Below are 67426 nucleotides of genomic sequence, written 5' to 3' on the forward strand. Positions count from 1 at the left end.
CAATTATGGCCCTAGTGAGAAGATGTTGAAACAAACAATACAATGGCCAAAAACACACGGTACAATTAAGGGAATCAATTATTTAAGGAACAGATAACAAGTCATAATCGAGTGAAGGGACAACTAAGCCATGAACATGTGCAAGAGGTACCTGAGGTGGCCAAGGCCTTGGAGCTAGATGTACCTGATGGAGGTTCTGATGCAGTCTCCTAGGATGACTCAACGGATGCAAATGAAGCTCTGGTCGAATCCTTATTTCGCCATTTGTGTACCCATTCTTCTGGATAACCAATAATCTCATAACAAACCTAAATTGTGTGGTTATCTAAACCATATTTGGTACACTTTATTGGAGGCTGGTTACGAGTAAGGTTGGCACTGTGATTGTTTGGCCGAGATTGCTTAGACCTCGCAGCAGCCAAGGCTGTGGCATCGGAGGTTACACCAGCTTCAGACATGGTTCCTTGTTGGTTACTCTCTCTCTTAATATGTGCATATGCTGCCTCAAGTTCAGGTTTAGGCTCCATCCTTAAAATCTCTCCTCAAATTTGATCGAAATTTTTGTCCAAACCTGCAAGAAAGATATAAACTCGGAGACGATCAATCTCTTTGTGTCTAGTTTCAATGTCTTTCAGATGCTCCATATTGCTTGGACTTAATTGATCAAGCTCTTGAAAAATCTCAGTGGGCTCACTGTAATGTTTGGCAACTGATGCACCATTCTGCTTCATTGTGAATGACCTTCTGTGAAGGTCATAAATCTTGGCTTCATTAGCACCATTTGAATAGGTTTGCTTGATTGCATCCCATACTTACTTTGCTATGTCATAACAGATAAACTATTTAATCTAATTAGGTTGCATTGCGTCAAACAACCAACTCTTGACTTGGCAATTCAATGCATGACATTTGTTAAATGTGGAATCTGTGGCTGCAAGTTGGGTAAGATCACCAATCAAGTGGCCATGGTTTTCTCACCCGACTATCTTCATCTCTATGACTTGATTCCATAGAGAATAAAGCTTACAAGTGATGAGAAAAAGACAAAAATAAAAATAAAAATATTGGGCTGAGGGGAAAAGCAAAGCGAACGGTGAAAATTGATTTGTGAAGGATGAGAATAAAACAAAAAAAAAATGATTTGACTAGAGGGAAGGTAAAATTGAATTGGTTTGTGAGATGGAATATGGGCTAGTGCTGGGTTGTATACATGAAGAATGATCTAAATGTTTGGAGCGAAGGTTATTGTTGGGTTTGTATGACGGCTGTTGCTACGGAAGCGATTGTTAGGGTTAGGTCAAGAGACAGTCATGATCGATTGCTCTGATACCATCTCAAATTAGGTGAAATAATATTTCATCGATGTATTAATATACAACAATATGAAGAATATATATATATATATATATATATATACAGGGCCTAGGAAACTATTCTAGGAATGTAATTATGAGCCTATAATCTTGTAGAAACAAATAGTTGACTTAGACTAATTAGGAATGTACAGCTCATTTGACAAATGTCATGTCATAATTGATTTCACACGCTAAGTTACTTCTATTTTTTTATTTATAATATTGTGCAACATGTTTCAATTTATTTTTTTCTAGATTAACTATGAATTACATTCAAACTTACTTTGAAAGCTTGATCGACACAAAATTCTTTTCCTTGGCACAAGACTTGATTGACGAATCAGTTTTAATAAAAGAATTGGAGTTCTCTCATAAAGAAATAAAAAAATAAAAACAAGGAAAAACACAAACTTTGTGATGAGGATGTAAAAAAAGTGATGAATTTTTGATCTTTTATAAGAAATTAGTGGTGAGGGATATGAGGGACTCTTTCTTTAAAAACAAAAAAAAACGAAGTCTCCTTGTTCGACCAAAAAACAAGCAAAAATCCCTATTGCTAAAGGAACTCCTTTTCCGTCTACAGTGTGGGTTTTTTTTCCTTGGTTCAAAACAACGTTGGTTTGGCTAGAGATTTTTAAAAATATATATACAAACGCGCAGAGCAACGCAGCAAATAAGGGTTCAAAGAGGATTTTTGTCAAACAGGTGACGTGTGCAGCTGCCTGAGTGAAGGGGCAATATTCCAGCACTTGCAACGCTTGCTTTAGTGAGAGGAGGTTCATCTCCTTACGTCTCTGTAGGTCCGTCTATGATTCTTAACATATTTTATATTAACACTTGTCATTGTAACACTGTTAGGGTGATTATAGTCATCTCATAATTCATTTCACACGCTATGCTACTTCTACAGAATAATGTTCGAGGAATTTCCTTCATTTGGATGACTTATTTACTCAGAGGTACGTATTAAAATACTCCTTTTTTCTAATATGTACGCCAGTGGTTAAATCACAGCAGCTAAGCTCCCCATTGGGCTAATCATACTCAATATTATAATAGGGAACAAAATCATAATTACTATTTTCATGAAAGATTCTTTATTAATACATTTGGAACTATATATAAGTTACTAGTCTATGTTGTTAAAATTTTGGTGGAATATGACTTAATTTTTGTTTTTGATATAGTATTAATAAACAAACATGTATTAATCCTCAAGCACTAGACCACTTCCCATGCATTCTAAACATGGGGCAGTGGAGGTAATCAAGCCTACATCACTCACTACCATTCGTGGATTTGAATGCCTATAATGTTAGGAGGTGTTCAAAAAGTTGCAGGAGAATTTAGAAATAATAGTGTACCTGTTTTTCCCTTTGGGCTACTAATTTCGAAGTGTTTTTTTACAAGTACCCTTCTTCACTCACATTAGTGGCAATCGAAATAGTGTCCGACTTCTCAACGTAGAATACAAGATTACTTGTTAAAGGACCCGAAATTTTCTGTTCCAACAATAATGTAAATTGTTAACACCATTTATAACACCACCACATACGGTGTTAGTCCTATAAATAATTCATGATAATACTAAAATCTGATGTTACTTACGATTCTACCAAATAATTTGTCATAATACTAAACTTGCAAATCGATCATGATTGTGGATCCAAGTTGAAAGTTTCATTTCTCTGCCACCCTGGCTGGTATTGGAATTAGGGAATATCCTATTCAATTCAACAATGGTTTGTTTTTGGCTGGAAAATCATTGTACAACCTACTAATTGGTGGGTTCTAATAGCTAGTCAAAATATTTGGATCAATTTCTTCAAACTCTTCTGTTTGGAAAGGAACATTGTCGGTTAGACCTATTATTTTCTAAAACTTGAGATGGAATTTCTTATGCAAGCATATAATAATAAAAAATAAAAAAGAATTTCTTAGAAGCAACAGAAAAGATAAAGGAAAAAAAAAAACCAATTCTAGGTGCCTCTCTCTCTCTCTCTCTCTCTCTCTCTCTCTCCATCCACAAAGGGACAAAATTAATCAGACGAGAGACAAATATTATCAAATAAATTTGGAAATCTTTGTCATTGATTATAAAAATTATATAGATTAGCAACCTAGAAGGAAATGGTCAGACAAAAAAATTCCATTTTATTTGGACAGTGTAAAAAATAGTTGGCAAAATATTTAAATGAGCCCAAAATACACACACACAAATGGATGGCCCAATAGTTTTCAGCCCAAGGTGTCAATAAAGGGCGAAAAGTTAAAAAATAATTGAATTTCGGGGGCATTCCGAGAATTGAACTCGGGACCTCTCGCACCCTAAGCGAGAATCATACCACTAGACCAAATGCCCAACTTGACCTTTAATGATATAACGTATTATAAATAATCTGGAAACTGCAAAAATGTAAGCATATGCTTTACTTCTTACCCACAAAAAATGTGTATGCTTTACTTGTAGCCCACAGTATTCCTTCAGTAAAGATGTTGGATGCTAATCACTAATATTTTACTAAAAATTAACAGAAATCAAGGGTAGTTTAGTTTGGATTGGATTATGTGTCATAGATTGTTGAGTGTAAGATGCGTGTAGATAACTATTATCAGTTCTTTTTCCATTGCAGGAGAAATAAGAGGAAAATGATTAATTTGAACTTTAGCCTTTTTATTTATTTCTTAAAAGCGATTAGTAATTTTATTGATAACACAGAAAAAGTATAGAGTAGCCGCAATGTGCCAAATATAAGTACAAAATCTCCAGTGACCAAACACAAAAATAAATTGGTTTGATTTAGAGAGAATTACTTATGCCAGAAAAACCTAAAAACTACAATTCGGCAGACAAAAAGCACTTGTACTCATACCTACAATACAAATCCACCGCGCAACGGCGGTAAATCCGCATCGAAAAGTCGAACACTAGTAACATGGCTAAACCTCTTATTTTGCACACGCAAAACCCGATTCCACACAAACTAGCAACAATCACTTTTCTAACTCCAAACACTGAACTGGAGCAAATTTCATATGAGTGGACCAAAAGTTGTAACAAAATCATGGTGTCTGTGGTGGATTGAAATACTTGCTTCAAAAACACAACGAAAACCAAAGTGAAAAGCTAGATCGACAACATCACACCACAACCATCCCAGCGATAGCAAGACACATCCAAGAACAACAAAAGTCATCAAGGACCTACAACAGAAAACACACAAACAAAAAAGACAAGATCCAAATAGATCTGGGCAAGAGAACCCAAAATCCAAACAAATCTGGGAAGAGAAGAGGAGAGGGGAAGAAAACTTGAACTTTAGCCTTAGATGGGCGTAAATGCTTTTTATTATGGAACTACAAGCTTTACAAGTGGTTTTTTATATATATTAATTTAGTTACATTTAGTGTGGAAGTTGATGTGGACTTATTACGTTAATTATTTCACATTTAGTGGGTTAACTATCGCATAAACTAATTTAATAGCCTCCATTGAAATAGAAGAAAATTCAAAGTACTAAAAAAAGTTTCTTGTTCAAAATATTATGGATAAAGTTGCTTCAAAATCTGAAAAGTTAACCTCAAATATATTTGTTCCCACACATCGAGTTAGAACAACCTTCCTTCTACATCTTCATTGGCATCTATCCTTCTTGTGTTTATCAAGAAAACCCATGGATGCCTAAGCATTTTCCTTTTTATATTTTTTTTATAACATTTTATGTGACAAGATTTATTCTTACTTATAAAATATGGATTAAATGACAGATTAGAGCTGGTTAGAAAAGCATTAAAAAAATTCATTTTGATGCTATCTTCTTACATTTTCCTTCATTGTATGTAGTGCCCCTGCATATATAAAATGTAATATTGTGTAGTTAGTCCTACTGTGAGTGGGAGAAGAAAGGATTTGCAATTATCAAAACTTCAATTCCTTGTTACATTCATCTCTTAACCATAAATTAACGAAAAATATTAGTACAGAACAAAAACAATCGCATTCAAAAACAGAAAAAGAACAAAGTATTGTCATGGCAGTAGCCTCTGAAGGCACCTCTATAGAGTACACGCCGACATGGGCACTTGCCAGCGTTTACTTCTTCTTCATTTTCACCGCTGTCTTCCTCCGGTACTCCATCCATCTCCTTGCCAACGTACGTAAGCTAGCTCTTCTGATTTGTCACGTTAATATATTGTTCACACTGTCTGTTAAGAGTATATTCATTTCTTTTATATGTACATATATGATTAATTTCATGCTAGAACACATTAACTTTGGTGCAGTGGCTCAGGAGGCATCGAAAAGCTGCCTTGACTGATGCAGTTGAGAAGCTCAAATCAGGCACCATATTAATTAAACTAAACTGATATTTCATTTCTTATGTGACACTTGGCATGGGGTTACCTGAAGTTTTTTGTTTTGTGAATTTGTTGCAGAGTTGATGTTTCTGGGATTTGCATCACTTCTATTGGCAGTAACCCAAGATTCTATATCTAAATTCTGCATACCAGCCAAGCTTGTAGACACCATGCTTCCATGTCGCAAAAGGGTTGCACCCGAATCAACCCAAAAAGAAGAAGATGCTGAACACTTTGTGGCAAGAAATTTCTCGACAGGAGCAGGTGGTTTGTATGGTGAAATTCATAGTTTGCTTGCAGATGAAGCTGTTTCTGATTCTTGCAGTGATGTAAGTGCATAGTTTAATATATAAAAGTGGGGCAGCGGGAATAATTAACCGGGAGAATTTGGATGCTTAATTATTAATTCAGATGAAATTTCGCAGGGAAAAGTACCTTTCATGAAAAAACGTTCTCTGCATCAGCTTCACATACTGATTTTCGTGCTGGCGGTTATGCACATTGTGTATAGTGTTCTCACCATGGCTTTGGGAAGGGCCAAGGTGTTGTTTAGCTTTAGCCATTACAAAGCTGTTCTAAATTTTAAGTGCAATTGATTAAACAAATGAACTTTGGTGTTTTCATTTTTGAATCTATATGCAGATGAGGCGCTTTCAAGCTTGGGAGAAAGATGCTCAAGCTCAAACAATGGGCCAGCACCAAGTCGCCCATGGTATGTGCCAATGCATGAGCTATAAATTTTCATGTAGCTACACATACAATGGCCGAGGCCTTCTTAAATAGAAAGTAAAAGACTCAAGGACTTAAATGACTTCGGGTGAGCTGGCAATTTTGGATGCTTGTGAAAAAGTAACTGTAGGAGCACGCGAAAGCTTTTGCTTTTACTGAGTGCAGCAACTTTTACTTTGTCGGAGAATCTCAAAAGGAGCACGGGCTTTTCAAACTGTTGAAGGCACGGGTCCGGATGCTTAGTCTCAGGGCTCATGACAAAGGCAACTTTAACTTTTGCTTTAATCATCCCCTAGATTGAAAGGGCCGAAATCATAGGGGTCTTGCTCATCAGGATAATCACTCCACCGCATTTTTGGGGCTGGAGCCTGTTGATTGGAAGGCTTAGGCTGACTGGTGGATGACTCAAACTTGGGAGAGGCATCAGTATCGTCATGCATTTGAAAAGCTTGCAACATTAGTTGTCGGGCAATTTCTTGCAATTCAGACTTAGTTTTTCCCTCGATTGGGAGAGAAGAATGTGAAGAAGCAGGAGATGGCTTTTGCTCAGGTTGCGGATTCCTGACTGGAGGAATCAGCATAAACATAATCTGCAATACGCTCAAGTTTAAATTTATCCCACCATTTGATTGAAAATTGGCGAGATAGGACTCTGGTTTCCTAATTAACCTGATAAGACCATTTCAGGATCCAAGGTACTTTATATTTGGCAACAAAATGAAGGAGATTGGGAAAGGACAACTCAGACTCTTTGAATTTATTTTTATTAGTGAAATAATTAACTAAATCTTGCATAGGAGGAGGAAATAAATCAATGACTGGACCATGTTTTTCCCACCAGTGATTGAACCAGTAAGGAAAATGACTTTTGAATTTACTGTCAAAATTTAAGAACCAGGAGTGACTGAAATCAACTGTTTGATGAAGCAGGATAGAATACCATGCTTCGATAGAATCATAATAACTATATTGAAGTTCTGATTGGAGAACTTTGAGATCATAAGGGTGATTACTCCATTCATTTTCATTGATAATTTGGTGAATATAGAGTGAATGATAGAGGATGATATGGGGGTTCTCTCTGTCTTTTATTGGCTTAATGGTGATTGAATGGGTCTCATGGAGAATGTCTCTGTAATATTTGAGGTTCTTGAATGGTGCTTGGGGAATGAAATGACTATTTGGTGGAAAATAAGATTTAGCAATGGTGATGGGATTGGCAATTGAATTGTATTTGGACTCAATGATAAATAAGTGACTATGACTCTTGACCATGTACGGGGATGTTTTCTGGTAAGATACAACTGGAGGGTTAGTAAAGGCAATGGCTTGAAAAGGATCATGACTGGAAATTAAAGCAGACAGGAAACTAGAGTGAACCTGGCCACTGTGGCTCCTAGGCTAGCAAACCTGTTACTGATTTGGAGAGGAGAACATCCCGGGAAGGGGACGATCTGGGAAGGAGATTCACGTTGGATACGACTCATTGGCTGGGCATGACTCATTGATTGGCTCATTGATGCAGGGAGGACTCTGAGTGACTGGGGTTGACTTGATTGATCAATTTTTTGTTTATGAAAATAAGCATTAATCAAAATAAGCAATTCTCAAAATCTCAAATATATTGATTACTTACAGAATGCAAAACACTAACAAAATCCTAGTTTCAGCACTTAGTTCTTCAGGGCACTGGTACTGATAGAACTTTGAAACTGAGAAAATTATAGTGTACTAAATTACATTCTTGGCTCATCTGTATGGGTCGTGCTTTAGTAGGGATATTTTTCTCACTAAAGGATTTGATATACGGAAGACTGACAACATGCTGTTTCCTATGCCAGAATGCATTGGGTAACTTAGAACAAATTTCTTGTTTTAGTTTTTCTTCAAATTGCTTTATTTGTGATTGTAGAGGCTCATGACTTAGTTGCTGCTCAATTCTTTTAGTTTTGACTTCTTCCTAGAGAAATCTTAATTGTTTATTTTTGTTTTGGATGACCTGGACAGATTTAGTGACTGCATTTTTTTTGTAATTCTTTTAAACTATGTAAATTAGGCAGGGGCGGCCCTGGGGTGGCGCAAGTGGTGCCACCGCACAGGGCCCCCAATTCTTAAGGGCCCCAGAAAAAAAAATTCTTTATATTATATATATTAATATTATAGGAAATGTATATATAGTATAGTGTGCTAGACATTTGCACAATGGCGTGTCTAGTGGAGTTGGCTCTAGCGCTTCTCCATTTAACGTAGCACCAGAGTTCGATTCTTGCTGAAGTCGATCTATATGCTGTTTTTATATTATTTTTGCATTATAACTAAAAACTTTACATAATAAATAAATAAATGAAAAACCGAAAACCCTTGAAATAAAAGGAAACATCGATCCCCCAAACACTTTCTACTCCGATCATTCTTTTAAAAAATTTAAAAAAAAATTTCTCACCTAAGAAAAGTACTTTTTTCATTCAAAACAAAACCAAAAAAACTTAATGGCTTCTTCTTTTCTTTTAAACTCTGATTTTCTGGTAAGTAATCATTATCATTCATCAATCTCTCTTTGGTTCTTTTTTCAATCCTTTTGACAATTTTAGTTATTCTTTCAATTTCAGGAATTTCAACACCAAAAAGAGAAAACCCTAATTCCTATATTCATAAAGAACACTCAAAATCAAATAGTCAAATTCAAATTTCAGGAATTTGTGTGCAACTACTCTTTAATTTGTAATTGCTAATTTTTTTCCCCTATTAAACACAAATTGCTTATTAGAGGCAGTAAGGGACCTTGTAGGGGCACAATGAGCTTATTTTTGTACCAAACATTTAATTTTATCAAATAGAAACATTTAAATTTGGCTTATTATCACAAAACATCCCTGAGGTTTATGAAACTATCAGATTGCATCCTTAATGTTTTTTTGTGTCACTTATGGTCCTCAAAGTTAGTATGTGCAATCACAAATGGTCCCTGACGTTAGGATCTGTCAAAAACTCTGTTAGTTTGCTATCGTGGCATACATATATATCACAAAACATCCCTGAGGTTTACACACTTATCACAAATGGTCCTTACAAATTTTTTTTAAAAAAATTTAAAATTCATAAAATTTTGGTTTTCTTTTTAAAATTATTTATAAATGAAAAAACAATTTATAGAAGGATTTTAATCTTGAGGACCATTTATGAACCCTAAACCTTTAGTTTTTTTTTCATTTTTAAATTTTATGAATTTTAAATTATTTTTTAAAAACTTCATTAGTTTGTTGATGTGGCATACATATAGAGCCCACATCTACAATAATATAGTGTCACATGTATTTAAAATTTAATATATATTTTAAAATAATTATAATTCATAAATTTTAAAAAGAAAACAAAAATTTTATGAATTTTAAATTAAAAAAATTTCGTAAGGACCATTTGTGATAGGTGTGTGAACCTTAAGGATGTTTTGTGATATACATATATGCCACGTCAGCAAACTAACGGAGTTTTTGACGGAACCTAACGGCAGGGACCATTTGTGATCATACATGCTAACTTTGAGGACCACGAATGACAAAAAAAAACATTAAGGATGCAATCTGATAGTTTCGTAAACTTTAGGGAGTTTTGTGATAATAAGCCTTTAAATTTTTATGAATTTGATTTCTGATTGTCATTACATATTTATTCATGACTTTTAGTTATAAAAAAATTGTTTATGACATTAAGTTATGCCAAATTTTTATTTATAGTATTTCGTATTAATTATGTGAAGTCCCAATTTAAGTTCACACAGGGCCCTCAAAATCTCAGGGACGGCCCTGAACTCAGGTTTACTCAAAAATTCAAACTTAATCTTTTCTCCTAAATAAGTAGAAATGACACCATCATGTTTAACCTGGAAAGGGTACAGTAGGGCAATGAACTGACACTAGTTAGCTTGCAGATCCAAATCTATTCAGATTTACAAGGCAAACAACAGGTGGAAGACGGGACACGAATTCCTGTACAGAGAAATCAGTTCATCTATGGATTGTGAGTCCCTTTGATGATCTTGAAGGAGTTTTACTTTGTTTTAATCTTAAATAACGACAGAAGCAGACGTTTCTAATAATTTAGTTTTGGATGATTGTCAAATGGAGCAGAAATGTTTTTTCAGGCAGTTCTACAACTCAATAGAAAAAGCTCACTATCTCACCTTGAGACATGTCTTCATATCGGTAATGAACTCAAGTCCAACGAGACAGATTGTTAACTGTTTGATGGGAAAAGTCTTTTTAAACTAAATCCATTTAAGCCTAATAGTGATGCCGAATCGTTCTGCAGACTCACCTGTCAAGCAGGCACAACAACTTCAATTTCCAACAGTACATACAGCTATCCTTGGAGGAAGATTTCAGGATTATGGTTGGCATCAGGTTGCTGATTCTTATGATGCATTGTTTCTAATGATGCAACATGTTTGATCATCACGGTTATTATTAGTCACAAACTTAATGTGGTCTGTTTTGTCTCCACAGCCCTTTAATGTGGTTTCTAGCAGCTGCTTTTATGCTGTTGGATGTATATGGTAAGAATTCTTATTTTAGTTTGTATTGAGATTGAGATATGTTATTCACTGCATTGTTTGAACTCTTAATTACCAGGCTGGTATGTGTATCTCTGAATATCCTATGTTCCAATCTTGGTAAGTAAATTGCTTTATGCACAAAAAATTAATGTGTTTGAAGTTTCAAATACAATCATTAAATTTTTTTTGGTAGGTCGTTCTGGTTTTAGGAACCAAACTTGAACACATTGTTGCAACAATGGCTCTTCAAATTAAAGAACAGAACAGTGCAGTTTCCGAAACACCTCTTGTTCAACACGATGATCTCTTCTGGTTTAGGAAACCAAAATTTGTCTTGGTGCTGCTACATTATACTCTCTTTGTGGTACGCCCTCCCTCATATCTCATATGGAGGAAAATTTAACTAGAATTGATAACTTAATCCACCCTGCTTACCTAATGTTATTTTCTTTGGACACTTCAGAATGCTTTTGAGTTTGCCTTCTTCATTTGGGTTACAGTAAGTGTACTTTTCCCATACATCCTCCATTTTCTGCAGAAGTTCTACATCAGAAATTTTGCATACATTATGACAGAATATCTTTCTTCTGGTTTTAATTCTCCTGGCTCTTAGATCCAGTTCGGGTTGACATCTTGCTACCACGAGCACACTGTGATCATTGTTACAAGGGTTTTCTTAGCGTAAGTCCACCTGAAATTCTGCATTCAGATGATCACTTCAAAATTATTTTATCATACTAAAAAAAACATTATTGTTATGAATTAATTTTATTAGCAAGCCTTGTTGGCATTATTGTTTGTAAATTCTTTTTGATTTCTCTGGGTGACAGCCCAAGTCCTCTGCAGCTACATCTCTCTTCCTCTCTATGCACTTGTGGCACAGGTGAAGCATATCTGAATTGTTTGATCATAGCAACATTTAGAAGAAAAACTTTAGAAATGAGTTTTAAGGATCAAACTATTAATTAATGTAGTTGATATCTGAATTAGTAGTGTTGTTTATATACAAACAGATGGGCTCACAATTCAAAAGCCATATACTAGAAGATAAAACAGCAGACATTTTAAGGAAATGGGGAGCTGAGATGAGGCATACAAGGAGGATGGAACAACAACTTTCACAATCTGAAGTCACATCTTTCTCCACAGAATGGAGCTCCATGAGAATGAGTCTAACTAGTACAGAAGTTCCTTCTAATACAAGGCAGGCTTCCAAACCAGCTCAAAGTATCCATTTGTTGTCTAGCAGGTGGGAGATCAAAAATGAAATAGTAGAACAAGAGAGAAGCTCATCTTTTGCATCTGCAATTTTGAATGGGGAAATAGGCTAGGCTGCTCCTATTGATTGCACTAATGAATCTTAGTCTAGTTAGGGATCCCAGTTTTGTGGCTCTCCAAAAGTACCATTGAAGAAACACCTCATGCTGTAAATCTCATCATATTACTGATTTGTTGTATATAATGATGCAAGATTAAATAATCTTGAAGTTATGAGCCATTCTTTTCATTTACATATCACAATTTGACACGAACACATAAAATTTCCTTATTCATCAAAATATATGCTTCTCTTTTCTTGTAATGAGCCAAGAAGTTTTTCAAAAACAAGACAAGTGGCTAAGTATCACTGTCCCCATCTTAAAATACAAATAGTATAAGAGATCATAGGTCATACACAAATTGTTATGTTGATGACTATTCTTAACAAATAAAGTCGTCTCAAGTGTGGAACAATAAAGACCTTGGAAAGTCTTCAGTTGGAGAATATACCCTCCTCCACTCCTAACTTATTATTAATCCCTTACTTTTGTTACATAATTCTTGTTACCAAAACCCACCCAAAAAAACCAAAAAAACAAAAGGGGGTCGTGCATGTGTCATTTATTTCTGCGTACTTTTCTGGTTCTAGACAAGTGGGTTTGAGGGTTGAGCCACCACCAACATGGATATATATTGTTTAATTTTTGGATTACGTCAAAATGTTACGTATTTGTCTTCTAGATCCCAATGCCAATTCAAAATAAGGTAAAATACAAACCAATTGCTTGATTCTTCACACACAGTCAAACAGTGTCCAAGTGTAACGCGTAGAAAGAAACAGTAAAAACGGTCTTTTGATTCTTTCTTCTTTTTTTTTTCCCTTTTTTGCTGAAACAGTCTCTTGAGCCTTTGATTCCTTTTTATTTATTTATTTTGATTAAACAATCTTTGATTCTTTATAGATGTTGATTCTTATGCTTCAAGGTTAATTTGAATTTTTGGATTTCAAGACGCTTGCACCTCAAGTGCTTATGAGATTTATACACGAGTTTAAGGTCCTTTGTTAGAATAGAATCTCGCTTTACTCAATATCCCTTTGTATATGAAAAAAAAAAAGTAATTGAATTTTGGATCAGCTGTTACGGAAATTTACTGTGTTTTTATTATTAAAAAGAAAAAGAAAAATCATAGTTTATACAGTGAATATAAAATATCATAAAATATCTATCAGAAAAGAACAATAATGAACATGTTAAAAGATTTTTCTTGTCTCATTATTTATACAAATATCTTTTTTTTTCTCGTGCCAAAAATATCTATTAGAATAATATAATCAGAAAAAGCTTTAAAATTTTTATTTTGCTGTCCCACATTTATTCAGAAAATAATTTTATATTATGATCATCAGAATTGACCGATGTCTAGAAAGTCACAAGCTCCAATTGCTACGCGGTTGTCATATGAAAGAAAAAGAGAAACGGTGGCACATCAAAAAGTTAAATTTTTTTTAATTTCTCACTTTCATTACATATTTGACGGTTGACTTACACCATGATATAACAGAGACTTGTATATATAGTAGCGTTGAATGACAAGTATGTGGGTATTTAATCTCAAGTGGGAATGGGAGAGAGACAACGATTTCCAATTATCAAAGTTTCATTTCTAGAAGTCCGAAAATTCTCAGCCACAAATTGTTGAAGAAATTAGGAATATCACATAAAACCAAGAAGAATCAAACAAGAACAATCATATCCAGTTGAGAAGAGATTACGGCCTGTCATGGCAGTGGCCTCCGGCGGCGCCTCTCTCGAATACACCCCGACATGGGCACTCGCTACCGTCTGCTTCTTCTTCATCTTCCTCTCCATCTTCCTCGAGCACTCCATCAACCTCCTTGTCAACGTAAGCTCTTCTTTTTTCTTTTTTTTGGTAATAACAATATGATAACATAACATGTCATGAAAAAGTATGACGATGAATTTGATGCTAGAACACATTGAATTTGTTGCAGTTTCTCAGGAGGCATCGGAAAAATGCCTTGACGGAGGCAGTTGAGAAGCTTAAATCAGGTGCAATATCCACCAAACTATTTGATACTTGTATTGGGTTAATTAACTGAAGTTTATTGTTCTGTTTGTTTTGCAGAGCTGATGCTTATGGGGTTTGTGTCACTTTTACTGGCGGTAACCCAAGATTCAATATCTAAAATCTGCATACCAGCCAAGATAGGAGGCATCATGCTTCCATGTCGAAAAAAGGAAGCAACCGAAGAAAAAGAAACAGAGGATGTTGAGCACTTTGTGATTGTGAATAAAATTGTGACGAATTTTTCGGCCGCCGCAAATGGTCTGTATGATGAAATACTAAGACAAACAGTGCATAGGCGGCTTGCAGAGGAGGACGATGCAGCTGCTTCTGATTCTTGCGGTGACGTAAGTGCCTTCACAATCATGGAGTTAATTGAGTAATTTGGGTGCTTAATGATTTATTTAATTCACATAAGATTTTGTTTTCCGCAGGGAAAAGTAGCTTTCATGACGAAGAATGCTCTGCATCAACTTCACATACTTATTTTTGTGCTGGCGGTTATGCATATTCTGTACAGTGTTCTCACCATGGCTTTGGGGAGGGCCAAGGTATGTTCATTACAAGATCATTCCAAGCTTTAATTTAATAATGCAATTAATTATGTGAAAATGATGTTAATTTTTTATTTTTTTTTTAAATCTTGAATTTCATATGCAGATGAGGCGCTGGGAAAGTTGGGAGCAAGAGACTAGAACAATGGAGTACCAAGTTGAGAATGGTATGTCCCATTAAAGTACAAGTGGAGAAAAAAAAAAAAAGTACCAATAAAAGTTGAGCTGAATTTTCAAAGGAATTGAACCAGATTCTAGACATGTTTTTATTGAATTTAAAATATGTTCTTTTTTTCTGGTAGGTGAGATGGCAGACTCTTACCAAATTCTTTTCTTAGAAAGGCTGCTGGGTTCATATTAAAATCCTCTAAAATATCTCAAAATGGTTGCAAAGTCTTTGTCTTTTGAACTCTTTTTCATTTGTTTTTTGGCCTGAGCCACCTGTAATTGGAAGATCTTGCACATAAGCTTTGGCTGCATTATGATTATAGCCGTTATGTTTTATTTCTATACGGCTCTAGATATCTTTGACCCCGACTCGTTCAGAAAGACTTTAAGAATGGGCCTATTTGTGAAAAGCCCTTAATCTAATCTTGTCAAAGACCTTGGAAGGGAAAAATTGTCAATCTTTGTTTATGTCACCTGAATAAGCATTTTCACTGTGTGTAGCACAAGGAAAAAGAGGCTCAAGTATGAAATTTTCTTTGCTAGCTTATTGACATTGGTTTGCATGCAGATCCAAATCGGTTCAGATTTGCAAGGCAAACAACATTTGGAAGAAGGCACATGACTTCTTGTACAGAGACAACGTTTCATCTCTGGTTGGTAAGGCCCTTTTGATCACCTTCAAACATGAGCTTTTACTTGTTTAAATTAATCTTAAGCACACTTCTAATATTGGCTTGGTTTTGGATGGTTGTGAAACGGAGCAGAAATGTTTTTTCAGGCAGTTTTATAACTCAGTGGCCAAAGTTGACTACACAACCATGAGACACGGCTTCATAGCGGTATTGAACTCAAGTCCAGCAAACCAATTTCATAACTGTTTGATGGAATCAGTTAAGTTTATTGCTAATGTATCTTTCTGCAGGCTCATCTGCCGAGCAGGCACAACTTCGATTTCCAGAAGTACATACAGCGGTCATTGGAGGAAGATTTCAAGGTCATGGTTTCAATCAGGTTGCTAATTACACTAATTTCTTACATATTTGATCATCCCTTTTTTTTAAAAAAATTGTTAATTGATAAACTTAATGTGGTCCTTTTCTTTGCACAGCCCTCTGATGTGGTTTGTGCTAGCAGCTTTTATGCTGGTGGATGTGTATGGTAAGAATTCTTGTTGCTCATAATGTGTGTATTAATTTCTTTTTGAGTTTGTGTTGAGATTGAGAAATGTGTTATTGATAGGCATTTGTTTGAACTCTTAATAACCAGGCTGGTTTGTATATCTCTGGCTATCCTATGTTCCACTCTTGGTAAGTAAATTGCTGTATGTATATATAGAAAATAAAGGTTCATGTGTTTTCAAATACAATCATTAACTTTGTTTTCGTTTGTAGGTGGTGCTGGTTCTAGGAACCAAGCTTGAGCATATTGTTGCAAAAATGGCCCTTCAAATTAAAGAACAGAACAGTGTGATTGTCGGAACACCTCTTGTTCGACTAAACGATGATCTGTTCTGGTTTGGGAAACCAAGATTTGTCTTGCTGCTGCTACATTATACTCTATTCGTGGTATGTCCTTGCTCGTATCACAACGAAGGAACATTTATCTAGAAATTTATAACTTAGTAGACCCTACTTAACTAATTTTACTTTCTTAATTTGGACCTTGCAGAATGCATTTGAGCTTGCCGTCTTCGTTTGGGTTACAGTGAGTTTTCTTTCCCATATATAGTCTGCAGAAGTTCAATTTAGAGATTTTGCTTAAATTATGACAGAACATACTTCTTGTGGCTCTTAGTGGCAATTCGGGTTCAAATCTTGCTACCACGAGAACACCGTGATCATTGTTACAAGGATTTTCTTAGCGTAAGACTACCTGAGAACTTGCATTCTGATCAATTCTGATGATACTGATACCTAAATCAGCATATGCCTTGTTTACATTAACGATTGCAAATTCCTTTGATTTGTCAGGGTGACAACTCAAATCCTCTGCAGCTATATTACTCTTCCTCTCTATGCACTTGTCACACAGGTGAAGTATATTGATCTCAAGTGTTGTTCATAGCTATGTTGACAAGACCTTCAACTTTGGTTGTCACCAAAATAATTTGAAGGATATCGATCAAACTTAGTTGATCTCTGAAGTGTTGTTTGTTATATTCACACAGATGGGTTCACAATTCAAAGGCAAGATAGTAGAAGATCAAATGGCAGACATTTTAAAGCAATGGCATGCTGAGGTGAGAAATAGGAGGAAGAAGGAACAACAACTTTCGCAATCGGCACGCTCATCTTTCTCCATAGAATGGAGCGCCATGAGGAACAGTATAAGAAGGGCTTTCAGACCAGCTGAACCAGCCGATAGTGTCCATTCTTCTAACAGATGGGATACCAGAGATGAGATAGTAGAACAAGAGGGAAGCTCGTCAAGGGGTTTCAGAAGAAATTCAGATGCTGGACCTTGAGTAGAATAAGAAAACTGTGAAGTTATATATAGGAGGGTTATTGGCTGGAGGCCTGCAAACTCAATTATTGCCACTTTGTAGCCAATTGCAGGGAAATACATACACATCATGGGATGTTGCAGCTTATTCTTCTTCCATTATTTTTGTTTGTAAATTGACAAACCACTATTACATTTATCTATACAAAAAATTGTTTAGAACTTCAAATCATTAGAATGCTTAATGGCCAATTAATTAGGATTGCACTAATCAGTCCAAGATATACGACCCCGAAGTTGAACTTACACGCATTTCCTCTCTATCTTTTAATGAAAATAGAAACCGAAAACCAAAAACGAAAGTGTTACCAAACGGGTCAAAGATTTACACTCATGCATATCTAATCTAGTCAGGGATAGGGTTTGGAGTCCTGGGATCCAACTTCTGTGGCTCTCTGTGGTCGTCGGACAAATTAAAAAAAAAAATTGGATATGGCCTGAATTTTTGTTATATTTCCAAGTATATACTGACCCTCACAACATTATGTCTCATGGAAGGCTTTATCACTCTTGTCAATTTTTCTTTAAATATGTGTGGAGTTGAGAGAATCCAAGATTTCTGACCACATCTTCTAAGACTGTTGGAGGTTCCACCAGTTCTCTACACTCATTTGCTTTCACTTGTTTTTGTTCTGTCCCTGCAATCACAACCACAACCACAACCACAACCACCCACTATATATATCTTTATATTTCTTTTGCTAACACCTCCTTCTCTCTCTCTCTCTCTCTCTCTCTCTCTCTCTCTTCCTCTGTAGTCACCAAGTAGCTCTAGCTAGTCCCCATGGCCAACAATTACAGTTTCTTGTGTCTTTTAGGAGCTATAGATCGTCTATGGTTTCACCACACCATTCTTTTCTCTGAGCCCATGTCATTATTTGGCCCCAAAAGTACCATTGAAGATCAAACACCTCAGGACTCAATCATCACAGATTCTTTTACATACCCATCATCCAGCGTCTCCTTCACACCTCTTGCAGATGAAGAAACAGATTTCTCACCTCTTTTGTATGAAGAAAACTCATCAGATTCACCAGAAACCGCTACTCCACAGGTAGTTTTAAAAACAAAAAAGAAGTCAAAATTCATTTTTGGAACTGGGATTTCAATTTGGTCCATGTTTTCAATTTGATCAAATTAAAAACACAGTTGCTGAAATTTAAATCTGAACAAAAACCAAGTACTAAAATTTATGTCTAATAACTTTAATTCGAACAAAGTACTGTAAAATATTTTGATCTCTGAATTTTAGGCACACACTTGTCCTTGCTGATGTTTCTTCTATTTCTAAACTTCTCCCATGTCTCATGCATATGCTGCAATAATGATTAGGATGACTCCAACAATGAAGAGGAGGATGAGACCAACTCGACCGATTCAATCAACCAGAAAAAGAAGAAGAAAATCAGACCAACAAGATTAAACCTACTGGCCAACAGAATGTTAAAACGCTCTCATTCATCTGATCAGCAAAAACGTCCCCAGAAAAACAGAACACGCTCATCAGCATCAGCAACATCATCACCAGGCTATGCTGCAGCAGAAGCAGCAGCGAGAAAGCTACAAAAATCCATGAGCTGCAGGAGCTTGGGGGAGCTGGAGCTCGAAGAAGTTAAAGGGTTCATGGATTTAGGCTTCACGTTCAAGAGAGAACACTTGAGCCCAAGAATGATGAGCTTAGTGCCTGGCCTGCAGAGGCTTGGAATGTCCAATAATAAGAAGTTACAGAACGGTGAAGATGATGATGATTCTGTGGAAGTGGCAGCTGAAAAAGATGAAGATGGTGAGGGAGAAGTTGAAGTGACGAGGCCATATTTATCAGAGGCATGGCTGATAAAGCGACCAGATTCACCGCTGCTAAATCTGAGGCTGCCGAGAGTCTCTGCAGCTGCGGATATGAAGAAACATCTGAAGTACTGGGCTAGAACTGTTGCTTCAGAAATTCACCAGGAATCTTAAGACAGGTTTTAGTTTTATTTGCCGACAGCTTTTGCAACTGTAAAAATGTTATGTTTTTTGGCCGTCGTTAAAGAGAGATGTGATTGTGTAAATGTTCACGTAAATATAAATAAAGGAGTGCAAAGGCAAAAGGCCAGAGCACCTTCTTTTTTTTGGCTTTTTGCTTTTTGCTTTTTCATTGTCGTTATTGTTTCGAATTTGACCCTAGGAAGGCTTGAATATGAAAAGCTTTTGGCATTATAATCGTAAAGTAATATTTAGATTTTAGTGGCTAATGCCATTTTTACGTGGAATGGCGGCTGCCGGCTGGCCAATCGGCAAAGAATTAGTGAACAAATTTATCTTATGCTCGTATATAACTTTGATTAATTCAGCCTAAACATTATCAGATTGTGATTGTTCATCATAAAGGAAGCTTGTTTATTTGTTATACGAACGATATTAAAAGGGGAGACACTCGAACATGAATCCCAGATATATGTGTAATTATTCTTAACCACTTTAGATACAAGTATTTTACGAGAGAAACGTATATGATATTTAATTTGAAGATTACCAAATAAAACAAAATTTGAAGTTTCTCAAGGCTTGTTATGATTGTTTCCAACCCTGAACACAATCATTCACTCAGGATAATTATGTACCTTTAGTGTGGGACTGGCTTCATTGATAATTATGGTGCATGTTTGACCGATGCTATAGAATTCTCAAGAGGATAAGTACTAAATTACTAATAGATAAAGGGATCTACCACTTGCATGATGTGAGAGTTTTGAGACAGAATAACAAGGAGCTGGCTTTCCACATCCATTTTCAGCCAAGATCCTTGTGACATATTCCACTTTGGCTTGTCTTTTTTATGTGCTTTGGCCTTTGAGGGCATCAAAACTTACCTACGCACAGGGTTATATATTCTGTTTTTTTCAGGTTACCTTTTTCTCTTCACGCGATTCATCTTAAAGAGAAATATGGAAAAGAAGACATTTAACCGCTAAAGAGCAAAAGAAAACGATAGAATTAGGCCTAAACCCTAATAGCAAAGCCTAATAACCCCAAAAACAACTTTGTTTTGATCTAATGAACAATAGAATTCAGTCTAAAAAACTGACATTTTGCGTTGAGTTGTATTCATCTTGTGGTTCCCTTCAAAATTATGTGTCATGTGCCCAAGTCGGAGCCCAAATGGGGAACAATTGAATTTTGTTATTTCTAGGCTAATGCTCTTCCCATCTATTTTGCATGAGAGAGAGAGTGCTTTTGAACCCTATATTTTTTTCAGTCTTAGGATACTTCCCTTGGGCCTGGGACTGTGTTCCAGCGTTGTGCATCAAGGTATGGACAAGTTAATTTGGGCCTTATTGATTTAATTAAAGCATGCGCCAAGCACCAAGCAACACAACAAACCCATCAAATCATGTTTTGAAGTTGTTTGTACGGGAAAAATAAATAATTTTAAAGTTTTCAAATAGATAGTCCATTTCTTATTATATCACAAGATTAGCAGCAAAGGACGACCTCCCAAGTCCATTTCTTAATTAAATATTTATTTGGAATAAAATAAAAAAAGATTTCTTAATCCATTAGTGGCTTTGAAGTGGATCTAATTCACAAGCATCTGATGCCAATTACCACTCAAATCAACTGACAATCCAAAATTAGAGGCTAATATTCTTCAACTTGATTATCGTCATATTTAGTGGCAAACTCCCAAATTCGCCCTATGACTTCGATCTTAACCAAATTAAAAGTTAAGAAGGAAAGTGGACCACGACCTATAACTGAAAGAGACATTACAAAGTTTTTATTTATATGATTTATATTTGCCACTCCTAAACACACTCACATGAGCAATGAAAACTCTTTCTTCTTTTTTTGGTCATAGCAATGAAAACTCTATGAGAAATATAAGATATAGTAATCCAAGAAAACATTATCTATACGTATGCCTTCAAGTGCTTGACATATTCTCCATGGATCTTCCAAGCTACATGATTAGATTTGCCAACACCAAATACGTTTCTCAACCATCCACTTTCGTGCATTATCTTTTTAATTAAATTTGAACATCAGTGTTTGTCGAAGGCATGTATTAACTCATTTCTTGGATCTCCGCTACCCTCTAGCTTGCACGATATTCCCTTTAATTATAAATTATTGAAGCCCCATTTCATTATTATTTTTTTATTGCGTTGTTTATAATTTATATGGAAAACCAAGTTTATTATGAAAAATTGTTTCATACATCATATTCTTGGTTCCCGACTTCTTCGCATGCCACGCATATTAAATCCATATCCAATAATATCTCTAGAATTCTTACTCCTCCAATGAAAATGAACTTGGTCTCTCTTCCATATAAAATCCAAGGGATCAACCAAGGACATCACTTTCATATACTTTCTTACACCTCAGTCCATTTTAATTTCCTTTTATTTTCTTCTTTACTTCTTTAAGAGATTGAGTGTTTTAGGTATTGTGAGTGAATATTCAAGCACATTGTTATCTTCTTCTTTTTTCCTACACCGTGAACGTAAGAGTGAATCACGTAAATTCTCTTGTGTTCTATAGTTGCATGATCTTGTTTTTTTTTTTTTTTTCTTAAGCTTGATCTAATTATGGCATCATGAATGATATAATAAGGTGGTATTATTGATGGACCACAAAATTTAACTAATTTTTGTTATATTGTGAATTTGAGAATTATATATTTGGTTTGAGTGGGCCTTCACGCGTGGGACAAAAAGGTCAAAGAAAGTGGCTCGGTGGAGAGGAGGCTTAGAAGGTTTCTGTTTCGATCCAATCCTCACAAGGCACACCCCACCACATCCCAATATAAAGGCCACCACAATAGCTCACATAGATCACACAAGCAAGCAAGCAGCCAACCAAGAACTAGAAAGATGGCTGCCTATAAGCACCATGCTTTCTCAAGCTTCATCATCCTTATGTTATTTCCATTGCTCTTGCAATTTCAATTTGGTACATATTCACCACATTTTTCCATCTTGTTTGTGCATTTTATTGTATACCTCGCCAGTCAATCTATCAATCTGAATTATTGATCATATAAACTCTTGTATGTCCAAATTATTATGCCGTAACCTAATTATTTACGTTGAAAATGTTATATGTTTTAATTTGATTGGCATAGGTAAAAGTGAGCTCCAACTAAACTATTACTCCGAGAGTTGCCCAAAAGCTGAAGAAATCATCAAGCAAGAGGTCACCAAGCTATACTATGAACATGGAAATACAGCCGTCTCTTGGCTTAGAAATCTCTTCCATGATTGCTTCGTTCAGGTATGAGTTGTGCCTTTGACTTTGAGACCTAATTAGTCAATTTATTATTAGGTAAAAAAGAGATCAAATAAAAAGATTATACTTTAATTAATTTGTGGCTATATATATGTAGGGATGTGATGCATCTTTATTGTTAGAGAGTGTGAATGGGATAGAGTCAGAGAAGGAATCTGGAAGGAGCTTTGGGATGAGAAATTTTAAGTACGTGAACACAATCAAAAAGGCTCTTGAGAATGAATGCCCGTCCACAGTTTCTTGTGCTGATGTTGTTGCTCTTTCTGCGAGAGATGGCATTGTCATGGTATGTATAGTAATATATATGCATGCGTTTCTTTCTCCCTAACTTTTGTTCTCTCTCTTTTTATTTACGATACTTTGTTATAAAGCTTGTTTTTATTGACTGTTTCTATAAAAAGTAATTCTACTCATAATCGTTTTTATTAGAGCACATTGAAAGTATTTCCTAAAAAAGCAATATTTAGCATGCAATGGCGAAACTAGAAATTTTTTAATGGGTGGGCTAGCTAAAGTTATTAGCTTAAAATCTAATGACAGTTTTTTTTTTGTACTTACATTTTCTACAGTAAAATACTTCTCTTTTGGAGACAAATTAATAGAAAATTTTTAAAATTGATATTGGGGCAAACTTTGACAACAAATACAAATGTGGAAGACCTCTTACTATGCCTATTGGTGTTGAAATTGTATATATATTTATTTATTTTTAGTTAAAATATTATGCTATATGTATTTTTTTTTTTTTTTTTCCAAACCTTCCCTGGGCTACAGCCAATGGCAGCCCTTGCCTTAGTTCCGCCCGTGTTAGCATGTGCTTCTTTCAGAAAACGTTTTTATGAGTACTTTAAAATGTTTGCGTTAAACGTTGTCAAGAAGAGCTTTCAACTCTTTGTACCCGGATAGCTAGGTGTAATTTTATTTTATTTTAGTAATTAAAATCCAATAGATCTCCACTTGAGGTTTTTTAATTAAAGAGAGAGGTTAAGAAAATTTATTGGTGTGAACATGATAATTAATTGCAGTTAGGAGGGCCACACATTGAGATGAAAACGGGAAGAGGAGACAGCAAGGAGAGTTATGCGAAAATCGTGGAAGAGTTCATTCCTAATCACAATGATTCATTGTCTTCAGTGCTCTCTCGCTTCCAATCCGTTGGCATCGATGTTGAAGGAACAGTTGCCCTTTTAGGTATGTAAATGCATATTGCATTATCTTGGACTTTCTTAATTGTATGCAACTTATTAAATAAACAAATATATATGGGTGGCACTGTAGTGGAAAAGTTGTCTAAACTCTCTTTTTCACCTTAAATGCACTCGGGTTCGATTCACGTAAGATATAATCATGAGGCAAAGCAACCGAATATAATACTCTCCCTTCCTTCCCCTTTCCAATGAATGACAAAAAAACAAAAAACAAATATGGAAGACTTTAATTTACTGTTTACATATACAATTCTTCAAGAATAGCTTAATGGGTCGGCAAATATCTTATTATATACGAGGAGAGTAGGGGCCTCCACATGTGCCTAAAATATAATTCACCAGTATTTTAGGTCCAAAAGATAAAATGTTGTACAAAATCACACTTCATAGTTAATCATTCTATTGGATTAGAATCATAAAATAACTCATTAATCAAATGGTGATCACTGACCCAATAAGCAAAACACAATTGGGCATTTTCTAATCCGAATTCTAAATAAATGTAGCTTACATTACGATTTCGGTTCTTATAGTTGGGACGAAGTTCCTTTTTTTTTTTTTAAATACATATAGTTTCTATTTTTTCAATTTTAAACTTGTAGTTTACTAATTGTTGTAATTCAGGAGCTCATTCCGTGGGACGAGTCCACTGTGTGAACCTTGTACACAGACTCTACCCTACCGTCGATCCAATCCTAGACCCCGACTATGCTGAGTACCTCAAAGGCCGGTGCCCAACCCCAATCCCAGACCCAAATGCAGTCCAATACTCAAGGAACGATCGTGAAACGCCCATGATTCTGGACAACAATTACTACAAGAACTTGTTGAAGAACAAGGGTCTGCTCATAGTGGATCAAGAACTGGCTTCTGACCCGGCTACATTGCCTTTTGTGCAAAAGATGGCTTCTGATAATGACTACTTCACTGAGCAGTTTTCTAGGGCTGCCCTGCTTTTATCTGAGAACAATCCACTTACCGGGGACCAAGGAGAAGTTCGAAAGGATTGTCGATATGTAAATACAAATTAGTCATGTAATGTTTGAGACGAATAGGCAACTTCTAGGAGGGTTGCAAATGTGATCCATTTAATAAAGAAGGACTTGTGGACATGTGGGCTTGGATGTGTGTTTGATTCAAGTTTGGTCCATTGAAATTAATTAACCAAGGTTTAGTCCACTTAATCAAACTTCAAAATCAAAACACATCACCATTATTTCAAGGGTATAATGGTAAATTAAACCCAAGATGTTGATTGAAGGAGTGAGATCAAAATGTTGTTTTATTCTAACAGAAGGGTCTAAATTATCATTACACACAACAATTAGGGTGATGTACTCAATTCATTATCATCTTAACAGAAAATCATAATGTCCATAATGTCAAAATGTGTAAAATTTACACAAAAAAATCATTTTAACAGAAAATTCAAGATATTTTGTGAAGTGTGTAAAGTGATCATGAATGGAGTACATGACCATAATGTCAAAATGTAATTGTTCATGGACGTCCCATTGATTGAGTGATTTTGAAGTTTTAAAACTTTTTTGTTGAGTTTGTAGGTCATGCACCAGTAACCATAATTGATTATTAAAAAAAAACTCATTTAGGTAAGTGCAGTTTAGTTGATTAAGAGAATTCGCTTATCATCTAAAAAATTCCGTGTTCAAGTACTCTCAAATATCGTTTGTATAAAGAAAAAAAAAATGATGTTAGAACTAGCTCCATTATTATGCCTCCCAGCTGTTATTTTAATCTAGCTTGATCAATGTTGCATATTTAATTTCAGCTGTTCAATATTATAGTAATTTTATGTATCATATTTCTACCAATCAAATACTTCCACAACCTTATCTTTAATCATCATATTATATATATAAATGTATTATCTTTATATATGTACAGTGGCTTAGACTTATTTTATTAGTGGACCGTTTAGATTTTCTGGATCTAAATGATCATAAACTATTCATATTGATAGCCGTCTGATGTCAAGATTTCATCATTCATGACTTCATTAGTCAATTGATTAATTGGAAAACAAGTGCACTAATTAAAAACATCTTCAACCGAGATGTTATAATATGTGAACATGAAACGATGAAAAATAAAGATGGAAAGGGATGTGTTAATAATAATAATATATCAAAAAGCTTGAGATGAAGATGCTCTAAACGTAAGCACGTGCCTGAACTTGGTAAGCAGCACAATTGAAGTAATAAAATAATGGGGAAAAAGAAAAAAAAAAAACTAGAATGAAAATGTGAAACGCACTCAAACTCAAAGTCTAAAACTGAAGCTGCCAAACACATGAATGGCCGACTCATATATATATTATCTCATTATCACCTAGACCTAGACCGCCCATTTCGATGGAACCACCGAGACAAGATTAAAGTGATTAGATGTCTCTCTTGCACGTCCACCAAACTATATGGGTCCCTATATGCCACAGCACGCCAATGCCATCCAATTTTCAAACTATTCCGTTGAGAGATGATAGCTCCACATTCTTGTACGCACCAGTAATTACCATTATACCAATTTCTGTATCATTTGGCACAACTTCTTACATAAGAGGACATATTTTCGATTACACGACATGATCTCTTATCATTTAAGTTAAAATAGCTGTAAAAATTGACATTGTGATATTACATTTACACGCGACCAAAGTTAGCCTTTAGATTTTAAAGATTATGTTTGAACACATGTCAACAATGCACTCTGTTTTTGAAATATAAGCAATAATACCATTTGCGGCGGGGGTTAATTTTGTAACGTATCTTTTGCATATTGTATAAGTATGATGCAAGCACATACGAATAATATATGTCATCTAAAATATAGGAGTTCTACAAATTTACGGATCCTGTACGATGAAACAACCTACACACCCTCAGGGCTAGCCTTGCGACTAACGGTAGCATAATTGTAAGGGTAAATTGTTAAGCAACAATTTTATTGTGGCCTTGCGACTAACGGAAGCATGATGAAGGTGATGTGGCCAGTGTGCTGTATATGCCCCAACGGCCCGCGTATGTCATGCGTGCTCAACAGTCAACTTAACATGACGTGCTGATTTCCAGTCAAAAAAGGGGAGGTGAGAAGGCAAAAAATAAATATATAAATAAAGAGAAATTAGAAAAATTATGGTACAAATATAAGGGTGTGAATGTGAAGCTTATATTCAACATGTGAAAACTAAGATTTGTACGTTTTTCGAAAAGATTGCGTTGTTGTCAAATCCTAAAACAATAGCATTATAAGAAAAAAGATTCCAATTATGGCACACTATTTTTATTCGAAGGATTAAACACCTTATTATCAAGCAAAGATTACAAAAAGCCCAATACAAAATCAAAAAAAGAAAAACAAGAGCTCAACAAAAAAGAAGAAAAGAAAAACCCAACTCTAAGTATAGACCCAAAATAACAATAAACAATAAGTCGCCATTGTCATCTTATCATAAGCAAAAAAGGTTGAAAAGAACCAACAAATGAGATCTATAGAACATTTCATCACACTAGTAATGTTGTTGCCTTATCGTTAACGTTATCACCTCGCCACTACAACTCTGCCATACTTACCACCACCATCACCATCGCTACACACCATCATCATTGTATATATCGTTGTTGTTGACACACACACACGCATTAGTACCCGATATTACTACTACGTAAGTTGCATTATTAGTAAGGATTGTGCCGAGAAAATGACAATCCAAAATTTCATATACTTCTATGTTTTGGGTTAACATCAACTAGATATTATTATGTCACTATTTAACATTGGCTTAATCATCACTAATTAACAAATTTTCCATGACAAATAATGGAATTAGCAGACAGTTTTTAGCTAAGCATATTAATTAACATTACTGATTGACAATTACCTCACGTTATTGACTATCATCAAGCAACTAATTGGTTTTAAAAGCGTGACAAATTGTCATTACGTGCGAGAAGAAATTTCCCCCAAAAGCTAGTGGCGCGAGCTCAACGCCAAAAAGTAAAAGAAAGCCTAGCTTTATCTACGATCACCGAAAAAATAACCGTTACGAAGGGACACGTGGCGCAATGCCCACCCACCTGTCTCCTTTGGATTCTGTATCCCCCGCACCCCTCTCCCTCTCCCCATTAGTATTCCTTGTTTGCTTCCCCAGCTTTGTTCTGTTTTAAGGCAAGGAATACAACCTCCCTATCACTCTCTCTCTCTCTCTCACGCAAAACCCCGTGATTTCATTTCACTTCAGAAATTTCTTCATCTCATCTTCTTCAACCCTCCACTAGCACCACAGAAAATTCTGATGGCTGCTCATCACTCATAATGTTGGATTTTCATTGCCCAACTTTCTCACTCGTTGTCTTTTTGCCCATCTTCTTCCTTGTTATTACGAATGCGGCAACTGAGTTCGACTTCGGCACCCTGACTCTGAGCAGCCTCAAGCTCATCGGCGACGCCCACCTCAACAATGGCAGCGTCCGCCTTACCCGCGACCTCGCGGTCCCCACCTCCGGCTCCGGCCGCGTCCTCTACTCCAAGCCCGTCCGCTTCCGGCAACCCTCCTCCCCCTTTCCGGCGAGCTTCTCCACATTCTTCTCCTTCTCCATCACCAACCTCAACCCCTCCTCCATCGGTGGCGGCCTCGCCTTCCTCATCGCCCCCGACGACGCCGAGCTAGGCGACGCCGGCGGCTTCCTCGGCCTCGAGTCGGGCTCGGATCCCGGGTCGGGTTTCGTCGCCGTAGAGTTCGACACACTCATGGACGTCGAGTTCAAGGACATCAACAGCAACCACGTCGGCTTGGATCTGAACTCCATGGTGTCGACACGTGTCGGCGATCTGAGCTCCATCGATGTCGATCTCAAGAGCGGCGACCTGGTGAACTCGTGGATCGAGTACGACGGGTCGAGTCGGGTCATCAACGTCTCGGTCTCGTACTCGAATCTGAAACCCAGAGACCCGGTTTTGTCCTACTCGCTCGATCTGGGCCAGTACGTCAGCGATTTCATGTACGTGGGTTTTTCCGGGTCGACCCAAGGCAGCACGGAGATTCACAGCGTCGACTGGTGGAGCTTCAGCTCGTCGTTCGATTCGATGCTTTCGCCATCTGGGTCTTCTTCACCACCTCCGCCGCCTCCGACGACCACTCTGATGAACCCAACTGCCAATTCGGTTAAATCTCCGCCGCCTTCAATGCCTCCAAGTGGGTCTAGTAACACTAGCAGTTCGAATCAGAAGAACAGTAAGTCTTCTTCTTGCCATAACCACCTCTGCAGAGAAGGTCCAGGAGCTGTAGCTGGCGTGGTGACTGCTTCGGCTTTCGTTTTGGCTCTGTTTGCTGGTGTGTTTATCTGGGTTTACTCTAAGAAATTCAAAAATGTCAGGAAATCTGATAATTCTTTTGCTTCGGATGTCATCAAAATGCCGAAGGAGTTCACTTATAGGGAGCTCAAGGCAGCCACCAAGTGCTTCAATGCGAATAGAATTATTGGGCATGGCGCTTTTGGAATTGTCTATAAAGGTATATTACAAGAAACAGGCGACATTGTTGCAGTGAAGAGATGCAGCCACAGCAGCCAGGGGAAAAACGAGTTTTTGTCGGAATTATCTATAATTGGAACTCTCAGGCATCGAAATTTGGTGAGGCTTCAAGGGTGGTGCCATGAGAAAGGTGAAATTTTGTTAGTGTATGATTTGATGCCCAATGGGAGTCTCGACAAGGCCTTGTTTGAGGCAAGAACGCCTCTGCCTTGGCCTCACAGGAGAAAGATTTTATTTGGGGTTGCCTCTGCTCTGGCCTATTTGCATCAAGAGTGTGAAAACCAGGTGATCCACAGAGACATTAAGACCAGCAACATAATGCTGGATGAAGGGTTCAATGCCAAGCTGGGAGATTTTGGATTGGCGAGGCAAATCGAGCACGATAAGTCGCCAGACGCCACGGTGGCGGCCGGAACAATGGGGTACCTGGCGCCGGATTACTTGCTAACCGGCAGGGCGACTGAGAAAACCGATGTGTTCAGCTTTGGGGCGGTGGTGCTTGAGGTGGGCAGTGGAAGAAGGCCAATTGAGAGAGAAGTAAGTGGGGTGGGGAAAGTGGGTGTGTGTAGTAATTTGGTAGAGTGGGTGTGGAGTTTGCACAGAGAAGGAAAGCTGTTAATGGCGGCTGATCCAAGGCTTGAGGGCCAATTTGATGAGGGAGAGATGAGGAAGGTGCTTCTGGTTGGGCTGGCTTGCTCTCACCCAGACCCTTCTGCAAGACCCACCATGAGAGGTGTGGTTCAAATGCTGGTGGGGGAAGCTGAAGTCCCAATTGTCCCCAGAACGAAACCCTCCACCACTTTCAGCACCTCACATCTCCTGATGAGCTTGCAGGACAGTGTTTCTGACTGCAATGGCATGATCACCCTCTCCACCTCCTCCTCAGAACTGAGCTTTCATGGCGGCGGTGATCACATCGTCTGATTAAATCATAATTAACGATGCATATTTAATTTGATATATATATATATATATATATATTATATTATATTTCATTTGTTCTTGTATGTAATTAGTGACACAAACTTAAGCAGCAAAATTTTTGTGTTAACTAAATTATTTGTATACATAAATAATTACACTTAAAAGGTCGGAATTTTATTTATTTTTCAGTGTGACGATCACACTGTCGCGATGGGTTTTGCGGAGAGGTGGGTGGGAATAGGATTGCTTTGTTGGACAAGCAATGTCAATTCTTATAGTCAAAAGTAGACAACCATAGAGTTTGAGTAGGGGATTGGTAAAGTATAGCATAGGAAAAGGAATGCATATTTATTATTGGCTTTTTGGAAACTCTTCTTTCATGGTGACTCGTGGTGGTGGTGGTGGGTGTAGTAGTGCACTAGTGTGCAAGGGAGGACCTAATTGTCTCATAATTTTATCATGCAATGAATGGACAATCTTCCCTTTCAATTCAATTCAAGTTCTAATCGCATCAAATTAAAGGCAAATTTTTCTCTCTTTTGTATTCTTCTCCAACTTTTAGCTTCCTTTTCCTTTTTTTATTATGTTTCTATAATTGGGTTTGTTTTGTTCTTCACACCCAACTAGTTTTTATTCATTTACTGCCTCCTACTACAAGAGAAAGTGGCTCACAATCACATATAATGCAGCTCACTTTTACCTTTTTTACTTTCCATCAAGCTTTGCAGCCTTAATTTAATGAAAATAAATGCTAGTTGTAACTTGTAACAACATGGGATCATGGTAAAAGCAGTAAAAACCTCAATCCACCAACCATGAGTCCATGACGTGCAAAATTGCATGGCATTTTGTTTGCCTAAACCTCCCCCATGTGGCCCCGGTTCCAGCTCACCATGTCGGGATCATATTTATTTATAATCATAATAATAATAAAAAACTGCCCATTTTGATTTTTTAAATAAAAATATTTTGGTCTCAACTCTGAACTGAACAAATATGAAAGGCTTAAATTAAACTCCTCTGCGTACTTTTTCAAGAATATACTTTTGCCAAAATTCCACCTGGTTCGTGTTTTCCCACGTCACATTTGTACCTCTCTGTAATAAAAAATTACCCAACTCTACTTTTAACTTTTTTGTTTTTTGTGAGTTTACAGAAAAGGAAGAGCGAAGCCAAAATCCCCCATTTGCTGAAGTGGCATTCAGCAATTGGATAAATAACCTTTAAAATGCGTACCAGTTCAGTTCATGCATTCAGAGAGCCCAGAATCTTAGATACTGTGCCTTCTACCGACCACATAATATAATTATGTATAAACATGTGTAACTAAGAATCTTTATTTATTTAATTTTTTTGGGACAAGTGTAACTAAGAATTTTGTCAGCACTGAAACTAATGAGCTAAAATACATGAAAAATTGATGGATTAGGTGCGTTAGAAAAATAAAATGCCATGTGGTATGTGGGCCGCTATGGCAGCTAAGAGAACAATGGGCCTCACCCGAAGGACAGAGACTTACCAGAATTAAAAAGAGAGCCATTATTAAGGCTTGAGGACGAAGCATTCTTAACCACCTTTGATACTTGATTTGAAATTTCCGTGGGGTAGCCCTTGTTTCATTGTTTCCGCCATATCAACCCATGTGCTCCTAGAACCATACTCTGTTTGCCATCCTCAAGATTAAAGAATATTTTGAGTTTGATAAGTGATGTTTGTATTTGATGGGAAGGATTTGGTGACAACCTATGAATCACGTGCCATCTAGCCAATGGTTTTGGGTGCCGTATTAGTTACGAGAATACATTTTTTTAAGATTGGGTTCGAATAAGTCCAAGATGTCTGAATTTGGCTGACTTGCTATCTAGTGGTCTTATGTTTGAATTCCCATGACATTTTGATAGTGTGTGTAAAAACTCATCTCCCTATTGTAGTTTAAACTCATCTCCCTAGTGTTGGTCGATTCGGATTCGGTCATGCAACCTCTATCTCTTTGTGGAAATAGAACCAATGGGTTTAATGACAAAGTTGTGAGCAACTCTAATTGGGTTTTTGGCCATCTAGGCACCAAGTCAACAAACAAGGATTTTATGGATGAAGTTCACGGAATTGGGTAACATGGAACACATACTTACAGCTTCATGCAAACTGAGATTCAAATTCAAATTTCGGAGGCACGACAATGCATAAAAATTTAACAGATCCATATAGAAGCCCAAATAGTTCTGACCTGCAAATTCAAATCCTCTCTCATCTTTTCAAAGCTCCAAGCTTTGGTTGTTAATGGACTCAGCGCAATGAGCAAATCCAAGCCCATTTCAACCCCAAATGTGAACATGTGAAAAAAAACCCATTAATGGGCAAATTGGCAGTCACAGAAGCAAGTCAAACAAATAGGCTATCTGATCATAGGGCCAACCACCTCACTTTCCAATTATAACAGACCCAACTCCATTCCCATACGTCACCAGATCTCACCCTTCGTATTTAGTCTTTCTGGAATCTTCTCTGTGGTCCAAAGTTGAGCCGGATCTCTCGAGTCTCAGGCTCAAAGCGATAGGACAGCCATGGCTGACGAGTTCGAGTTCGCGGACAAGGTTCCTCCTTCGTTCGATGGCGTGGTATGATTTCACAGGAACCCCAATTATCTCCTGCCTATTTGTGCTGTAATTTTAGATGTTGTATTTGTGAAATCGGAATTTATATTGCTCACTTTGAGCTGTTGTGAGGTTCTGTTGATCGAATATTATGCATGCATGGGCCATGGCTAGATTGTTTGGAATATTAGCTCTCTGGCTTTGTGTTTTGGTTGATTAGATAGAAATGCATTTCCTGGGAAAAGATTTTCGTGATCTGAGAATTGGTCTTCCAAAACTCGGATAAAAATTCAGATTTTAAGCTTTTTTCATGATTGAATTTGGAAACTCGTTTGCACAGCCTTAATTCTGCAGGGACTTTTGTTAACAATTGCTTTATTTCCTTGTTGATGCATTTTGTTCCCTTCTTGTAATTATCTGTGAGCTCAATGAATGAGATAAGAGATTCAGATGCTAAGGAATCTGTCTGCATAATTAGGTGGAATGATTGTAATCGTTTAATCTTGAAATGCATGTAATTAGGTGGAACCTATGTGCATGTAATTGGGTTTTTTGTTATCAATATAATAGATTTACCATTTAGATATATCATATGTATATTTTTAGCTGACCACCCAGCGGGTGGCTTTGGTGGTATTGAACTCAAAGCATTGGTTCGAGTCTCACCACCTCATGTGATGGGTCAGGCTAAGACTGAGTCGGCTTGCCTTCAGGGAGTGTCTGCAGTTCTTACATGTGTAGGCGCCTCCTCTCAGCTGATAGCTGGTATTTGTGGATGTCGGATGTCTACCATATCTCCCTAAATTTTCTTGGCATTTATGAGTCACTTTCTATGTCGCTACGAAGTTTGTAGGTTGGCGGGTGGGTTGCATTGCATATATGCGCTTGTCAATCTGAGACATTTTTCCAAGTGATATCCATATATATTTGATGACTCATATTTTAAGACTTTATTGGGATTGAATATCATTATTTCCATTCTTTATGCAAGCTTTGATTTAATCCAGCTTTTGTTTATTAATGAGGAAACTCTGAAAAAATTCAGTCCACTTGCGTTTCCTAACAAATCAGTTTTTGTGCATTTGTTTGTTCTCATAATACAATTGTGCATTTAATGCGGACTTGTGAGGAAGAGAAAGTTCCTTCCAAATACAGGGTCCTAGCAGGCAAAGTTTATGGTCATTAGTCCCCATTCTGAAACTGTTATATTTAACTAGGTTCTTTTTGAAAAACCCCTTTTCGTTTTTAATTGTTGAAGCAATAGCAGGACTAAGCCAATGGAATCTTCCCTAGTTTTTATGTACATATCATGGGCCGGGAGTAGGATGTACCCAGTTTGAAAGTAAGGGGAAAAAAAATCAGCTCAAGTGGAAATAGTTCTGGATCTTGGATGCCGACGCATTTTCGCTAGGTTTTACCATGTAGGGTATGCATTTAATATCCAGTTAAATGAAGAAAATGAATAACACAACAATAGGTAGGGATAACAGCATACTTGAGGCAAATGTTGATCGATGTATTGCACTAGTCCTGGACATTTTTCCTTGTTTTTGTTATACTTTTTCCATTTGTATGTCTGTCTGTCAGGAAATGTAATTTGCTTGGGTGATTTTGCAGGCTGCTGCAAAAGGGTTTAACCCTGGATTGATAGTGTTGCTTGTTGTTGTTGGACTACTGGTGATTTTCCTGGTTGGAAACTACGCACTTTACGTGTATGCTCAAAGAACTGTTCCCCCTAAAAAGAAGAAGCCGGTGTCGAAGAAGAAGCTGAAAAGGGAGAGACTGAAGCAAGGCGTTTCTGCTCCAGGAGAGTAAAAACGTTGAACTCTGTGTTGAGAAGTTTTTCGAAACACCTTATGCGTTTGGGATTGAGAAGTTTTTCTTTATTTGCCTTAATACTTTCGAACTTTAGTTGGAGCTTTGGAAGTTACAAGTTAACCCTGTATCAGCGTAGAGACCAGGGAGTGAGTGAGAATGCTGTTCTTAAAATACAGTTTTATCTCTTTAATTTTAGAACTTAGAAAGAAATCTCTTGCCAAAGCTATTTTAATTATTTTTGTTTGTTGGGTTTGTTTCTTCAATGCTCCTCATCCACTCTCAGATGGCAATATCTGCTCATTTATTTGTAGTCACCCAAAAATAATAAAAAAACAAAAACAAAAACAGAAACAAACTTAAAAAGTACATTAAAAATAATACCTCGACTTAAGGAACAATACGAATGTGGTTCATTTGTTTAATATTGTTTTTAATACTTCAAGCTAAAAATCTTCCTTGGGACAAAAAATCTTATAGCTCATAAGGGCTAAGTCTAAGGTTAGGGTTGTCACTATTCATCATTTGTGGTTCCACCCATGAGGGCTAAGTCTAGGGCAAGTCTAAGGTAAATACTATTTATTGTACTTTATTTTTTATTTTTTTAATACTTTAAATCATTAATTTTGATAATTTTTTGTAATTAAATTTTCGGATAATATTTTTGGTTGTCACGTGTTCATTATTTTTCAGAAAAGATTTTCGGATGAGAATCTCGATTGCCACGTTTCTTATTCCAGATAAAATTTTCGGATATTCATTAAAAAAAATTATAATCTCAAATTTCAGATAACATTTTCACCTTCTAAAATTGTACCACGTGTCCCATGTTAGATAAGATTTTCAGATATTTAAAAAAAATTATAATATCATATTTCAGATAAGATTTTCACCCTCTAAAATTGTGCCACGTGTCATCTCTATCAGAAAAGATTTTCAAATATTTTTTTAAAATTATAATCTCAGATTTCAAATAAGATTTTCATCCTCTAAAATTATGCCACGTGTCATCTCTATCTTCTGAATCCCTCTATAAAACTACACCATCAACTCATACCTCTCACACCATCTCTTATCTATTCCTTCATTTCTCATATTTTACAAAACACATTCTACTCTCAATGTCAAACTTGAGGAGGGTGTTAGAGAGGCAACAGAAAGAAAGGGAAGAAATCCGGCGTAGACGTGCTGAAGAAGATCGAGACGCCGATGAAGAAGAGGAACAAATGCTTGCAGCAGCGGTGTGTATGCTTAATCAATCAAGGCAACACCGTCGTCCTCGTGCCTCAAATGTGGACAGATGTAGAGAGTCTCAGGGTAAGAATCTCTTGGAAGATTACTTTATCCCAAATTCATTATATCATGCTCATAAGTTTCGAGAGAGATATAGAATGCAGCCACATTTGTTTCAAAAAATCATGCATGATATTTGTAATTACGACACATACTTCATTCAAAAGCATGATGTTGTTGGAGTTTTGGGTCTTATCCCGGAGCAAAAACTTACAGCTGCTTTGCGGATGCTTGCTTATGGGGCATCTGCAGAGCAGGTGGATGAGATTGCAAGGATGGGAAAATCAACTATCCTAGAGTGCTTGGTGAGATTCTGTGATGCAGTGGAAAATTTGTACACGAGGGAGTACCTTCGCAAACCCACGCCGAGGGACCTGCAAAGGCTGCTACAAAAAGCAGAGGCTCGAGGTTTCCCAGGCATGATTGGAAGCATTGATTGCATGCACTGGCAGTGGAAGAATTGTCCTACTGCTTGGCAAGGAGAGTACGGGAATCGAAAGGGCCAAAAAAGTATAATTTTGGAGGCCGTAGCTTCATTCGACTGTTGGGTTTGGCATGCCTTCTTCGGGGTTGCCGGATCTCAGAATGACCTCAATGTCCTTGGTCAATCCCCGGTGTTCGACGAGGTATTGCGAGGTCATTCCCCCCAGGTCACGTACCAAATCAACAATACCGTATACTCTGGTGCATACTACCTTGCCGACGGAATTTATCCTAGGTGGACGACATTCGTGAAAACAATTTCGAATCCCCAATCCGAGAAGGAAAGAAGCTTTGCTTCATTTCAAGAAGGTTACAGGAAAGACGTGGAAAGGTGTTTCGGTATCTTGCAAGCTCGTTGGGCAATTATCAGGGGTGCTGCTCGGATGCTAGATGAGGAGGTGCTGCGGAGTATTATGATGACTTGCATCATCCTCCACAACATGATTGTGGAGGATGAGTATGACTACGATGCTCTAGAGGTGTTTGAACCCGATCCCATGAACACGGCGTTGACAAGAATATATGAAAGGCCGATGGGACCAAATGGACTACCAATGGAGCCCGAACCGTTAGTTCGGGATGGTCGATTCAACAACCCCATGATTGATCGTTATGAAGAAATGCAATCTTCATATGTTCACGAGAGACGTCAAGTTGACTTGATCGAGCACTTGTGGGAGATGAAAGGCAATCACAATGGATGAAGTCAAGATTAGTGCTTTGTTTGGAATTATGCTTTGTTTTTAATTATGCTTTATTTTGTGTGTGGTGTTTTTTGGAATTATGCTTTTATTTATTATTATTATGCTTTTGTGTATGGTTTGTTTTGTGTGTTGTTTGCAATAAATTAAGGTTTGGTTTTAATTAATCTTTGTTTTGATGCTCAAATGTTTTTAATAAATAGTCATATTATTTAATGCTTTTTTTATTTAATGAAAAGGAAACAATACAACAAATTAAAGGATAATACAACAATACAACAATACAACAATACAACAATACAACATATGGCAAAGGTGTTTCAATACAACCTAATGGTTTTCATCATTTAACCAATCCGTATTGCTAGGTCCGTCGTCATGGAAAAGTTTTCTTCTCATCACATCCCTTCGTCTATGCTTCCAATAGGCCTTTGTTTCAAGAGACATATGGCTCGTATCCATGGCCATGATTTTCATCTCTCTATCATCCATGTCTTTTTCTTGTGCATGCTGCTGTTGAATTGCAAATGTTTCCTCTCGTGCCTTGTCCACTTCATCTCTTTTCAAGTCTCTCTCAATTCTTAGTGAGGTGTTCTTAGCTATTTGCTCCAATAATTGTACACATTCATTGTTCGAAGTGCCCCCTCTCTTGGCCTTTGCCGCCTTTCTCCCAATCGGTCTCGGCGGACGTGGGAGTGGTGACTCCGTTTCCATTGGGGAGTCCAATGGCGAATCGGTTGATGGTGAATCGTGGAGCGGCGTCTCATTCAACACAACCGGCGGACCGGTGGGAATAATTTTGAATCTCGAACAATCCTTCACAACTTCCCAACATTGGAAATGCACGAAACTTTTTTTGCCTTGCCCCATGGCACCGAACCACATTTGTGCTTGTATGATCTATTAAAAATAAATAATTGGAAGTGCAAGAAAAAAAAATTATTATGCAAGAAAATATAAACTATTTTGAAATGCAAGAATAAAATTGATTATGCAAGAAAATATAGACAAATTGGAAATGCAAAAAGAAAAAAAAAAGATTATGCAAGAAAAAGAAATAGAATATGCCCCCAAAAAAAAAAAAGTTACATTAAATTGATGAAAATGGCAATTATAAATATTTTACCTCATCGGATAGATTTTGACCGCTTCGAATGTTCTCCCTTGCTTTTGTCAAGGCATTTCTCCATTTGCCTAACTCTTTATTCAGAAGTTTCCATCTACTAGACAACGCCATTTCGGTCCGAATGGAACCCGATCTTTGACAAAATTCTCCATGAATTTTGCTCCACATATGATGGAACTTCATCTCATTGCCCGTGATAGGGTCATGACTAACGTTCACCCAAGACTGACATAACGCAATATCTTCCTGAGTTGACCACGAGCCTCCGGTTTCGACAGAAGATGCCATTTGTTTTTTGTTTTTTGTTTTTTTTGTTTTATACAAATGGAAAGTAGTAGAAAAATGTGAGTGGAGAGTAAAAAATATTGGATGAGAAGAGTTTGTATGGAGAATTGGTGTGGGAAGTGAAAAATGTGAGTGGAGAGTAAAAAATATTGGAAGGAGAAGAGTTTGTACGGAGAATTGGTGAGGAAAGTGAATAATGTGAGTGGAGAGTAAAAAATATTGGAAGGAGAAGAGTTAGTACGGAGAATTGGTGAGGAAAGTGAATAATGTGAGTGGAGAGTAAAAAATATTGGGGATGGAGAAGAATTGTAAGAATATTTTGTGTGGAAAGTAAATAAAATGGTTAGGTATTTATAGGGAAAAAATACATATTTTTTTGATATTTTTTAAAAAAAAATTCAGAATTTTTTCAAATTTTTTTGCAATTTTTTAAGCCAAAAAAACGAGGACCGTCGGATTTCTTGAAAAAAACCATCGGAGCGTCCCTGTCCCAACACGTGGCACTTGCCCCTTGGATTCTGTCAGGGCTAACGTCAACGCACGGAAATCAAATTTTTTTTTTTACCGTTGGAGCGTGTAATTCACGTGCCAACGGTAAAAAAAAAAATTGAGTTACCATCAGCATGACGTCAGCGCTGACGTCACAAAACTCGGGCTGAAGCCCAGTCGGAACTTGCCATTGGGCCTACCCGGGCTCTTCGGACCCAACAGCTGCCCGGGCTCATTCTCTCACGCTGGAGCGCGATTGGGCTCGCCTAGGGGTCCTTTCCCCCGGGTTGGGTCTTGCGCTGGCGTTGCTCTAAGGGGTAGTGACCAACATCAAATAAACAATAATCCATAAATTAAATTACATATATTACTCACCAATTCCAGAAAACAAGAAATTCAACAGAACACTATCAGTTCTCTATGAATTGGGTTCTGGTATGTTGTCACAATGATAATTATAGAAGATACAAATAAACAAATATAAATAAAGAACAACAAATTCCCATAGCTTGCAGCATGGCAAAACCCTGGGACTAATTTTACCCCACACCACCAACTTTTGAGGAATAATAAATTAAAGAAATTAACAATTCATTTCACAGATGGAATAGACCTTTATTTCTTCCACTCTTCTTCTGCTGCTGAACATAGTTAGCTTTCCACTCCAATGTTGGCCACTTTGTTTTCTGTAATTAGACTGATGTCCACCTTTGGTGGACCAGAATGCCGCCTTGGTCTAGCCGGGGAGGCTGAGAAGGACAGCCGCTTCTTAGCAGACTCGGGCAAGTCCCTCTCAGTGATCCCATTCTTCTCTGCCGGGCTTTGCAACCTGGACTTGGCTCTTGCAGATTTAGTTGGTACCATGTAACTTGGAATTGATGGAGAACTATCAAGGCTCTCATCATCCCTCACAGATGAGCCAGCAATGCTGTGCCTCCTAAACTGAACTGATTGTACACTTCCCATGCTTTTTGTGTCATCATCCGGCACCCTACTACCCCTTGGGCTTGCAGCTGGCTTTAACTTTCGAGCTACTTTGGAAGCTGACCTGGAAGGAGTTGAAGGGGACCGGAATCCAGGATGGCTTGGCTTTTCACTGGCTGTTGGCGACTGCTTATCAGAATTGAGGAGGTAGCGAGCATAAGACTTGTTAATTTCTCCAGCAGAAATACTGCGACTTGCACTCTTTACTGATGCATGGTCGTCCTGCATTTCTTTATCCATTATGACACGACTCTCCCAAGGCCGGGCAGCCATCCACCTTTCCAACCAGCTCCAACCCCAGGTGGGATTGCTTGGATCCATGAACATTGGGTTTACAGATTTCGTAGAATTCTTCCCGTTTTTCTGTGGGGTGATCCAGGAGTTAGACCCAAAAGTATATTAAAAAACTCATGAATAATCAAAAAGCATAGTAATATAACTAGTTGAATTTTGTCCCCAAGACTTTCATCATTACGCCATAATTTGACACAGAATAAAATGCAAAAGCTACTCCTCCCTCCTTTCAATTCATTTATATAATAGATTACAATACCTGATGCGAGAATGCATAGGCAAGTGCTCTTTCCCTTCTCATTGCTGCCTCGTGCTTGCTTAATAGGTTTGCTTCAACTTGCTCCTTTGACTGTATGCTATCATCCCATTCATCCCCAAGCTGCACCAATTTTCAAAATGAGTTAAACGACTAAATGAGGTTCTTCTGGATGAAAAGTAATCTCAATAAAGATCCAAATAAGAAACTGTTTGGGAATCTGAACTTTGATTTCAACCTTTGCAATTGTCCCATTCAATTACAGCGAGTCAACAATGCAAAATCTAACTTGCATTTGCCACCAGCAAAAGGAATAATTTGAAACCAACTTTTAAGTTTAATTCATAAATGAAACTTTTGGAACTTGGGGTTCAAGTTAAAACCTAGCCAGTGGAATATTCAGAGGATTTCAAATACCAGGGAAATAAATTGCATGAATCCAAATGACAACAAATTAGACTTGGTAACACCCAACAAATAAAGTACAACAAAATAAGAGTAATAAAACAGACCCGCAAAGTCTCAAGCTCTTTTGCATGTTTTAGTAGGAGTTGCCTTTGGAGAGCCTGATTCTCCTCCAACATCCTAATCCTTCTGGAACGTATCTGAGATTGCACACGAGATAGAGTCTGCATGCATCGAAGGGTATTTGTGGCTTGCCGTTTAACAACAGATCCCTCAATCAATAACTTCAGCCTGACCAGCCCTCTTAAAGCCCTCAATGCTCTTCTCGCCTGAAAATTTCAGAAATCAGCTCATATTGTGTCAAAATATTTCCTGCAGGTTATGTTTTAGCATCCATTCATCAACTTATATTACACTAACATAAAAATGTCAAAGACCAAGATATGAATTCATAAACTCATACCAGGTATCCTCGAAATGCCGTTTGAATCTTGATTGCTGCCACTTCCTCCCTTGATTTTCCAGCATACTGAGTATTTGTAGGGAGTCTGACGACCTGCGCAACCACTTGAGTTGCAGGAGCCACATAAACTGCAGGCTCAGCCACTGCAGTAGTGGTGGTAACTGCAACAGAGTAAGCATCATTATTCTGCTCATTCTCCACATTGGTCAATTTCACCTCTTCCGGTTGAGGAAGAGGTGGCAATGTGGCAGGTTGAAAAGAGGTAGACTCGGATTCCGGGTATTTTTGCTTTCCAGACCATTTCTCTTTTAATTTATCTGAGTTCTGAAGAAAAAGAGTTAACTAAAAACATCAGAGACTCATAACAGAAAATATAACAAAACACACTTACTGCTAGCCAAATGGGAATTATTCAAACCTGTTCTTTCTTCTCCTTGGACTTGGGGCTCAGAGCCTTCTTTACTGAAGAAAACCAATTTCCTTTCCTCCCCATCTCCTTATCATTCCTCTAATTGAACCCCCTGTCGAGTTTAAATTCCCAAAAATCAATTGCATAGAAAAATGTTAATGCCCTTTCTAATTGTACAGATTAGTAGAAGAAAAAGAGAATATGAGAAATCGTACACGCCACGTCCCTAGAAAACCAGCATTTACAATGCTCAAATTAGTGAAGAAAATCTTGGGGAACAAGAAAAGGAAAGAAATCTCCTGTGTTTGAACATTTATAAAGCTATAGAAAATAAAATGTACAGAAATTCCTACCCTTATAAGCAAAGGAATCAAAAAGAAAACCCACTTAATTAAGCTACATAATTGCCATAGATGAGTAGAAGTTTTCTGCTCAATGCAAGTAAAATTTAAGCAATCAGAAAGGAAAATTTCTCACAATTATCAAGTCCAACTGGCAACTGGGGTTAACTTCCAAATCAAATTGGCAGAAAACCTAGATGTTAAATTATTTTTTTTATTTCATCCAAAATTAGTATGCCAACAGTAGAACAATTACAACGAAAAATAATGTTCAACAGCAACCCACAATGAAGTGAAATTGAAAAAACTGTAATTGTCAAGTTCAACTAGAAACTGGGTAGCTTTGAAATCAAAATGGCAGAAAACCCAGATGCTAAAATTGCTTACTTTTACCCAAAACTAGAAACCCAATGCCTAAACTAGAAGAACTACAATGAAAAAACACAGCATTCAACAACAGCCCACAATGCGTTCAAAAAGAAAAACCAGTAATTGGGGAACCAAGGAATGAGCAAATCAAGGCATTACCCTGTAGACAAAGTGGCAGATCTCAAATGGCTTGTTGCCTTGAGAGAGAGAGTGAGATGGCCCTCCTCCTCCTCTTACTTTTTCCCACCAAACAAAAAACAAAAAGATTTTAAGAGACTTGAAGACTCCCAAGGGTATCAGCAACAGGCAATAGGCCACCTGCCCTCCTATGTCTTTCCCTTTGTAAAGGGAAAAGAACAATTAGATCTTGACAAGAACATTTCAAGGATTGGTGGCAAAGAATATGATATGGAGAAGACCAGCTGGGTTTTGCTAGTGTGGGCCCCACATCTTTGGTTTGGCAAATTGGGTCCCACGGATTTAACAAAGACTTTTATCTTGCTGTAAGGTCCTGATGCTCTGCCTCCGACACATCTGATCTGTTGATCACTTCCCTACTGTAACGGGCAACGACCTTACCGCAGGTAATTCTGTCTCTCTCTTTCTCACTGTTACTTTGTTCTCACTCCTCCTTTCTTCTCACAGACCATTTACCGCGCAATTCTAGCAAATTTGTAAAACCTTTTTTAATTTTTTATTTTTGGGGGTAAATAATTTTGAGAATCTTTAGGCTTGATGAATGATTAGCAAAAAGCATAATTATTTACACAAATAATTTAAAAAAATTAGAAGAGAAATGAAATTCAGGCATGGGGAGGATGGAAATCAAACATTCACCATGTCACTAAGAAATAAATACTCGTTTAGACCACTTGTTATGGTAAAAATAGACTCGAGATTATTATTATTGTATACTATCAAAAAACAAATAGGTAAAATTATTAATTTGAGCTAATTAAACATATTACATGCAAAGGAGAATGCTGAATGTGTTTAATTTCATCTAGTTACGATTTTCATCAATTTTGGTTACAAAAAAAAATGAACGTATATATTTAATAATGGAGTCACATTTTGAATCAAAGTGGTCGTTATCCCCTCAACTCTAACATTGCATGTAAAATGTATATTAAACTTTCTGTAACTGTTGGAAAAATATTGAAATATCTATATTGTTGGCCTTCGAAGAAATTAGTATGTATTGTTGGCCTCCTTAGGAAATGGAAGCTTCCTTCCCCCATTGTGTTATTACTATTAGGAAGGCCAAATAAGAGTATCCGATTGTGTGGTTTGCATTTTAAAACTCACAACTAATCAATTAAATTAGTATTCAAGCTGGTTGAGGATTGGACCCCCCCATTTGCTATAAAATAATTAATCCGACTTAAAAAGTGACATGTTTGTTAGCAACCCAACATGTTCATCATGCTGCATAACGCGTTAAGGATAATTTCAAATGCCTTGCATGTTGATTGAACTTGAAACGCAAAATGTAATTAAGCATGAAGACTAAAATTGTATTTTCAGTCGTTCTTTTAAAGGAAGTATAAACTTGAAAGAAATTAAAGAAGTAAGACGAACTCTTGTCACGGAAGTAAAGATAAATGTTGGCGTTTTTTCTTTCTCTAATAATTTTATTTTTTGGTGATTTTCTGAATCTGATTCCTGCATTGTTTTTTTAATCAAAAGTTGAGTTGGTTTGGTGGCTTAATGATGTGAATTATTGATCTAAGAGTGTTCCGATTACACTATAATTAATTTTGAGATCAACAATATACTCCACAATGCAAAAAGCAATGGCTTAAGGGTCTTTCTCTCTCCCAAGCCAATGGGAGGTGGTCCTCCTCATTTTTCTTCATTGTTTCTTATTTGTTCACTTTTTCTACTAAATTTGTAAATGCTTTTGCCGTAATTAATTTATTTTTCATATTGGACATGTCTATTCCACTGGGTTGGGCCAAGCCTTTACTTCTTCACAACGCACAGTCATGAGCACAAAAAAGAAATATCTTTAAAAAAACACACACAACAAGAAAGAGAGGATATATATTTTATATATATATATATAAATATATATTTTCAAGGCAAGGGCGATATTCTAAATTATTCTAATGTACGAAAAGTGAGTTCAAACTCGAATGCAAGGAGCAGACACACTGTCTTGACCAACTAGTGTAACCCATGTTTGCGAAGAGAGAATATTTATATACCGGAAAGAATAAAATAAAAAAATATCCAAGTTGACAGTTTAATATAAATTGGAACAAAGTTAACTCGTATAACATGGATTCAATGGTTTTAAGCTATATTTTCTGATAACAAGAAAGTACTGGAGGTGTAAAAACCTATTACAAAACTAAAGAAGAGAATGAATAAAATTATAACAATTACACGACAAAGAAAAACAAAATGGTCGAGTATTTTCTTTTCTTTTTTCTTTTGGTAATTTTCCCACCGACTAAAACTTGCCTTTTTCATTGATTGATTTGGTGTTTGGTGGTTGTGGCTCCTCCAGCAGCATGAAAACGAAGAGACCAAAGCATGATCTTGGAACAGTCTTCTGGTGGGATTCCCTTCAGTTTTGTCTCATCTTCAAGAACCACTTCTTTCACAAATTTGATTGAATTCTGTTTGGAAAACAGCAATCAAAAGAACATGAGCTCACAATGTTTTTTTTTTTCTATAAACCCAAATAAAAATAAATTAATTAATTTGGTCAGTAACATATGCTTATAGATACGACTGGTTTAGATATCTCATTCGTTCTTATAGTCTTTTGTACTTCGCTTTAAGCATGATTAATTAATTGAAGAGTGCAAGCTTTCGTAACATTTCATCCAAGTCTTTGTAAAATAATGGTTCAAAAAAGGTTGGAGGTTTGCCAAACCTCTACTAAACCATTTTATTTATTCAAAGGGAAGAAATATTCTAACAGGTTGGCGTCACAGGACAGGACCCAGCTGCACCATATTAACGACACATTTCCTTTATGATAATGACTTTTTTTAAATAAGTATATGATATATGTTTGCTTGGTGTAGGTACCAAATGTCAAAAAGTTCCACTTTTTACAAGATAAGATAAGAAAACACATCCGTGATTATAAGACATGTTATATTATTAAATTGTAAATTAAGATGCTATTATATGCATGCACGATTCCATATAAATAGCGATTCTAATTTGAAACCGGAGAAAACTACTCTACGAGATAACGCAACATTTAACCTCATGCATGGACTCGTTAAACTTATAAAAATTTAGATGGAATGAATACCTGAGAGGAGCTTTGAAGCGATGAAGTGCGACCCCATCTCTCAGGGTCCCAAAGAATTGAACTATTGAATGCAAAACTTGAAATGTGAATGGGAGGTCTTGGATCTGTTTGGTTGTTCATTTTCTTCAAATGCCACCCTATGACTTGTGAAGAATCACACACAGGCCCTTCAATGATCACTTTCTCTCTGTTTGCTGCAAGTAGTGCCATGGGCCATGTCCCAAAAACCCTACAAATGTACAAACGAAACATTGTTTAATAACCCAAAGATTCTTTCTTTCAATAAGTTTCTATTACCTCACCATTGCATCAAAGGATTTTTTTAATACCAATCATGTAGTTAATCTTTGCATTTTGCTTAACTAATAAACTAGAGAATTATATAGTTGAGTCATAATCAAATGATTAGATAAATTGTCCGTCCTTAGCAATATGTCTCAGTATAGTTAGTTGAGAAGTTCCAACAACAGTCGTCCGCATGCACATGAATAATTGTCAACTGTTAATGTATATAGATCCCACTATAAGAAAACTAGGCATGCGTCATAGTATATTGGTGAAGTCCGAAAAAACTTCACAAATCACAACTTGTTAGTCCATAGGGGATACTTTTTTTCCCTTTTCCGGCAAGCATACCCAAACATTCTTTTTCTCTTAAAAGCTACTCAAAACTTTGAAACTTCTATCCCTCCAGCCATAGAACCATACGTTCTTACGTCCAAGAAAAAAAAGAATGTAAGATCATAAAGCTAAGCAAAATTCATAGCTAAAGAATTTTAATTGAACGAAAGAAAAAAAAGAAGGAATTAAGAATTTACATACTCAATTTCTCTGAGCTGGTCGAAGAAGCCAAGATCATAGACATTAGAAAGGCCAGCAAAGTGAACAATCCCACTAAGTTTGTGCTGCTCAATGTGCTTAAGTGCAATGTTCCTCTGATGATCCATTTCCGCCTCTGTGTCTGTGAAATTCTCCTTGAAAACCAAATGCCTATACATAATCCCTGTTTTCCTGAGAGCTTCAGACACTCTATTTGATTCTGTTTTTGCTTCCACCACAATCCACAACAATGGCTGGGGAACCAATCTTATAGTGTTAGCCAATCTTCTCAAAAGCACACTTTTAAATTTGTTTTTTGTGCTTGTTGGAGTCACAATGATTAGGAACCTTCTTGGTGTCAACTTGGGTTCTTTCTCTTCTTCTTGTTGTTCTTCTTTCTCTGATATGAATCTAGAGTTTTCGGTGTGCTCTTTAGGCCTTGCAGGGGCAGCTGCCATTGCCACAATTGGTGTCTCTGCCATCAAACTTCTATTAACGTCTGCTGCTACTTGTTGAGGCGATTCTACTGGCCGCGGCGAAAGGTGGTCTGATATATTTGTGGAGATCACAGCAGGTCTAGCGAAAATCGAAGCCTTACCCGTTGGAGCAAATCCTGTGAAGAACCCCATGACAAAACACAAAGCAAAATGGACCACAGCTTTCTTCCATAGGTGGACCCTCTTCTTTGATCTTTCCGTGATCCCCATTTCTTCAAAGCTAAAACCAGACCAGCTGGTTTTCAAGGCTTAAAGCTATTAAATTTGGTACAATGGTTACTGAATTTTGGTGGGTTTTGGTCATAGGCTATATAGAAATGAGTATATCAGTAAAATATATATAAGGTGGGAATTTATATTTGAACATTTAGATCAGGTTGGTTTCTACAGAAAAGGGGTTTATTTATTAGAAAGGAAAAAAAAAAAAAAAAGAGCTAACTTCCTTATGATTGGTACTGGCAAACACAAAGTGCATTGTTTTTTTTTGAGGAATTTGCTTCACATGTTGTTGTCGCTTCAAGTAAAAGAAAGTTGGAGAGAAATAGAAGTGAGGGCTTGAGTTGCTGTCTCTGCACCAAATAGTTGTTGGGATGTTACCTATCAACTAATTGGTATCAAAATTCAACCGATTGCTCTTGTTTTTGGAGTTGGTTTGTAATTTGGAGCCTACCAATACCACAAAAAAAAGAAAGAAAAAAAAGGGATCAAAGTGACTAGGAAAGTCTGCAAGGTTAAATGATCTGATCCATGTTGTGGTAATTCAAAATTTGAGCTGTATGCATTTGGATTATGGGAAATGGTAATTAAGTTGATGAAATTCAGACATGTGGTTCCAAGCCACAGGGAACTAGTTAATAAAACTAATTAAGGTGTTTTTAAACATTGGATTATGGATACCATTTTAAACAATTGGAACAAATTTGATTTTTCTTTATTATATTGGTTTTCTGTTTGGTGTGACAGAAAAATGTTCAAGGAAAATAATAATAATATTAATATTAATCCGATGATGATCATGAGTCACAAGGTTGATGAGGATAAGGGACAGATGTCATAGACTCGCATATGACACAACATCCAAAGTAAAACGTGGTGTTATGAGTCGTAAGAATTTTGCAAGACAGAAGAATATTTCACTTCATAACATCAAGAATTTTAGGAGGATTAGGACCCTTGTTAATGATGGATTAATTGAAAGTCCAAGCTCAATTGGTCACTCATTTGAGAGACGAGATGTTAATGATGTTTTTTTGATTATGGACCTATGGCTATGTCACTGTTATGGGTTTACTGATAAAAATTCTACCACACATTCCTGACATTTGAAGAAACCATTAATTAGCGCTTACTGAGTGGGTCTGCTGAGTTGAGCTTATATGGTTCTTTTTTCTTTTCTTGATGTGTTTCAGTTTCTGATTAAATTTGGGTGCACGGAGAGTGAACCTGTTATTTTTATCAGAGCTAAAAACAGACAGAAAATCTTTGTCCTCCTTTGACCATGATGAAAAGATTCAAAGCCCCACTGCCGTTGACATTCCATTCTAGTCAGCCAAGTCTACCTTCAACTCTTTTACTAAAGTTCAAGAACCAACAGTGTAGCAATGACTACATAAGCTCCCTGTGCAGGCAAAAGCTTTACAAAGAAGCTCTTCAAGCATTTGAATTTTTGGAAGGGAACACCAATTTCCAAATATGTCCCAGCACTTATGCCGATTTGGTTTCTGCTTGCTCATTTCTAAGGTCTCTTGACCATGGTAGGAAAATCCATGATCATATTTTGGCATCCAAATGTGAGCCAGACATTATTCTTTACAATCACATTCTTAACATGTATGGAAAATGCGGGTCAGTCAAGGATGCAGGAAAGGTTTTCGATGCAATGCCCGAGAGAAATGTGGTTTCTTGGACTTCACTTATTTCTGGGCACTCACAGAATAAGCAAGAGGATAAAGCCATTGAATTGTATTTTGAAATGCTGAGATCAGGTTGCAGGCCTGACCACTTCACATTTGGAAGCATAATAAAAGCTTGCTCTGGTCTGGGCAATGCATGGTTGGGGAGACAAGTGCATGCTCATGTTCTTAAATCTGAAACTGGTTCTCACTCTATTGCACAGAATGCCCTTACTTCAATGTACACAAAGTTTGGTCTAATTGCAGATGCCTTTGATGTATTTTCTCATGTTCAAACAAAGGACTTAATTTCTTGGGGCTCAATGATTGCAGGGTTTTCCCAACTTGGTTATGACAAAGAATCTTTGGGTCATTTCAAAGAGATGCTCTGTGAGGGTGCTTACCAGCCAAATGAGTTTATATTTGGAAGTGCTTTCAGTGCGTGTAGCAGCCTTCTTCAACCAGAATATGGAAAGCAGATGCATGGGATGTGCATAAAATTTGGTTTGGGGAGAGACATTTTTGCTGGATGCTCACTTTGTGACATGTATGCAAAATGTGGGTATTTAGAATCCGCAAGAACAGTATTTTATCAGATAGAGAGGCCTGATTTAGTGTCTTGGAATGCAATTATTTCTGGATTTTCCAATGGTGGAGATGCTAATGAAGCAATATCGTTCTTTTCTCAGATGCGGCATAAGGGACTGGTCCCTGACGAAATTAGTGTTCTCTCCATACTTTCTGCTTGCACAAGCCCTTCAACGCTCTATCAGGGTAGGCAGGTTCACTCCTACCTTATCAAAAGGGCATTTGACTGTATTGTTATTGTGTGCAACGCTTTGTTAACCATGTATGCAAAGTGCTCAAATCTCTATGATGCATTTATTGTGTTTGAAGATATAAGAAACCACACTGATTCAGTTTCGTGGAATGCTATTATTACCGCATGTATGCAACACAACCAGGCTGGAGAAGTTTTCAGATTGTTGAAGTTAATGCGTAGTTCTGAAATTAAGCCTGATTATATTACTTTGAAGAATGTCATTGGAGCATGCGCAAATATAGCATCTCTAGAGGTTGGGAATCAGATTCATTGCTTTACTGTAAAAAGTGGCCTTGTGCTTGATGTTACTATCACCAATGGATTGATTGACATGTATACAAAATGTGGATCACTTGGAAGTGCCCAAAATCTGTTCGGTTTGATGGAGAATCCAGATGTTGTCTCGTGGAGTAGTTTGATTGTGGGATATTCTCAGTTTGGATATGGAGAGGAAGCTCTTGAACTTTTTAAAACAATGAAAGGATTGGGTATAAAACCAAATGAAGTTACACTGGTGGGTGTCCTTACTGCTTGTAGTCATATTGGGTTGGTAGAAGAAGGGTGGCAATTGTATAAGACAATGGAATCCGAACATGGAATTGTACCGACAAGAGAGCACTGTTCTTGTATGGTTGACTTACTTGCTCGTGCTGGATGCTTACATGAAGCAGAGGCATTCATCGAGCAAATGGAATTCGAACCAGATATTTTGGTATGGAAGACTCTACTAGCTGCCTGCAAAACCCGTGGGAATGTTGAGATTGGAAAACGAGCTGCAGAGAACATACTAAAAGTAGATCCCTCCAATTCTGCTGCTCTTGTGTTACTTTGCAACATCCATGCTTCTTCTGGAAGTTGGGTTGAAGTTGCCAGACTGAGGAACTTGATGAGAGAAAGGGATGTTAGGAAAGTTCCAGGTCAGAGCTGGATTGAGGTTAAGGATAGGACCCATGTATTTTTTGTTGAAGATAGTCTGCATCCTGAGAGGGGTAAAATATATGCAATGCTAGAAGAGTTGTGGTTGCAGATGCTGGATGATGGTTATGACCCACTTCAGGCGTAGGCTTCAAGTAACAAACTTGAAGTTAACTTATATCTAGTGTTCCAGAAAACGAAGGAAAGTGATACCAGGATCATCTGAAAGTTCTAGTCTAAACAAGATTGCATCAGTCGAGAAATGCTGCATATCAATAAGATAGATTTTCTGGTTCCCAAAATTCAAAGCTCAAAACTATGAACTTCAGAAAGATGATTGGTGGGGGGACGACATGAGCAGGTGAGGACTTTACCGTCAGTGTTATAAGTCCACAAGGACATGCACTGTTTTACCCGGTCGAGTTGACCATCTCACTTGTGTTGGTTCTTCTACAACTGTTTAATGGATTTACTAGCCATCTATTAGTTTGCAACTATTAATGGACCCTTTTGTTTAATGGATCAATTTTGTTTGCAACTTCAATTTGTAAATAATAATCGTTATACATTATCATCCGTACAGTATCCCCAACTCTCCAATAGCCAATAACAAATATCATCATCCGTTTTGCCAATGAAATTCATCTATAACAAAAGGTTGCCTCGAAGTCAAAAAATGCAAAATCTGGTTTACAAGAAATCTATGTTTTGGAACTGTGGACTAGAGATAACTCCCTACCTCCGACAATTGCTCTATTCTTGCTCATCTTTCTTCTCTTTTTTTTGTTGATAGATTCTTGCTCATCTTTCTTCTTCTTTTTGTTGGTAGATTCTTGCTCATCTTTCGGTTGAGTCGATATTGATTCTCTTCCGGGACGGTGCTTTTTCCACTTCTGTTTGCGCAAGGCCATGGCCCAAGATGGAACCTCACAACCTGATGCGGACATCACATTAGCTATATTCCGTAAATATGTAATATCTGCCTCTGTGTAGAAAGTAATAGCTTCTCCACTCCTCCCTGCTCTTCCACATCGACCTTCATGGAAAATTACAAACTCAGATTCAATGACCCCATAAATTCTTTCCCCAAAAACCAAATCAACTAGTTTATTCAATAACATGAAGTAGCCTTGCACTACTTCTGTGGGGGAAAAAGTGTAATATGACCAAGTAACTACGTAAAGCATTTACAATAAAAGAGTAGTTGTAAAACATAGGCAACAGATATTCATGCAATAAATTTCAGAGTTAAAAGATCAGGCCAGTAAAAAAGAGAAATGCTTCAATTTGATTAATAAACTCTGCAAATGATGAACTGATAGTTGAATCAACCAAAAAAAATCGAATCAAACAAACCCCAAAACCTATATCATTTTTGTTATACGGGTTTTTAAACTAATTATCAACTAAATTTTCTCCCAATACGTTCCAGAAAGTGTTCATGATATTAATTTTCTATAAATTTCTTGTCTAAGAATAAATTATTTATCATTATAAGCTTAACATTCCCAAATTTATGTACATAGGATACATTCAATGGGATAAAGGAGAGACATACCAATCCTGTGAATGTAAGCAGCAGCAGAATCTGGAAAGTCATAATTAATCACACAGTTGACACCTTTGAAATCCATACCACGAGCAATAACATCAGTGGCAATTAAAACCCATGTTTTTCCAGCTCTGAAGTCATCAACAGCATTTTCTCGCTGTATTCCATTCAAGAATTAGCATAAAGGAGATGGAAATTACTGTTCAAGTATATAGAAATACTAAAGTATATTAACGTGGGCTAATGATATACAGTTATAAAAGACTAAACATTACATGGGCCCAAGTACTAGTAATGGAATTAGAATTCAAACGCAACATGAACATGTAAGAAACACAACGTCAAAATTCAAGTTCTTTCTTAATTCCACACAAACCTCACCAGGGCACACAGATATCTAGGTCCAGCCTTTTACATAAGGCCAGAAAAACAAGTCCTTAATCAGGTTTGACATCAGTTAAGAGTTTTCTTTCATTTATTATACACTTATGTTGAGTGGAATGGTATGCAAATTATAACAGGGGGCCGACATAAGTAATCCATATTAGGGTTAAGGCTGGTCATCTGAAAACAGATGGTATAGAATTACCTGTGTTTGCGACAAATCAGAATGTATGGCACTAACTCTTATGTTCTCAAACAACAGTTCTCCATAGAGTTCCTTAGCTCGCTCCTTGCTTTGTACAAATATCAACACTGGTGGATTCAGACTCTACTAACAAGATAAAACAATAACAAGAAATTGGTCAACAGATCGAATTGATACAACTGAAAGTCAGGAAGTGTTATACTAACAAAAGATATATGCCTACTGCATATATATAGCATGCTAAGGAAACTTAGATAATTGGTGCACACATAGTAACTAATATTTGGTTAAATCTTGCAAAAAATTCCTAGTTTGGACATTCCATTAGAGCCCATAGCATTTTTAAAAATTGCCTCTCTTGTACTCCATTATCAATTGTGTATTCCAGGGCAGGACCTACACCAGATAATGGCCTTATTTAAATAACACGAGGTACAAAATTGTACGAAGTACCCTTTAAAATACTATTTGATACACAATGAGGACTTGTAAAAAACTGTATTTCATATCATCAATAGGATCCTCTATTTGCCACTTAGAAAAGATTGAGAATATAACCAAGCTTTCTCAATAGCACAAACAATAAAAGCATACCTCTGCAAAGCTTTGACGAAGTGCTAAAAGTTTCCCTTCTTCACTTCCAGCAAAAACCAGTTTTTGCTTGATAGTCTTGGAAGCAGTATTTCTGTATGAAACGTACAAAGAAATATGTAAGTCAATGGAACCACTCAAAGATTTTCAACAACATAAAGTTGAACTTACTTCCTGCCAATGATAACTCGAACAGCATCATGCATTATAGTGCGTGCAAGCTCTTCAACGAAATCAGGTAAGGTAGCACTAAACAAGGATCGTATTATTGAAGGGTTTGAACATGCTTTGACCACAGAATCAATCTGCTTTAACAAGCCAAGCTCAAATAACTTATCAGACTCATCCAACACCAGATACTCAACCCTGCACAACAACAAAAAAAACTCATGAGGAAAAAAAATGTATCCATGGTTTTTGCGATTAACTAGTCTTGTCATTCATTTAAAATTCATTTGCTCATTTTGGCACCAAAATCATTAATTGTACACATTGATTTCTTGTTTCTACCAGCCTCCTTGAGTTTGTATGAACAAATTAAGAATAAATTCATCAAACGCACCTGCTTAAATCAACTTTTTTTTTCCGGATAGCCAACCGTAAACGAAGTGGAGTAGAAATGAGTATATCACAAGGTCTTTTTGAAAAATCAGAATTTCTTGCAAGCTCTTTAGTCATTAACTTGATGTAGAATTTATTTCCTTTTGCCATCTTTTTGCACTCTCTGGTTGTCTGATCAGCTAATTCACGTGTAGGACAAAGAATAACAGCTCGGATGCCATCCTTAGATGCATGCTGGTTATATGGAAAACTTTCATCAGAGAAACTCAGGCATCAACATTTTGCAGAAACAGTTGAATGCACGAGCAATACCTTAAGTTTCATAAGCATGGGGCAAACAAAAGCAAGGGTTTTTCCAGATCCTGTTGGAGCACAAGCAAAGCATTCCCGGCCCTAATAGAAAATGATGACAAAACCGCTATCAGTGAAGACAATAATTATTATCAACACATCTTTTAAAACCAGATGTCAACTCATGCTGAAGTTCTGCTGAAACTAAAGCCTTCATAATCAACTGGTGATTTCTTTTTAAAAAACAACAAAGTAAAATCCACAAGAGTAGCAGATAGCATAAAATAAGAGACCATACAGATAAGAGGACTGGAATAGCCTGCCTTTGGATTGGTGTTGGTTCTTTAAATCCAAGTTCAGCCAAATTGCGAAGTAAATATGACTCACATCCATATCTGTAAATAATCAAGACTAATTCTCATTTCCAGTCATATTGGTTAGTAGATCAACAACTAAAAACAAGAAAGGGTATTCAGCATTCACAACAACAAATCATCTACAAAAGAATTCTCTGATGTTGAGCTCAAAAAATGGTACAATATATGCATGGCATACCTAAAAACTACTAAAAGAAAAAGAAAAAAGACAAGAATACCTTGAGCTTAATTCCGAAAAATTCTCAAGCGGCGAAGGAATGTTATTCCCGGACACATGAATGTTATGATCCTTTCTCAATAATGAATCACGCTGAATCATGAAGAAAAGGAAAAAACCTTGAACTTTAATTTAAGAACACAAAGAAATTAGCAATCCGGAAGAAGATTGAGGGAGAGAATAAGAACCTCAAGTTGCTTATTTAACTTCTTTTTCTGCTCCGAGCGTTCATTGAGAGGTTTCTCTATCTCTTTCTTCGCTGCCTTAGCTGATTTTGAGGTCTTAAACACACTGATTCCCTCCACAGGCTCTATTTTCATCACAAAACCATACAAATCATAAGCACAAATCCTAGGGCTTCAATGGCATAAAAATTCAACAAAAAAAGCGAAAATTACCGGAAACTTCCGCCTTCCGCTTCCTCTTCTTAACAGGCACCACTGGCTCCTCCTCTTCCTCCTCCTCCTGCTCTGCTTCAGGTTTTGCAATTTCAAGGAAGCTCAAATCTTCTATCGTTTTCTCACTCTCTTTCTTCTTCTGAATCAAAATTGAAAATTCAAATTAACAAATGAGTAGAAAATAATAATACAAATACTTTTTGCTTTCTAGAAGAGAAGAATCGGACCTGGAATCTGGAGAAATCGACGGCGAACTTCTTCCGGTTGAAGCTGACGCCGGCGAACAAAAACGAAGTGCCTTCTTCCATGAGATTTAGCCTCTTTGATTCGTTGTAGGTAGCAGGCGGCGAGTTGGCGACAGTGAAGCAAAGGCTCTGTTAGAATTTGCGGGATTATGAGAAGTCGTTAAACCCTTGCTCTTCTCCGCCAGTGTTATTACTAAATCGTTGCTTTTCGTAAATTACATGGACATCCTTTAACTTTGTAAAATTACAATGCTGGCCCAAATATTTACTTGAAATTGCATTAGCCATTTTAAAATTTTCTTTCCTTCTTTTATCAGGAAGAAAATAAATTCGAACTTTGGACATCTTCAAACACTAAAAAGAGAAATATCACCGGATTAATAACTATTTGAAGCTTGGTCCTAAGTATTCGCTCACATTCTTTGATGGGAATTTTTTATTTTTTTATTTTTAAAGGAATGTGAAAATTCATAAACAGTTTCTAGAAAATGATAATGATACATTTATAATTCCAACTTATACACATTGAATCCTTATTTAGAAACTTGAGAGCAGAAAATGTTGAAATTATCAAAGGATAACTGTGGAGAAAAGTTGTGGAGAAAATTGAAATCCCTCTCATCAAAAGTTAAAAGACAACAGAAATTTGAAACAAGAAAAAACAAGAAGCTTTGTATTCCTTTTTCTCGCATTTAACGAGAAACCACTTCATCATCAAAATTTTACATCACTTACAACATTACATCATCACTTTCTGCCTATTCATCAAGCCCATAGTCCTCCCCAAAGTACTTATCCACCAGACTATTTGCCATATTTCTCAAGTCTTCGTTTTCGTGGAACTGAAACCTTTCCATTGCTTCAATCCCATTCTCTTTCTCAACAAGCTTTGGGCCCTCACCATGTGGCATCCCTCTCAAAACCTGCATGAACAAGTAATTTAACAACTGTTATTTGTATTCACTTCTTTTTTTAAGATGAAGTACATTTACCATGGGTAAGTTGGCAAGGACTTCTTTGGGAGTGGTAGACACTAATTTACGGTGCAACACTATGACATACAACATGAAAATGAAAAGTAACCAATAAATCACCATTCGGTATTAATACAACCAATTTTCCGATGTACCATATTATATAAACTTGCCAACAAGTAAAAAGTATAATTCACCTCCAAATTTAAAAAGATGTCTCCTTACCAGTTCGGTGAATTGCAGTCCTAGTCTGGCAGCTTCAGTATCAGCAGAGTTAACCAAATCAATGAAACCAGGAAGGCATCCTCTACCAACAAGTGAAACCAGGTGCTCCAGAATCAGGTTTGGTTTTCCATCACCTTCTGTAGGTGAAATAGGAGAAACACAGAGGTTTCCTAGCACATATGCTACTTCCTTTCTTATATCAAATGGTGCTGTGGAAAGAAGGCGTAATAGCAATGGCACCGCCTCACTTGAATATATCAACCGCTTGTGTTCTATAGAACCAGCCGCAATATTAGATAGCACCCAAGCTGCTTCCTACATTAATGGTTGAACTTTGAATAAGTACGGGTCATAATAAGATCCATCTCATAACATTAAAGACAAGCTGATATACCTTCTTCAGGACCCGGTGCTCACTGTTCAAACATTTCACCAGGACTTCTATGATGTTTCCTGAAAATGTCATCATTATAAGTAAGTGAATGGTCTTATTTTTTTCTATTAAAAAAAAAGGTCTTAAATAAATATGTGATCAGAATAAAATTCGGGAGACTTTGGAAAAGGCCAAAGGAGAGAGAAAATTTTTAAATGAAGCCAAAATGGACAAAATTGCCCTTATTTATTTTTGGATTTCCTAAGGAATCCTTTACATTTGCATGTCTTTGGTTTGAAAGTTGAGAGGTTTTTCTGTCTTTTTTGAAAAAGCTTTGGCTTTTTCCAAAAGTGAAAGTTTTTTTGTGGCTAAAACCTAAATTTACTATAAAATTCCCATCAAAGAAGCAGGAGTAGTTCACTGGCCTGTGACTTCATGCCCAGGAACAATAACAGCATGGGTTGTCTGTGAATCACCAGCTATAAGATTGCCCAAACTTCTTAGCACCTAGATGGAAACCATTTGTCAGTACAATCCACACCCTAGAAAATATTAAAACATCTTAAAACCATGTGCCCCAAAAAGTTATACAATGCCATGTTCTCATGAATGGATGAACCCAAGATAGTAGATCATACATTATTGATGCCATACCTTACAGTAAGATGAACTTTTAAGGTATGAGACATGGTAACTAAAAGCACACAGTTGTAGAGAGTTCAACAACGGAACCATGCCATACTTCTCTATATTCCCTTGGCAATTCCGCATTAAAAGAGATACAAGTACACAAAAAACAATTTACAATTAGAGACATTCACCATGATTCTTGAGCGCCCATTTTTTATAATCTATTACCAGGATAAAATAAGGCAGCATCTAAAAGGTCAAGAAACACATAGAATGTGATTTTCTTCTGGGTTAGGGCAGGGTAGAGGACAATGGGTACTTCATAGACAATTTGCATAAGGTACACAATTTCCAAAGAAAGGGGGGGCGGGGGAAAATTTCTGCATATCGGAACAAGTGCAACCATACAGATAAGAAATAAGAAGCAGCAAATGAATAACTTGGACTCTTACAGCAATTACTCAAATATAACATTAAAAATGCAAATCATTTAACCTGCAATATGATACAAATTGTTGCTCCACAGCCATTATCTAAAGAAAGAGAAGGTCAATACAGAGCTTATCTATTCAATTATATTCCACCTTACCGGAATAAGCAACTGCAAACTATTGGATGTTGCCAATCTTTCCACAAGCAGTTGAAGGACATCACTCTTTACTAGCATACTGGTAGCAAGATTTGAAAGGGCTGATAGATACACAACCACCCATGCTACTTCAGTTGCTAACTCATCATCTCTGAATATAAGAGGAGCTTATCAGTACACACTAGTCATAAGCAAGGAAGGTGATCCAAAAGTTAAATAGCAACAAATCATGACGACCAGAATTAACTAATATATATAAAGTGATGAAATTACGCTTTTCTCAAATGCCGAATAATTGCATCCAATACCCCATCAACTCTAATGAGCTCCGTTGCAGCCTTTGGATTGGGTCCCTGCATTTTTAGCAAACAGATGTTATATTGTAAGTTGTACTTGAAATTCGAAAGAATTTGCACCTAGAACTACACCTGGACATCCATCCCCCCGCTCACACATAATATGTAAGTCCACATTGATGGTGATAAATTATTAAGAACTAACAAAAAATAAAATGAAAAACACACACTAACGGTTGGAATACAGGGGGACCCTGAATGTCACACTAATTTGAAGATAAGAATCAGGCAAGTGGGAAAACAGGCCATTGGAAATCGAAAGAGTGTGACTTGTGAAGAACATGTGCATGTGTGTTATAAAATTGTTCATGAGGTGGATGGTTTTGAACCTTGATTAGGTTTGAGAGTGCCCAAGCAGCTGTTCTCACGGTTGAACCCTTGTCTGGAAGCATCATTCGGGCAAGAGGGGGTAAGGCACCTTGAGATAGCAAAATATTTCTCAGCTCCTCTCCTTCACCAGCAACGTTTCCCAACGCCCATGCACACTGCTCAGCAACCGGCAATGAACTCTTTTCTGCAAAAGAAGCATAACTATAGATGCAATATCAAAAGCAGCCATCTGATCAAAAACAGCTTAAACTTGTGAGCTAAGTATCACATGTCATGATCTCAACTTTGAAGTGCTACTTCAAAGATTAAGTGGTACCTTACAATCACTTAAGCAAATATCAGACTATAGCCAAAAAATTTGGTATAACCTACCAACAACGATAAGAAAATTAAATAGGAGAGATTAATTGTTTATTGGTATCTCAAAAGAGCACATAGGCCATTACAAACCTCCAAGATGAGCAACAATCAACGGCAAAGCAGGCAACAAAGCTTTCGTTTCCTCAGGTTTCCCTGCCGCTATGTTTGTAAGGCACCAAGCTGCCTCAAGCAACTGCATCAAATCAAGCAAAGTTGAAACAGTCATAATATATCCTCAATTCTTCCTTAAGACTTTACTAATTCCAAATGATTGCTGCAAGCATGCTCCGGAAGATGTGATATACTTTACTGCACAAACTCCATAGTGTATCTTATAGGTTTTAAGAAACGAATGGAGTATATTGCAAGATTAACCCGAACTTCTGAAGTCTTCTATATAACTAGAACCTAACAGAAAATAAAATCGAAGTTCTTTCTTTCTCTTTCATTCTTGGCAAAGTTCCAAACAAGCACTACTTATCAGCACTTTATGCTGAGAATAATATTCCCATACTAGTTAGAAATAATAAAATCAACTGAGTGGCTGGACCTGTTCATCTGGAGAGCCAAATGAAAGACATTGCACTAGTAAAGGTATTGCTCCAGCTTTAAGAGCAACTTCAACAGGAGGGAATTCTGATCTTGACAGTAAGCGTCTGAGCTCACGAAGGGCACTCACCTTCTTTTGCAATGCACCTTTCCCCCTACAAATTAAACAAAATGGTGTTAAATGGGCTTGAAGAAACCGTCAAAGAAGATTCATGCTCACATAAACCAACATCCATAGAGTTTTAATGAGGGGATCCAAATTTCCATATCACAAAATAGAGCCTCATATTCCTCTAAAATTCTCAGGAGGGTTGTCACCCTTCTCAATTTATATCCCACAATATTCATGTACAGAAATTAGATTCACGTACTGATATGCAACTGCAGACTTCAACTCTTCCACTGCTGAAGAAGTTTGAGCCTCCAAGATCGATTGATCTTCATCAATCATCATTTCACTGTCGGAGGGAACATCAGGATCACCACTAGTCCCCACTCTGCATAAGCGCTTCGCACGCACCAGAGATTCTCTTCTTTCCTTTCCTATTGTAATTGCTTGCTGCCGCCTTCGCTGTCCCGCAAGATTCGCAACTATATACCATATAATCAGCACTTTGCAACATAACTCAATACAGCTCCAACAGAATTTATAAAGCATCAAAATTTGTCTGTTAGGTCTCCTATTATCTAATCCTTAAGTGGTTTAGGACGCCTAACGAACAGAACCCCAATAAAACTAATGCCTTTGTCTTCTTATTTAACATTGAATTGCTTCCTAGTCTGCTTGGACGACGAGAAAATTCTTTATTTGGTTTCTCAGAAACCATAACCAACACTCCACTCAACTGCCCCAATTCCAAATATGACTTACATAAACCGAACCCATAAATCACAGAGACCTAATACAAGCATATAACATAAAGTCCAAGAATTTTTCTTCTCCTAGTTGTTTCCCTAATTTTCTCAGCAAACCAAGAGAGGGTTTACAGCAATTAAAGTAATGCGATGAAGAACGCACCTGAAGACTTGACAGGTTCCCTTCTGTGAGGAGGAGCCATATTATCATCAGCCATTATAGAAATAGAGAGAGAGCGTCGAATTTAGCTGAAGACTTCGAGCTAATGTAGGAGGAGGGTTTTGAATGTGAAGAAACAGAGATTCAGGAGGTAATGAGGTGTGCCGCGCGGTGGGACTGATGTGGATGTTCCACCTATTCAAAAGTGTTCATATTTTAACCAACAAAATATTTCTCACAAAAATAAATGAAATGACTAATGTTTCATTTCAAATTTGACCAAAAATAAGACAACCTTTACTTCTGGTTAGGGTGTTGAGATGATGCTCTATATAAAGGGCACTTCTCATCTAGAGACGGATTTGCAAATGCAATTTATGCATACAAGTATACAATTTTCGATATGATCATTCAACGTATCTGGCCATTTGAATTTTATTTAAAACTCACTAATTTGCCATGCTGAATAATATGCTAGATGAACACAATATGTATTTTTGTAATTGATTTGGTATATAGACTTTAAAATATGACTTCATGAGGATGAGGAGCGGATGATGTTGTTGGCTATACGGTGTGGTTGATGAACCTATTAGAGCAACTCCACCCATTTGCCCTTAGTCATGGCAAGGGTGGAGCTAGGGCAACCACTATTCATGTGAATAGTGGTTGCCCTTGCAAATAGTAAATTGTGCTTCCACCCGTTGCCCTGGCTAAGGGCAATTACTATTTATTTTTTTGTTTTTTTCCTCCTATCTTTTAATGAAAATAATTAATTTGGGTAATATTCGGGTTCCTACGTGTCAAGACTATTCATAATCAGATAAAATTTTCGGATAAGATTTTTGGATTCAAATTTCGGATTAATTTCAAAGTTCAAATTTCAGATAAATTTTTGGGTTCAAATTTCGAATGAATTTCAAAATTCAAAATTAAGATAAATTTGGGTTCAAATTTCGGATGAATTTCAAAATTCAAATTTCAGATAAATTTGGGTTCAAATTTATGTAAAAAGAGGAAAATGTTGTGTAAAAAGAGTGAATAATAGTAGAAGTATAATGAAATGTAAGAGTATTGGTGTTGAAAGTGAAGGGTATTGATAGGTATTTATAGAAAAAAAAATATCATAATTTTTTAGAATTTTTTACGATTTTTTTTTCATATTTTTTTCCCCCAAAAAAGCCTCAGCCGTTGGATTAATTTGGAGAAGCAGATCGGAAGGCTGGGGAGGCGACACGTTGGAGCTGACGTCGCGCTGACGCGAGTGATGACGTCAGCAAACGCGAGTTGGACCTGGGGCTGGTTTCGCCTTCAGGCTGGCCCGAGTTGGTGGGTCCCACACCACCCCCGCGCCTGGGCTGCACACTGGAGCGACTTTTTTTTTTTTCCTACCCTCGCCTCGGGCTGGGCTCCCTCGCTGGAGCCGCTCTTATAGAAAAGAAAAGAGCAATTATTAATTATATTTCTCTCGTAATGTCACGTGAAGAGAATGATAGATACATAATTATAATTTATATGTAACTGGTAGTCGAGCCGTTGAGGTAATTTTGATGGGCTGGGCCTAAGGCTTAACCACAAAGCCCTAATCCATTACGGGCCTCTCCAGTTTCCACTCTTTCCCGGGTCCACGCATGGTGGCGGTTCTTTTCCCGACCGTTTACAAAAGCAAAAGATAAAAAAGTTCGAGCGTCAACGGTTTATCGAGAAACAAACAATCCACATCAAAATCCATCGTCTTCACCAATTCTCCGCCACAACCATACCTACCATCCAATTTCTCAACTCTCTCACATCCCCTGAGCTCAGATTTTACTCAATACCAACCTCAAACCCTTTCCTTTCTCTCAAAATTCAAACTCCTTCAGAACCCAGATCCGATCAAACACCTTTTCTCAATCACTCTTCCCAGAAACTTGGATTCAATTTCTACCCAAAACCCAGAATTCTGTGCCTCTTTTGGGTTCTCCGCCATGGCTTTGCCATCACACAAAGCTGTGACATTGACCCACGTGAGGTACCAGAGGGGTGACAAACTGGGTTACTTCCTGGCATGGATTTCTCTGGTCCCAGTCTTCATAAGCCTCGGTGGGTTCGTCTCTCACTTCATCTTCCGCCGCGAGCTCCAAGGCATGTTCTTCGCTCTGGGCCTCATAATTTCTCAGTTCGTCAACGAGTTCATCAAGACATCGGTCCAGCAAGCTCGGCCCGAGACCTGCGCTCTGCTTGAGATGTGTGATTCGCATGGATGGCCTTCGAGCCACTCTCAGTACATGTTCTTCTTTGCTATCTACTTCACCCTCATGACGTATAAAGGGATTGGGCTCTGGCACACGAAGAACAAGTTTACTGTGATTTTTCTGCCTTGGGCTTTGGCTTTGCTCACTATGTATTCGCGGGTGTATTTGGGTTACCACACTGTGGCTCAGGTGCTTGCTGGTTCTGCTTTGGGAGTTTTTCTTGGGGCTCTGTGGTTTTGGTTTGTGAATTCTGTGCTTTACTCTTACTTTCCGGTTATCGAAGAGAGCTGGTTTGGGAGAGCGTTTTACATCAAGGATACTTCTCATATACCCAATGTGTTGAAGTTCGAGTATGACAATGCCAGGGATGCTAGGAACAAACTGGCTGCCAAGAGTAACTGATTGATGAAAAATCATCTAGGTATGTGGAATATGAACATGTCTTTACGTTTTAAATTCCTGAATTGTGCTACTGAAAATTGTGTTGTGATTTTCACCAACAAACAAATTGTGTTATGATTGGTTCTACCTTGGGTTTAACTTCAATTCAAGATGTAATTATATGTAATATCTTTTTATAGAAATTGTTACAGCAATCCTAGTGTATGCAGAACCTCAAAGGTTATAAAGATAAGCTTCACAGAATACCTCTTTTGATATTAGATTTATCTTACTGCATTACATTGTATATTTTTTTGTGATTCATAACCCTTTAGCTTCAGAGGGGATCTAGCAGCAAAGATGACCTGTAGTGTATTTTATATATATATATATATGCCACACTGATTTTTGTGACAATCTTGGTAAGTGATAGAGAATTTCGTATTGTTGAGGGAAAATGATGTAGCACCAACTAGCAATCCTAGTGTATGCAGAACCTCAAAGGTTATAAAGATAAGCTTCACAGAATACCTCTTTTGATATTAGATTTATCTTACTGCATTACGTTGTATATTTTTTTGTGATTCATAACCCTTTAGCTTCAGAGGGGATCTAGCAGCAAAGATGACCTGTAGTGTATTATATATATATACCACACTGATTTTTGTGACAATCTTGGTAAGTGATAGAGAATTTCGTATTGTTGAGGGAAAATGATGTAGCACCAACTAGACAGTTATCAGGACAATAATCAAAGAAAACAAGAGGCTTGAAAGAAAAGGTAGAAAAACTGAAAAAGATGAATTAAGGAGAAATGTAAGTTAAAATTTTAATTTTCTACGAGAAAAATGTAAATTTAATTCATTAACAAGTTTGCATAACCTGAATAGAATAACCTAGCTATAGAGGCCACTACAATTTGGATAAACATTTGTAAATTAATCTAAGATAATCACTTAGGAAATACCTACAATAAAAACAGAAAACTTCATCAAATGATCCAACTTATTGTATCTTCTATATTGAGAAGTACCATAACTGAAATGACCTATGTTTACAGTAAGGGGGTCATTAAAAATAGATTGTAGAATTAGTTTTTTTTTTTTTGGTCGAAGATTGTAGAATTAGTTGGGGACTAAGAAATCAGGTGAAGGCAAGATGGACCTACACCTCCTGTACGATGCTGCTAGGCTTTTCTCAGCATCCAAAGCCTTTTTATATTCCCATCTATGACCCTTTTTGCAGGCTTATTTAGAGATTGAAATTGTTACCAGTAGTTGATTAATAAGTTAGTATGCATTATTTTCATGGTATTAGTTTTGTTATTTTCTTTATTGTTGTCCTCTGTATTTTGGGGTTTTTTCTTTGTTTTTGTGGAATATGGTTCACTTGATCATGACTTGTGATCATAGTGATAAGTGTGATTCAAGAAGGAGGTTCAATATAATTTGTATGCTGAAATGGGTCTTCACCCTTTCTCATGCTCTCTTCTCAAATATAATGGTGATTCTTTAGTTGAAATGTTGAAAGTTTAAGTGTTTAAAGATTGGTTCCCAACAATTTAGCAGAATAGATAAAGAGTTTTTTTATATTAGGGTTTAGGATAAGAGTGCTGAAAGTCATGTTCCATAATCCATTAAGTACTAGCATTTGGTTTGAAATGGTGAAATGTGGTAGTGTGCCCATTTGTTCATATTATGATTTAGGTGTTTAATAAGTCTGCTGAGCTGAATGTGGCAAGTCAAGAAAGATTAGTATTAGAAACGGATGATTTTGTAACAAGTTAGTGTAGTATCAAGGGCCTAATTGAGGAATTTTAGTAATTTGCTTTGTTCACCTACAATGGGGTGAAACCGTGGGAACAGAAATCCAAGTCGAATATACTGTAGGCTTTTTAGATAATGATAATGGCCTATGAGTTGAAGACACTGAGGCTCTTTGTTCATCTGCTATATTATGAGTTGAGTTCTAAGAAATATATAATGGCATATCTTATATAATTACATATATGACATATGATTATTGGGTCTCCTATCCAGTTTATTTGAAAGTTTAAACTTGCTTGTGTCATGGATGACTAAGCAATTATTTATATCTCCTTGAGATCCTTTGACAATGTTATTCATGTTTGAGAACATTACATATGTTGTTTGCTCTGTGTGGGTGTGTCTATGTTTGGTTAAATCTTTTGGTATTCACATATAACGTTAAACGCTTTTCTTTTCCTTTTCTCTCCAGGTAAGTTGCTCAAGATCTCTGTCCAAGTGTTTGGCTACTGCGTGTATCAACGAGATGATTAAATATTTATCATTCGGTTTGCATCACTTGATTCAGAAAATAATTGTACTAGAAGTCAGTTAGATGGATCGCTTGGAGTTCAGATTGCTCCAGTATTAGAAAAAAGAGAGCATGTTGTGATATCTGAAGTTCTACCGTGTTGGAACAGACTGTTATAGATTGAGAAACTTTAGTTACCGTTAGTGGACAATTTTTAACATGTTTGTTCATCACACACATGAAATAGAAGTTGCATAAATTGTTTTTCCAATTGCATGGTTCATGAATTTGTGAATGCATTATGGTTCTCTAAGCCTCAGAATCTAGTTGCTTGACAGTTCTCTTGTGCTCGACTCCAATGCAGCAACAATTTTAGCATCCATTGATTCAGGATTTTTATTTTGTTTTTCACGTGTAAAAGTTTTTCCTATTAGAGACATTGACGGAAATGCTCTTCGAACTAGGGTCCATGTGATACATTGGACGAAATTTTTACATAAACCAAAAGTGGCTCACTAATGAGGGATAAGGAGGCCATCATGTCAAAAGAATCATGTGATCGTTTGGTGCTTTTACTGGTATTCTTGGGCTTCCTTTTTTTTTTAGTACAAAAGTAAATTACAACGAGAGTTTGTGACGGACTTTTAGATTTCGAGTATCATATAAAACTTTACAAATTACAAAATAAGGAAAAATGTGAAGTCCAAATGGTTGGTTGAGGTTGAGAATGACCCAAATTTGCTGTAAAATTAGTCTCTCGATAAATATGGTGGAAATTTCGAACATGAACTTGTCCGTCAGGATAATTAATGTCCTGCAAAATTGACAAAATTAGTTGTGGAGTAGAAATTCCTTTATTAACAAGACTAATTGAGAGTTAAGAATCTCCTTCAATAATTAGATTTGTATACCCGAAACATAATGTTGAAAAAATTCCAAATTTAGATTTGTATATTAGTCCCAACTCTTGGAGAGGGAACTTGTTCTCTCTCATATGTGACACAATTGTGTAATTTAGCTAATAGTCTAAATTTCACGGAGAAAACTTGTCAAATATTAAAAATAGAAAGAAAAAACATATACCGTCAAAATAAATTTACTACATTAAGACCAAAATTTCACTGTACGGCACCACTGAGGACTATATTGAAATTTGAATAGACCGGAAAAAGATTCAAAAGAAATTTCCAAAAACAGGGATCCAATTAAATATTCCCAATCGGACAGCCCGTGAAAGCGGGAAGCACGTGGAGTGC

General features: G+C 36.9%; 13 protein-coding genes and 1 non-coding gene across 17 annotated transcripts; 9 read left to right on the forward strand and 5 right to left on the reverse strand.

Annotated features, from left to right (window-relative positions):
- Positions 1-3645: 3645 nt before the first annotated feature.
- Positions 3646-3717, reverse strand: TRNAP-AGG. The gene has a single exon. It is a non-coding gene; the product is annotated as a tRNA-Pro (tRNA).
- Positions 3718-5386: 1669 nt separating this feature from the next.
- LOC117630478 (MLO protein homolog 1-like) lies at positions 5387-6310 on the forward strand. The gene is made up of 4 exons (XM_034363186.1): positions 5387-5509; positions 5640-5697; positions 5793-6043; positions 6140-6310. The coding sequence occupies exons 1-4, from the start codon at positions 5387-5389 to the stop codon at positions 6308-6310; spliced, it is 603 nt and encodes a 200-aa protein (XP_034219077.1).
- A 4781-nt stretch (positions 6311-11091) lies between these two features.
- LOC117630479 (MLO-like protein 3) lies at positions 11092-11680 on the forward strand (the record flags this gene model as incomplete). Its single annotated transcript, XM_034363187.1, has 4 exons — positions 11092-11112; positions 11189-11359; positions 11459-11494; positions 11609-11680. Coding segments are annotated over 4 exons (300 nt in total), but the record flags the coding sequence as incomplete, so codon positions are not given.
- Positions 11681-13849: 2169 nt separating this feature from the next.
- On the forward strand, positions 13850-17739 carry LOC117630096 (MLO-like protein 3). Its single transcript, XM_034362833.1, has 15 exons — positions 13850-14160; positions 14270-14327; positions 14404-14690; positions 14778-14894; positions 15004-15064; positions 15634-15722; positions 15830-15904; positions 15988-16076; positions 16174-16223; positions 16332-16372; positions 16457-16630; positions 16734-16769; positions 16860-16927; positions 17036-17096; positions 17233-17739. The coding sequence occupies exons 1-15, from the start codon at positions 14038-14040 to the stop codon at positions 17527-17529; spliced, it is 1626 nt and encodes a 541-aa protein (XP_034218724.1). The 5' UTR covers positions 13850-14037; the 3' UTR covers positions 17530-17739.
- Positions 17740-18012: 273 nt separating this feature from the next.
- Positions 18013-19688, forward strand: LOC117630097. Its single transcript, XM_034362834.1, has 2 exons — positions 18013-18621; positions 18900-19688. The coding sequence occupies exons 1-2, from the start codon at positions 18352-18354 to the stop codon at positions 19524-19526; spliced, it is 897 nt and encodes a 298-aa protein (XP_034218725.1). The 5' UTR covers positions 18013-18351; the 3' UTR covers positions 19527-19688.
- A 2484-nt stretch (positions 19689-22172) lies between these two features.
- LOC117631445 (peroxidase 21) lies at positions 22173-25161 on the forward strand. The gene is made up of 5 exons (XM_034364596.1): positions 22173-22505; positions 22678-22826; positions 22939-23127; positions 23867-24032; positions 24674-25161. Exons 1-5 carry the CDS (start codon positions 22427-22429, stop codon positions 25078-25080), a joined length of 990 nt encoding a protein of 329 aa, XP_034220487.1. The 5' UTR covers positions 22173-22426; the 3' UTR covers positions 25081-25161.
- Positions 25162-28148: 2987 nt separating this feature from the next.
- LOC117632440 (L-type lectin-domain containing receptor kinase VIII.1) lies at positions 28149-31017 on the forward strand. Its single transcript, XM_034365909.1, has one exon. It carries the CDS (start codon positions 28382-28384, stop codon positions 30521-30523), a length of 2142 nt encoding a protein of 713 aa, XP_034221800.1. The 5' UTR covers positions 28149-28381; the 3' UTR covers positions 30524-31017.
- Positions 31018-32958: 1941 nt separating this feature from the next.
- LOC117632694 (DNA-binding protein S1FA-like) lies at positions 32959-35182 on the forward strand. Its single transcript, XM_034366242.1, has 2 exons — positions 32959-33141; positions 34735-35182. The coding sequence occupies exons 1-2, from the start codon at positions 33088-33090 to the stop codon at positions 34930-34932; spliced, it is 252 nt and encodes an 83-aa protein (XP_034222133.1). The 5' UTR covers positions 32959-33087; the 3' UTR covers positions 34933-35182.
- Positions 35183-39646: 4464 nt separating this feature from the next.
- On the reverse strand, positions 39647-43220 carry LOC117631764 (protein IQ-DOMAIN 1-like). 2 transcript variants are annotated; one of them, XM_034365057.1, is made up of 6 exons: positions 42990-43220; positions 42130-42232; positions 41712-42035; positions 41356-41577; positions 40847-40966; positions 39647-40656 (listed from the first exon to the last, which is right to left on the reverse strand). In XM_034365057.1, exons 2-6 carry the CDS (start codon positions 42202-42204, stop codon positions 39961-39963), a joined length of 1437 nt encoding a protein of 478 aa, XP_034220948.1. In that variant the 5' UTR covers positions 42205-42232; positions 42990-43220; the 3' UTR covers positions 39647-39960. The 2 variants fall into 2 exon arrangements, with proteins under 2 accessions (XP_034220948.1, XP_034220949.1); XM_034365058.1 differs by having other exon boundaries at positions 42130-42241.
- Positions 43221-45123: 1903 nt separating this feature from the next.
- Positions 45124-47831, reverse strand: LOC117631547 (beta-1,4-xylosyltransferase IRX9). Its single transcript, XM_034364775.1, has 3 exons — positions 46930-47831; positions 46108-46336; positions 45124-45457 (listed from the first exon to the last, which is right to left on the reverse strand). The coding sequence occupies exons 1-3, from the start codon at positions 47631-47633 to the stop codon at positions 45305-45307; spliced, it is 1086 nt and encodes a 361-aa protein (XP_034220666.1). The 5' UTR covers positions 47634-47831; the 3' UTR covers positions 45124-45304.
- A 1029-nt stretch (positions 47832-48860) lies between these two features.
- LOC117632538 (pentatricopeptide repeat-containing protein At3g53360, mitochondrial) lies at positions 48861-51629 on the forward strand. Its single transcript, XM_034366042.1, has one exon. It carries the CDS (start codon positions 48922-48924, stop codon positions 51199-51201), a length of 2280 nt encoding a protein of 759 aa, XP_034221933.1. The 5' UTR covers positions 48861-48921; the 3' UTR covers positions 51202-51629.
- Positions 51598-56028, reverse strand: LOC117632540 (DEAD-box ATP-dependent RNA helicase 57). Of its 2 annotated transcripts, none has more exons than XM_034366044.1 (12): positions 55857-56028; positions 55630-55765; positions 55420-55541; positions 55233-55324; positions 54936-55032; positions 54659-54739; positions 54348-54580; positions 53957-54151; positions 53789-53879; positions 53195-53317; positions 52612-52762; positions 51598-52089 (listed from the first exon to the last, which is right to left on the reverse strand). In XM_034366044.1, exons 1-12 carry the CDS (start codon positions 55935-55937, stop codon positions 51755-51757), a joined length of 1737 nt encoding a protein of 578 aa, XP_034221935.1. In that variant the 5' UTR covers positions 55938-56028; the 3' UTR covers positions 51598-51754. The 2 variants fall into 2 exon arrangements, with proteins under 2 accessions (XP_034221935.1, XP_034221934.1); XM_034366043.1 differs by having other exon boundaries at positions 55630-55768.
- Positions 56029-56435: 407 nt separating this feature from the next.
- Positions 56436-61566, reverse strand: LOC117632954 (importin subunit alpha-9). 2 transcript variants are annotated; one of them, XM_034366602.1, is made up of 11 exons: positions 61279-61566; positions 60632-60851; positions 60391-60415; positions 59802-59904; positions 59351-59535; positions 58939-59018; positions 58666-58816; positions 57872-57953; positions 57468-57526; positions 57074-57388; positions 56436-56797 (listed from the first exon to the last, which is right to left on the reverse strand). In XM_034366602.1, exons 1-11 carry the CDS (start codon positions 61331-61333, stop codon positions 56633-56635), a joined length of 1440 nt encoding a protein of 479 aa, XP_034222493.1. In that variant the 5' UTR covers positions 61334-61566; the 3' UTR covers positions 56436-56632. The 2 variants fall into 2 exon arrangements, with proteins under 2 accessions (XP_034222493.1, XP_034222492.1); XM_034366601.1 differs by having other exon boundaries at positions 60262-60415.
- A 1347-nt stretch (positions 61567-62913) lies between these two features.
- On the forward strand, positions 62914-66441 carry LOC117633258 (lipid phosphate phosphatase gamma). Its single transcript, XM_034366981.1, has 2 exons — positions 62914-63933; positions 66132-66441. Exon 1 carries the CDS (start codon positions 63246-63248, stop codon positions 63912-63914), a length of 669 nt encoding a protein of 222 aa, XP_034222872.1. The 5' UTR covers positions 62914-63245; the 3' UTR covers positions 63915-63933; positions 66132-66441.
- The last annotated feature ends 985 nt before the right edge of the window (positions 66442-67426 follow it).

The sequence above is a fragment of the Prunus dulcis genome, chromosome 6 (assembly GCF_902201215.1).
Source record: "Prunus dulcis chromosome 6, ALMONDv2, whole genome shotgun sequence".
Lineage (NCBI taxonomy): Eukaryota > Viridiplantae > Streptophyta > Magnoliopsida > Rosales > Rosaceae > Prunus > Prunus dulcis.

Coding starts and splice junctions, on each gene's coding strand:
- LOC117632954 (XM_034366601.1), bottom strand. CDS start 61,333: ATGGCTGATGATAATATGGCTCCTCCTCACAGAAGGGAACCTGTCAAG. Junction 57,954..58,665: donor GTTTGCAGTTGCTTATTCCG/GTAAGGTGGAAT, acceptor GTTTCCATCTAG/GTGCTAAGAAGTTTGGGCAA. Junction 57,527..57,871: donor TCCTGGGCATGAAGTCACAG/GCCAGTGAACTA, acceptor TGACATTTTCAG/GAAACATCATAGAAGTCCTG.
- LOC117632440 (XM_034365909.1), top strand. CDS start 28,382: ATGTTGGATTTTCATTGCCCAACTTTCTCACTCGTTGTCTTTTTGCCC.
- LOC117631547 (XM_034364775.1), bottom strand. CDS start 47,633: ATGGGGATCACGGAAAGATCAAAGAAGAGGGTCCACCTATGGAAGAAA. Junction 46,337..46,929: donor GACCAGCTCAGAGAAATTGA/GTATGTAAATTC, acceptor GTACATTTGTAG/GGTTTTTGGGACATGGCCCA. Junction 45,458..46,107: donor CGCTTCAAAGCTCCTCTCAG/GTATTCATTCCA, acceptor TTTTCCAAACAG/AATTCAATCAAATTTGTGAA.
- LOC117630097 (XM_034362834.1), top strand. CDS start 18,352: ATGGCCAACAATTACAGTTTCTTGTGTCTTTTAGGAGCTATAGATCGT. Junction 18,622..18,899: donor CAGAAACCGCTACTCCACAG/GTAGTTTTAAAA, acceptor AATAATGATTAG/GATGACTCCAACAATGAAGA.
- LOC117632694 (XM_034366242.1), top strand. CDS start 33,088: ATGGCTGACGAGTTCGAGTTCGCGGACAAGGTTCCTCCTTCGTTCGAT. Junction 33,142..34,734: donor CTCCTTCGTTCGATGGCGTG/GTATGATTTCAC, acceptor GTGATTTTGCAG/GCTGCTGCAAAAGGGTTTAA.
- LOC117630096 (XM_034362833.1), top strand. CDS start 14,038: ATGGCAGTGGCCTCCGGCGGCGCCTCTCTCGAATACACCCCGACATGG. Junction 15,065..15,633: donor GGAGTACCAAGTTGAGAATG/GTATGTCCCATT, acceptor GTTTGCATGCAG/ATCCAAATCGGTTCAGATTT. Junction 16,631..16,733: donor TACATTATACTCTATTCGTG/GTATGTCCTTGC, acceptor TGGACCTTGCAG/AATGCATTTGAGCTTGCCGT.
- LOC117633258 (XM_034366981.1), top strand. CDS start 63,246: ATGGCTTTGCCATCACACAAAGCTGTGACATTGACCCACGTGAGGTAC.
- LOC117632540 (XM_034366043.1), bottom strand. CDS start 55,937: ATGGAAGAAGGCACTTCGTTTTTGTTCGCCGGCGTCAGCTTCAACCGG. Junction 54,740..54,935: donor CTATTCCAGTCCTCTTATCT/GTATGGTCTCTT, acceptor ATTTTCTATTAG/GGCCGGGAATGCTTTGCTTG. Junction 53,880..53,956: donor CGAGTTATCATTGGCAGGAA/GTAAGTTCAACT, acceptor CGTTTCATACAG/AAATACTGCTTCCAAGACTA.
- LOC117631764 (XM_034365057.1), bottom strand. CDS start 42,204: ATGGGGAGGAAAGGAAATTGGTTTTCTTCAGTAAAGAAGGCTCTGAGC. Junction 41,578..41,711: donor CGGCATTTCGAGGATACCTG/GTATGAGTTTAT, acceptor TGAAATTTTCAG/GCGAGAAGAGCATTGAGGGC. Junction 40,967..41,355: donor AAGAGCTTGAGACTTTGCGG/GTCTGTTTTATT, acceptor AAATTGGTGCAG/CTTGGGGATGAATGGGATGA.
- LOC117632538 (XM_034366042.1), top strand. CDS start 48,922: ATGATGAAAAGATTCAAAGCCCCACTGCCGTTGACATTCCATTCTAGT.
- LOC117631445 (XM_034364596.1), top strand. CDS start 22,427: ATGGCTGCCTATAAGCACCATGCTTTCTCAAGCTTCATCATCCTTATG. Junction 22,506..22,677: donor GCTCTTGCAATTTCAATTTG/GTACATATTCAC, acceptor TGATTGGCATAG/GTAAAAGTGAGCTCCAACTA. Junction 23,128..23,866: donor CGAGAGATGGCATTGTCATG/GTATGTATAGTA, acceptor AATTAATTGCAG/TTAGGAGGGCCACACATTGA.
- LOC117630478 (XM_034363186.1), top strand. CDS start 5,387: ATGGCAGTAGCCTCTGAAGGCACCTCTATAGAGTACACGCCGACATGG. Junction 5,510..5,639: donor CCATCCATCTCCTTGCCAAC/GTACGTAAGCTA, acceptor ACTTTGGTGCAG/TGGCTCAGGAGGCATCGAAA. Junction 5,698..5,792: donor AGTTGAGAAGCTCAAATCAG/GCACCATATTAA, acceptor AATTTGTTGCAG/AGTTGATGTTTCTGGGATTT.